A 71360-nucleotide genomic window follows, 5' to 3' on the forward strand; every position below is an offset into this window, starting at 1 on the left:
TTATTCCTTAGGTACTTTTTAAGCTTGAGATGAGATAATAAATTACTTTTTTCTTAAGTTAGACAGAAATGTGTTTCTATCATTTGCGAAAGAAAAGCATCATGCCAAATACTTGATTAGTTTCTTGATGCTGTGACAGATTACTACAAACGGAAAGATCTAAAACATGAATTCATGATGTCAGAGCTCTGCTGGCCGGAAGTCCAAGGCAGGTCTCATCGGACTAGAATCGGTGCCCGCGGGGCTACGCTCCTCCTGGAGACTCTAGGGCAAAATCCCTTTCCTGGCCTCCTTCAGCTTCTCCATTCACATTCCTTGGCTCAGGCCCCTTTCCTCCGTCTTCCAAAGCCAACAACATTGCTCTGCCCTTCCTCCATGGTCACATCTCTCTCGAACCTCTGATTTCTACTTTAATTTGCTGTCTTTCATTGACACTGAGCATCTTTTCATATGTTTCTTGACTTTCTCTGTTTTCTTCTTTGTGAAGCGGCTCCTCAAGTCTTCACCCTTCTTTCCATTGGCTTGCCATTTTTCAACAGATTCTTTCATGAAAATATTTTATTTTTTGGATATTTATCTTTTAATGGCTAAACATGGTAAGCTATCATCTCCTGGTTTGAGCCTATTTTTTGGAATTTTTATTGTGTATTTTAAATGTATTTTCAAGTACATGTATTTTAATGTTGATTTTGTCAATTGCTTGCCTTGTTTTGCTTTTTATATATTGTTTAAGATATCCTTCCCTTCCCTACAGTCATAAAATATTCTGCTATCTTTTCTTGTAAAACTCATAAAATTTGGTTTTCATATTTTGGTATTTAATCTCTCAGTAATTAACTTTGTTTCCTTTTATATAAGGAGGTCGTCCCAGCACACTATATTGGGTTATCATTTCCCTAATGACCTCTAATGCCAGTTCTGTCCCATTTCCCATTTTCTTATATGAATGAGTATGCTTCTGGGCTCTCTTTGGTACTATTACTCTGTTGGTCTATCCCTGTGTAAACACCACACTATATTATTAAAACTTTATAATAAGCTTCAATATCTGGTAGAGCAGAACTCTGCAACTTGATCTTTCTCTTTAGAATTGTGCTGGGTATTTCTGGCCCTTTGCTTATTCATAAAATTTTAAATATACTTGTCAAATTCCACAGAAAACATTGCTGGAATTTGGGTTAGAATTACATTACATCTATAGGACAGGTGAGGGAAAACTGATGACTTTTCAACTCAAATCTCTCTATTCATGATATGAAATATCCCCCTTTCCTTTGGCCATCTTTAATATCTTTCAATAGCATTTCTTCTTTTTTTTTTTTAAGATTTTATTTATTTGTCTGACAGAGAGACAGCCAGCGAGAGAGGGAACACAGGCAGGGGGAGTGGGAGAGGAAGAAGCAGGCTCCTAGCGGAGGAGCCCGATGCAGAACTCGATCCCAGGACTCCAGGATCACACCCTGAGCTGAAGGCAGACGCTTAACGACTGAGTCACCCAGGCGCCCCTTTCAATAGCATTTCTTAATTTTCAACACAACAGTCTTGCTTATCTCAAGTCATTATTACTGAGAACATTGTATTTTTAATGTAAAATTACGTTTTCTAACTATTGCTTTTTAAATGCACAAGAATGCAATGGAGTCTTGCCTAATAATGTTACCGATTACATGCTGGGCACCGCTACACCCGGCATTGTTCCAACCTCTTTACGAACCCATTAAGTCCTCTCAACAACTCTATGAAGTGGGTCCTGTTATCAAAATTATTTTTCATACTAGTTCCTTGGGTGTTGTCCCTGGGTGGGATGCAGAGGAGCCCTCCTAGGACCTTTGCAGTTTTGAGACCCCCATCTGGGCCAGGTTTCCGCTGTATAGAACAGCTACTGTATAGAACATTTCTACTTCACTAGAGAACTCCTGAGCTACCCTCAGCCCAGAGATTGGAGACCACTGAACTCTGACCTTGACATACTGCTTCTGGTCCCTTCTGGGGACAGAGGGATCTCAACCTGACCCCTAGTCTCCTTTACTTGGAAAGCCAAGAAGTTTGAGTAAAGGTTGACAGGTCTTCTTAGCTCGTGGTCTTTGTAGACTTCAGAAGGCTGTCTGACGGGCTTCCCAGGGCCTGGTACCTGCCCACTGGTTCCTTGGTTTCATGGGTGCATACATGGGGCAAAACTTTTCAAGCTGTACATGTTAAATATGTAAAGTTTATTCTGTATAAATTATACCTCAATAAAGGTACATTTTTTTTAAGATAAGAGGTGGATATGAGATTAAAACTAAAAGATGCAGACTTTCTAGTCCTGTGGATTCATTTTTGGCCAAGCCTTCTTTGGAAAGTAGGGTCCCTGAAATGAATGTGGCCCAAACAGAAAACATACTCTAGCTTGATGAATTTTTAGTAAGAACTGTAATATGAATGGTTCATGTAACTGTGAACTGTGAATCCAAAACGGAGTCAGGAATAACCACTCATTAAAAAAAAAAAACTGGCCAGCAGCATTAGGGGTAATATAAATGGTCGTGGACAGTGGCGGGGGGGGGGGGGTTATAAATCAGTACAACTTTCTGGAGACCAATTTGGAATAAGTCTCAAAATGTGCCCAACTTTTATCTTCACAGGACCATTAGTAGGAATATTTCTTTTAAAATACGAAGGATGTGAGCAAATATTAAGTACATTCATAAGAGTACAGTATATAATTTTAATTACCTAAATTGTCTAAAAGTAGATCCAATCATAGAAAATACAGAGAGCCATACAATTTGACACATCAAATTGATGACATCATTATCTTGAGGAGAGTTTATGGCAAGTACGGGTAGAATTAGCTATCGAAGTCTACGATTAGCTTGTGCCGAAATGTTTGTAAGTTTGTATTTGCGTACATAGAATAGGGAAGGCTATACATCATTAATAGTGATTTCATAGCAGTGGGATTGTGAATGACGTCCGTGTTCTCTGTACTTGTCAATAGTTTCCAAATTGCCACCATGATACAAATCTTTTTTTAAGTCAAAAAAATACCGTCGGGGGGCGCCTGGGTGGCGCTGTCGTTAAGCGTCTGCCTTTGGCTCAGGGCGTGATCCCGGAGTCCTGGGATCGAGTTCTGCATCGGGCTCCTCCACTGGGAGCCTGCTTCTTCCTCTCCCACTCCCCCTGCCTGTGTTCCCTCTCTCGCTGGCTGTCTCTGTCAAATAAATAAAAACAAAATCTTAAAAAAAAAAAAAAAAAAAAAATACTGTTGGGAGGTCCGTGTGGAAGCACAAGTGAGCATATGTGGATAAGTAGAGGGACACTGTCCTGACAGCTGCTTCACATGAAGATCCTTGGCGGGGCGGCGGGGGGGGGGGGGGCTGCTCCAGAAGAAAGGGAAAGGAGACTACATGGCATGCTCAGAGCTCTGCCTCCGAGCGCAGGCCTGCAGGCCTACGGCAAGATCGGAAGGAGTTGTCTCCATGAGGGACTGTGTGAGACGTGGGACGTGAGGGCGGTCTGTGTGATCCTGACGGGGCAGGGACCAGGTGGCTGCGGGCTTTACTCCGTGGCGTTTGCCTCTGGCTGTGTGTGCAGCGGGGCTGAGCCCTGGCATCCCCACGGGAGCCGGGCAGCGGAAGCGGGCAGAGCTCTGAGGTCGCTGCAGGATGGGAACGCGTAGAGAGGGCTGGCACACCCGTCCTCGACGTGCTCAAGACGCCCACGGACAATGAGAACGGACTCTGAGAGGAGCAGGCCGTCCCCTGACAGGCAGCTGGGAGCAGAGTCGATGAGAAAGAGGAGCTGCCCGAACCCTCCAGAAGAAGCATAGCCTTCTCAGCCCCAAACCGCACACATGTGACGCCTCGGTTTTCTCAGCGGCCGCGGAATATTCAGTATGGACAGTCACACAGACTCCCCAGGAGCACACGCTTTATTGGGGCATTCAAACCACCACACCGATTCGGTCGCCTGGACTCTGCGTTAAGGCAAAGTGGGCAGAAGCGAAAGGAGTGCGTTTACCGCAACTGCGCCTTAAGGAGGAGAGCAGAACCTGCCGCAGAACACGATGCTGTTGGTGCTGCGGTGCGTGATGAAGAAAAGGAAGGGGTGGTCTGCGCAAAATCTTGGCTCGGGTCTGCTGCACCGCGAGTTCCTGACCACGGCCGTGGCCCCCGCCGCCTCCGTGCCCTCCTCGTTCACCTCTACAAAGCACTTGTGAGCCACCTTGGACACGGGCACATTCTTCTTCGCCGACATTCCAGAAAAGTCTGCCCTGGCTTCCTCAAACGCATCAGTCATACCTAAACGTCGAAGAAAAGACTCCAAGTCGTAACTCTCCTCCAGCTTCAGTCGGGGAAGGAAAACTTGAACTTTATCCTTCGTCATCTTCTCTGGATTTGTCCAGGCTCTGAATTTTTCGTACGTAAGTGCTTTTTCCACCTGAAATAAGGAGGAGTCGAATCTTAAAATGTAGAGACAACAGCCTGGTGCCCCCCTCCCCACTCAGCACCCCTCCTCCCCATGATAGGCAACGAGACGAGTTCTGGTCCAAGACAATCTACAGAGATTTTCCTCTTCTAAACACACCAAAATTTTCCCTCAAATTCTCGTCTTTTTTCCGTTTTATGGATATAAGAGGAAAATAGCTAAAAAAACACTTGAGAGAAGGGAGATTTTTCTTTTGAACTATCTGTACCAAACTCATTTCAAACGTTTTTTAGTTTGGAAAGTTCTCCTAACCAAGTGATTGTATTCATGAGATGCACGTTAGTGTGAATTACAGATTGTTTGACAAAAAAGAGAGCGTGGCTCAGAACTCTGATGGGCAAAAGCGGGAAAATCAGGGATCATCTGAACAGGAAGGAAGACGTGGCTTCTGGAGAGGGAAGAGCCCAGGTGAATGCTGCTCTCCAGTGATGGCTGTTTGGACATTAGCTCAAATTCCCAGATTCTCCTAATTTTCTTCCATGACAGATCTCACCCTTGACTTATGCCAATAGCTTTCTGATTCCACAGAGAAACCAGGCAACCAGGCAGGCCCCACCCTCGACATCTGTGCCCTGGTGTGCTGGAGCTGGCTTCTATCTCCAGCAGGAGGCAACTGTTAGACCCTCAGTCGCCTCAACTCAGCCAGGTGGGAGTATTTACACCCGAGGAATCAGCAAACGTTATAAACCCCTGGAGAGCCCGATACCAAGCCCACTACTGGTCCTGACCTCCTTACAAATTTACTTTCTCCCACCCTGAACTTTGTTTCTTTTCTGACACGGGAAGAGATCCCTCTCCTCCCGTCCAAGAAAAATTCTTCATTTGTCCTTGAGACTCTTGCTACCCGAAGTGTGGTCCCTGACCAGCAGCACCTGCCTCACCCGGAATCTTGTCAGAAATGCAAAATCTCAAGCCGTCGCCCCCTGAATCAAACACTGCACTTTACCAAGACACCCAGAGATTCCTACGCACATGACTATTCGAGAAACACTGCCCAGATCAATCCCTCTCCTTGCCTAGTACTTTTGCTCAGTAATTCCTGGGACTCGTCTAGCCCCTCCCTTCGGAATAAAGCGTAGTGTACTTATAATTTTGGAAGTCTCTCTTCTTAGCTGCCTGAGACTGTGTCCTCGCCACCAGCCCCTCTCCGTGGATACACACGCAGCAGAAATGCAAACACACAGTCACCCCAGACATGAGACGCAGTTCACCCAGGACTCATAATAACCCTCCACTGGAAAATTCCTCACGTGCTACCTGACAGACCGACATAAAGAAACGAGCTCAGGCTGTCTCCACAGACGCTCGGAGGCACCGGCCCAGGCTTACCACGGCGAGCTCAGTGTCGTCGTCCGGCAGCAGCACGACCATGCTCAGCTCCCGCCCCGCGTAGGGCAGCTCCAGGACCTGCGCGTGCACCGCATCCACGTACCCCACGTGAAACCTAGCTTGCTTAAACATCATCTGCACGGTCTTCTTCTCCTAATGAAAAACACGGAATTAAAATCCAATGGCTGAAAAATGAGCACGGCTTACGAAAAAGATAAATCTCATCTGCAGAACCCCTAGGTCCATGTAAGGGAATCATCATTTCTGCGCATATGCGGATAGATGCAAAACCCTCATTATTATGTGTTAGTGCCGAATACGACACGCTCTTGTCCCAGCAGGTCAACTACTATCACATGAGAGAGAATAAATTGACAAATGTAGACATAGAACCCTACATTATTTTTGGAAGAAGTTGTGTTTTTCTCTTCTGAGAAGATGCATTAGAGAAGCACTCCCAGGGACCTTGTAATTAAAGATTATTTATCCAAGTTAAGGGGAGAATTAACTAATATTCAGGTTTGGGGGCTGAAGGATGTGGTTAGAAAAGATGGATAGGCTACAGAAACTTAGATTTTTATTCTGAAAACTTGCTCAATTATATAACTGGCTTTATGTCTTTGGTTTTCCTGGAGCGAGGACCTTGACAAGACTTGTAGATGTCCACCATTTCTAAAGCTTGCATCAAATATATTCTAGACTTTTAAATCTGTGTGCGATATGCCATCATCAAGTTGACGGAAGTCAAATTTCAAGCTAATTGCTATTGATGCCAACCATTGTCACACCCAAAAGTGAAGGGACAAAAGTGTTTTTAAAGTTAGGCTCTAAGTCTAGAGCTCTGATGTCCAACATGATGACTACAGTCACTAATACCGTAGCGAATACTGAAAATTTGCTAAAAGAGTAGATTTCAGGTGCTCTCATCACAAAAATAACATGATAATCATGTGAGGAACGTGTATGCTAACTGGCTTAACCAAAGCAATTATTTCTCTATGTGAATTACATCAAATCATCTCATGCACCCTATATACAATTTTTATTTTTAAAAAGATGCAAAAATAAAGACGAAGTTAGCCTGCACATGCACTAACACTTTTTCCTCGTGTTCAGAACCGTATGGTTATGAGTTATAAGGGAATATATACGCATAGTTGTCGCTGACATTGCAAGAAGGTGTCTATGTAAATACAGACAGTGATGGTACAAAACAAACATAATTCCAAGAGTTAGGAAGAAATTTTCTTTCTATCCAAGTAATATGGCCAAAGATGCAAGGATGCAAACACAAAACTGTCCATATAAAAATGATTTTCGCTTTTCTCTTCCCCTCCCCAATAAAAGATATATGGAGGCATGAAATTCATTGAGAAATATAGTATGAAATAAATTATTTTTTCCACTCATTCACCATCTTCCCAGCATATTACTTTAAGAAAGTTAGCAGTGGGGCACCTGGGTGGCACAGCGGTTAAGCGTCTGCCTTCGGCTCAGGGCGTGATCCCGGCGTTATGGGATCGAGCCCCACATCAGGCTCCTCCGCTATGAGCCTGCTTCTTCCTCTCCCACTCCCCCTGCTTGTGTTCCCTCTCTCGCTGGCTGTCTCTCTCTCTCTGTCGAATAAATAAATAAAATCTTAAAAAAAAAAAAAAGAAAAGAAAGTTAGCAGTACACCCGAAAAATATTTCCCTACCTGGTTGATTTTAAAGGGCATTCCCCTTGTGTGCTTCCTGTCAAACTGCTCATTCCACTTTCCTTTGAAATAGATGGCATTCACGAGAACCAGCTTCGTTAGTGGGTCAACTGCCCCAGCGCCCAGGATCTCTGAAATCTTACCTGCGAAGAATATGAGAGAAGTTGATAGCCATGTGGGGGAGAGGGAGGGGATGACACACTCTTTCACGACAACACTCCTGACACGTGAAGCTTGGCGTGGGTGACAGCCAGGCTGCGATCCTGTCTTGCTGGAGGCCTGAGGAACAGGGTGCTGGGACGTAAAGCTGTGCACACACGCGGTGTGGCCTGTACACTCTGCCGGTCCCTACACAGCAATCTTGAAGCAGGCAGGTCAACTCTCATTTCGCCCTCAATTTATAGAAGTAGAAATTCAGGTCACAGGATTTGGCTGACATTTTGCCAAGATCCCATAGGTGCCAAGCGGCTGCGCTGAGACAAGAGCCCAAGAGCCTCACCTCTAATTGTAAGCTTCCCAATGTCGGCGCCGTGATTTTTCAACGACGCCGCTACTGGCATTTTAAGCCAGATCATCCTTCATTGGGGGGAGTGTCCTGTGCATTGTAGGGTGTCCCGCCAGTAGCATCTCCCCGATTGTGACAACCAAAATGGCTTCAGCCATTGGCAAATGTCACCTCAGGGCTGATTCTGGTTGAGAATCATTGCTCCACGCCAACCTTCAAATTTCATTTAGGCGAGGAGAAGCTTCCGAAGGATGATGGAATACAGACCTGTAAATGGGTGAGAGCAGTCCTCCTGAAGCCAGTGAATGGGGAAAGGAATTCAGGGGTACAATAAAGGGGCCCAAGCTGAGTTCTCCAATGAGACCGGGGACAAGGTGATCCCCAGTGTCCCCTATGGCTCTGATATTTTGGAGAAATGTGCTGGCAGTCAATCTGATGAAGAGGGAGTGATATAGGGAGGGTGATGTAGAAGCCAGAAGCTTCTGGCTTCCCTGAGTGACCCGGTACTGCTGGACCAACTGGACAGCGAGAGATGACTGCACATACAACATAGGAATATGTGAAAGGCTCTGCTGTTCCAACGGCCATTATTTTATTGGCTTTCAGTATATTCGTGGGCCCTGCTGCTGCCGGACACACAGTGGGTGCACCTAAAGCCTGAACAGATGTCCAGGTGGGCACAGGAAGAAATAAGTGATTTAACTCCCTTTCCCCTACACACACACACACACACACACACACACATTTCTGGAAGTCTCTCGATTGTGTTAGGTACTTCGAGTGCTTAAAAGCATGCCCTTCCCTGTACTCTAGTCAAGCACTGGCCAAAATATTCCTGGTAAGACAGAGTGTGGTCTGGACAGGGGAGGCTGCGGGCTCCACCGAACTATATTTCCAGAATCTGGAGCGAAGGTCCTGCTCTGAAAGCAAACTCGGCCTCAGCCACACGATAAAGGAAGGAGAGCCCGAAGGCGGCAGATAACACCAGCTGTCCTCATTACCACCGGGAGATAAGGCGAAATGTGGCCCCATCTCAGCCGCAACCTAAATTGAATGTCATTCTGCCCTCAGGACATGACAAGGGCTTCCCCACCCCGCCCCAAATAGAAGATTGACGGGCCCCAGACAGGAAGCATTTTTCGGGGATTTTCCAGCACAGCGCAGAGGGGAGAGGGTCTGAGAGCCTTACACTAGGTCTATGTAGTTTTTAGAAATCACCGCCCCGTGACCTTATAAACCCGAGAAAAAATAACCGAATTGGATTGCTGGCCTGGAAATGCAGCCAACACACACAAATAGGCCACACTGGCTACAGGGCCCCGGAGGCCACACCACGGGCGTCAAGAGCCCGCCGATCTGGGCGCTCTCCCCCTCGACACCTCAAGCGCAGTGAGCATCTCACCTTCCGTCTTCTGTGCCACCCAGTCGTTTATGCGTCTCCTGCATTCCTCGCTGTCTTCTGCAAAGGACAGCTCCTCCAGCTCGGCCGCGTAGAACTGCCGGCAGGACTCCCGAAAGGCCTAGAACACAAGATACCGAGTGTGCCCTCTTCAGCAACGGTCCCACCCGTGCGAAAGCATTTGCTTCTCTGAACCTATTTGCGGCCTGAATTCTTGTCCACGGGGCTCCCTGCGCTTTCAGACTCATTCACGCAACCGACGGAAACGTGTCCCCCGCAGCCGCCGGGCCGGACCCCGTGCCAGGGGCCGGACACCGGGGACAAGACATGACATCGGCCCCGAGGCGGCTCACGGTCTGTGGAGAGACGCGGCCCAGGGACACGGAGAGCCTCACAAGCGTCGAGAACGCGGATGGTGCATGCGCAGAACCGCCCCGAGCCTCCCTGTCAGACACTTCCGCTCCACGCTGACTTCCTGTTTGATTTCCTGTGTCTGCCGGGGACCCTCGCTTGGACCCGTTTTTGTATCACCAACACCAAGCACAATGTGTGAGCTTTGTGAATGCCTGAGAGGCTCCCTGGTGGAACTGGATCATCCAGAAATCTTACAGGTCCCTCCAGGACTGGAATGTGAGAGGCCTGGATCACAGGGGGGTTTCTTGGGGTGGTGGGTGGATTAGGGAAAACAGCGGCAGGGGATGAGCCTTGAAGTGTCAGTTGGGGTCAAGTCGGGAAGTGCCTGTACCCAATACACAAAAACCCAAAGATAACTCACCTCACAAAAACTTGGGCCAGATACAATGTGCCTGGCAATTGGCTCCCATCCTCCGCCCATCTCCTGTTCTCAAATATTTTAGCTTCTACAGAAGAAAGAAAATGTAGACAGAAAGAGGAGCAAAGCAACTGAGAAAATGGGATGGTGGCTCCTTGTGTCCCCAGTACCCCCCAAAGACAATCCTCAAAGATCAGGCTGACGGTCAAAAATGAACAGCAGTTAACCAGAAGATTCCTGGGATCATTAGTGCTTGTCCTAGAAGACCCAGAATTATCTCCAATGATACTCAAGCCCAGAGCAGGCGACCTCCATGGGGTCGCACCCAACAGGAGCCAGGACAGGGATGTATCTGAATCTCACTGAGAAACATCCTTGGAACCGCCAGCCAGGAAGATGGCCGGGTTTGTCCAGATCACTTCATTAATCTGAGGTAGCGACACTCTGCACGGTATGCAACACTCTTTTTTGGCCCTCACGCGTTGCATGATGGCAGGCTTTTAGCGGACTGGGGAACTTGAGAATTACACGCTTCAGTACATAGGAAGTGCACAGATTTAAAACCTCAGTTTCGTGGCCCAATTTTAATTTTCGAAAGACTATTCTGTCAGAAGTGTGGAAGAACCTGGCTGGACGTGGAGAGCTCCATCAGGAAAGAATTAAAATAATGGTGTAGAAGATCCAGTGTGTGTCTGGACCCAGGCAGTGGTGGTGGTGATTCAGAAGAGGGGACAATTTAAGAGGCCTTGAGAGACCGGCTCTGCAGGAACCGCCCAACAACCAGAGGTGAGCCTGGGGACAGCTGGGTACACACATGGGACGATGTCGTCAGTGAGGCACAGGAGGTCAAGGGGGAGAAGCAGGTCTGGGTGCAGGAAGATGGACATACTGAGATTGACATCTGGAAGGGATCTATCAAAAACAACTTTAGGGGCTGCTGGGTGGCTCAATCAGTTAAGTGTCTGTTTTGGGCTCAGGTCATGATCTCAGGGTCCTGGGATCCAGCCCTGCATTGGGCTCCCTGCTCAGTGAGGAGTCTGCTTCTCCTTCTTCCTCTGACCTTCCTCCCTGCTTTTGCGTGCTCTCTCTGTCTCAAATAAATAAAAACCTTAAAAAAACCCCAGCTTTAAAAAGGACATAATTCAGAGGCAATCATAAAATTCAAAATTATAATTACAGAAGTATAATTCTAAGCACATTTTTAAGGCAACAGAACTATACTTTATCTCTGTTCTTCTGTAATTTCTACCTTATTTGCCAGGTTTTTTTTTTAACGTCAATGTGTGAGTACAACTTACAGGAAGGAAATCACATGTCTTCTCTCCGAAGAGTCTGTTGGCAGTTCTGAGCAAGTACTGAGTGCCAGATTTGTTAACCTCCGTGAGAAGTGACCGGAAATCTTGGTGAATATATCCTCCTCTGTTCAAACAAAGCGCCTGGCAACAGACAGGGACACGGACTTGTATCATTGCCATCGTGCTCCCACAAAGAGCTATCTATCTCCAACAGCCCTTGCGCTGAAGATCACAAAGGATCCCGTCTTGAAAGGTGTTTGGTTTAACCCTCCCACAGTGCCTTTCCTGCACCTGGGCACTGCTGACATTTGGGGCCAAGATGTTCTGCAGCATTCCTGGCCTCTGCCCACTAGGTGTCAGTAGCACCTCTCAGACCACCAAGCTGTCCCGACAGTGGCAAATGCCGCCCCCGGGTGTAAACCACTGTCCGGGCTAATTTATCCACTTAGAAATGTGGGTGTGAGAACTCAGGAGGGAGACCAAACAGTACAAAGAGGTAGTTGGAATGAATCTAGCACGACCCAGGGAATACGAGAATGAGCAGAAATCAACAGAAAATACTTCAGCAGCAATTTCACAGAAGTTCTGCTGACCAGACTGGGACTTTCACGTCAAGTCACAGTGAAAATTAAGGTTGTTCCTCTGTCTCCCAGTAGCCCCAGTCCAAAGCCTCCCTCCTCCAGCTCCATCCACCGACCCCCCCAGCTGCCATCCCCAGAAGCACTTCCACAGGGCACCCACATACCCCTGCTATCAATGGGGTGGTCATGTGCATTGGCAATGTTCTGGGACACTCACAAGACCGTTGAAGAATCCTAAGGTAACACAGAGGTTAAAGAGTACTTCCCTAAAGTATTTGCCACGACTTCATTGGAAGCTCAGGTCCCACAGAACCCGTTTCAGATCAGATTAGACATTCCCTCTCAATAATTCCAGAGACAGAAGTGCACGTTTGTGTTGCTTTCTTCTAGTGCATAACCATACACTAGAAGGAACCCATTTAACACCAAGTTCATTCAAACAGCTACATTTCAATTTGATATATAACATTAGCCAAAACTTAAAATGTAACAAAAGTGAAATCTGGGGACTTCCTGTGGGACAGAATGCTAGCACGCATACCTGGGACATCTGGGTGGCGGTGTTTCCTTTGGCCCCCATGAAGACCATAGCCAGGGCAGAGGAGATGCTCAGAGGGGAGAAGAACACATTTCGGGAGCTGTCCTCTTCACCCAACATTTTTAATAAGTTAATGGCAAAACTGCCATTTGCTTCATAGAGATCCTCCATCGGGGAAGGCCTGTATGGAAAGCACAACATGGAGGCACATCGGCCGCGTCCGCCATTAGCACCCCTGTCAGTGGACACCGGGTGTGGTCACGGGAAGAACTGCTCCCCCACAGACACCCACATTGAATCTCCCAAACCCCTGTTATCTTGCGCGGCCTTAGGGACCTTGTGGATGTGAGTGACGGAATTAAGGATCTTGAGATGGGGAGATTTCCTGCAGTACCCAGGTGGGCTCAGTGGCATCATTGGATGCTTCTAGAAGGAAGGCAGGAGGGTCAGAGTCAGAGGAGGAGATGTGACAATAGAAGCAAAGGTCAGAATGACGCAGGACACGAGGCCATGGACCAAGGAAGGCAGGCAGCCTCTGGGAGCTGCGAAAGGCGAGGAAACAGATTCTGCCCTAAAGCCTTCAGGAAAACGTGCAACTCTGCACACCTCTTTTGGGCTTCTGACCTCCGGACTGCAGGATAAGACATTTTTATTGTGGTCAGGCACTCACTTTGCACAAAGGTGCTACAGCGCCGATAGGAAACTAAGACACTGGTTTTCTCACAAAGTTTTCTCACAGTCTCGGGGCTGAAGGATGGCGCCACCCTCAGCAGCAGGACCCCTGCAGGGGCTCAGAGCCCCTCCCCCAGTGGAACAACGGCGACCCGTCTCCATGTCAGGTTCCCATGTTGTCCGGAATCTCTTGATCCCCTCAACAATGCAGAAGATCGGTACAGTTGCCCCACCTTAGAGGGAGGGAGACTGAGCGAGGTCTAGCAGCTTCTCCCAGACCCCACAGGCAGTGAGCAAAAAAGTCACGGTCAGAACTGCAGTTTGATCCCAGAGCCTGAATTCTTCATCATTGCACAAGCCCCCTGTTGCTGCAAGCTCTCCCTCAGTTTGGTGTCCCTGGCATAATCTAGAAACAATGTCCTATTATAAAGAAGTCTTCGTAAAGAAAAAAACGACTTTCTGTCACCATGTCATGTGAAATCAACTGGATAGATTTCAACAAATTTTAAGCGTGGGTTTAGGAAAACAGAAAATTAGCTTTGAATCAGGGGAACTCCAAAAAGATACACTGTTTTCCGTGGAGTGGCTGAAACTGGGCTGGCGAGCAGGCCCGGGAGCCCGTAAGCAGGCAAGTACAACATGAGGTCCAACTCTCAAGTCGGCAGGTGGACACTTGGAGTCAGAGGCGCGAATTCCGAGGCCAGTCTGACCAAGCCCAGCCTTGACCTGCCCCCCAGCCTGATTAAGCTTTAGACACACTCCTTCCTGCCTCTGCTGACCTTGCTTTCCTTAGAGCATTTGCTTTAGACAACTTGTCCCTGTAAATTGTTTCTCTGCTCCTCTGAGATCGAAATATTCTGAAAAGCCTCTTTCCTGTTTTAAACCCAGGAGTCTTTCTCAATCCCTAGAAGCCGTTCCTTTAAAAATGGAATTATCAAGGGAGACAGCGCCCCTACCTCCCAGTCTCTGTGGGAGGGTAGGAGAACTTCACCAGCCCCCTTGCTCCAAGATGTGAAAAGTTATTGCACCTTCTTAATTATTATAATTTCAGCAAATTATTATAAGTCCTTCATTAATTGTCTATTTCTCTTCTGTCTTATAGAAACCTGGACTACTGTTCAGTAAATTCTTAAAGTTCACCAACTCATCTTGGTTTCCCTGAGTCTCTTTGCTGCTCCAGTTGAAAACATTCTAGAAAATAAAAGGACAAATCGTCACGCATAATCCCATGACCCTGCAAGCTACTTTTTTTCTATGATGTTATCCTTTCCCCCCCCCTCCATTTGCATCTATATTTTAAAGTCGAAAATTTTAAAGCTACACAAGGAAAACAGATTCCAGTTTGGAAAATCAGCAAATAAGCAATACCAAAAGTACTGGCATCTCGGCCTAGCATAAGGGTCATCGTGCATCTGTTCATTTTTATCAACCAGTGGCTCCTCATGTGATATTTCTTCTTTCAGTTTCATAGACTAGCAGTGCCTCCTACCGCATTCTTGCAGGTGCATCTCATTAGGCCTTGGGGGGGGGGGTGGTGTCTCCTGGATTTCTCAGGGGCAGGAGAGCAAAGAGGAGCTCAGTGGGTGGGAAGAGGCCAGAGAGACAACTGTTTCAACAGAGCCTCTCTAGCGGTTGACTGCTTCCTTGAAAGCTTCTTCCTAAGATACTTTTTTCAAGAGAAGACAAGATGTCTCTGATTTAGGAAGAAAAAACAGTGTGATGTCAGACAAACAAGTATAAAGGCTGCACTCGGAATACGGATTCTACAACAGCCCCACCCCGTGCAAATTCAGGTTTAAAAGAAATGACTTAAAATATCAACCAAGGGGCGCCTGGCGGGCTCGGCAGGTTAAGCAGCAGACTCCTGGTTTCAGCTCAGGTCATGATCTCGGGGTCCTGGGATGGAGCCCCGTGGTCCTGTCAGGCTCTGCTCAGCAGGGAGTCTGCTCATGGATTCTCTCTCTCCTTCTGCCCCTTCCCCTGCTCATGCTCTCTCTCCCTCTCTCAAATAAATAACTGTATAAATCTTTAATAAACACATAAACAAACAAACACAACATCAACCAAGAGAATACAACATTGACAAGCTCACACAGCAGCATGCTGTACTTGACAGGCCATTTCTTAAGGGACAAAAGTAAAAGTTCGTGGGGGGGGGGCAAGTCCCACGAGAGAGAGCAGTGTCCAGCCTGCCTGCGGGCCACCTCGAGCCCCACATTTCCTTGCCTTCTGTTGGAGGACTTTTCAGAAAAGAAAACAGGAGCCCCCGGGGCGGGCGGGGGGGCGGAGGGGGGGGCACGCAAACTGCACAGCACCCGGCCTACCACAAGGTGGCACCAAAGAGACCCAGAGGAGGCGAGAAGTTGGTAACCTGGAGGTGACAGACACAAACCCTTGGGATTTGATCCTACCTGAGCCTAAGTTTAGACTGCTCAGTGTGAGAGAGAGAGAGAGAGAGAGAGAGAGAGTGTGTGTGTGTGTGTGTGTTGTCCTGCCTGAACAGGCAAAGGAACGTACTGGAATATCACATCAATTCCAACTTCACATTTTAACTGCCCTTAATGGCAAATGCCCACTTCTGGTTTCTCCCATCTTTCCTCTTCCTTCAGTTCATTTCCACGTGGGCAGGTGCTGGTCGGTAGCACAGCATTTCCCATCAGCAGCTGCCCCATAGCGAGGACACCCTGGCACACACTCACCACGCGGGCACCTCAGGGGTGTGTCCCAGGTCACACCCATGAAGAGGCAGGAGCTGGAACAGGATAATCCAATGACTCTCTTTCCCCCACTTCTTCGTGCCCCATCTCACGTGTACATAAAGCTTTTGAGAGGGTTATCCTTGAAACAAAGTGGAACTTGCCCAACAAATCTAAAAAGAAACAAATTTTGGGGCACCTGGGTGGCTCAGTCAGTTAAGCATCTGCCTTCAGCTCAGGTCATGATCTCGGGGTCCTGGGATCGAGCCCCACATGGGGCTCCCTTCTCAGTCAAGAGCCTGCTTCTTCCTTGCCCTCCGCCTCCCCCTGCTCATGCTCTCTCTCTCTGTCTGGCTAGCTCTATCTCAAGTAAAATCTTTAAGAAAATAAAATAAATAAAAATGAAAAGGACTGAATTTCAATATAATACAAAACAATACCTCTAGGTACCAGGGCCACCATTCAACTGTGTCATAAAAACACAACAATGTGGAACGGTTTGATTTCCAGCCTATAAAATGAATTGGCGTTAAACTAGTTTTACTGGGGAAAGACTAAAAAGACTGGTGAAAGACTAATCTTTTACAATTAACGACTGTCCTCAGGTCTCATGGTCAGAGTAGCAGAGTGGGCCGCAAACGCAAGCCTTCTGCCTCCACGGAGGAGGCACTGCTCTCATCCTGGGCCCCCGAACGCCTGGGAGCTCCCTGCTCCACTCCACCTCCCCCCAGACCCTCCAAAAGTGAATTATGCAAAGAACATTCATCATAGCACTTTCCTCTATGGGTTAGAGAAGACAACAATAAAGGCCATCATTCCTGACGGGGCGCTCCCACCCGAGGGAGACACACAAACATAACTGTGTGGTTTCGAGCCAGCCCTGCGCTCTGGAGCCGGATAATCCACAAAGTGCTAAGGAAGCCCACAAAGAAGAGGAATACGTTCTCTTCAGAAGCGCAGGAGAAGGTGAGGGGCGAGCTGGCTTTCACAGGTCTAGCAGGAGTGTCTGTGAGGTGGTGAAAGCGGAGGTGAGGCTGCGGGCGCAGCGGTGGGGTCGGCGGGACGGAGAAGGTGGCGGGAGGCGCAGGTCCGTCTGGGGCGGAGAGACTGGGTCTCTGTGGTTGTGTGACGCGGGGTGCGCTTGGACAAGAAGTCTGAACTTGAGCTACGGTCCGGAGGGCCAGGTGTGGTTTTTAAACAAATGTCTTATAGGAGTACACTGGGGTTTAGAAAACGCAGTGGCTCACCACGGATTCTGGAAAGGGCTGGAAAGCCTGCGGGCCACGCAGGGCCATAGAGCAGCCGCTGCCAGACACGGAGGCAGCATGAGCCTTGTGGAGTGCAAGGTGGCACTGCCCGCCGGGTGACCCATCACGGGGGGGACAGGGAGCAGGAGGAGTCAGGGAGCAAGCTGCGGCTGGCTAAAAACAAGACACCAGCCCCAGACGGAGCTGCTTACAGTCAGGCCCAGATGCAGACACTTAACTGAATTACAATGTCGGCTCTCCCGGAAATGGAATCCGAAACCAGTCCGTCCGGAACCGCCTGACCAGCCCTAATGACGTCGTCCGCCTGCCAGACCCCTGCCATCCACTAAAGGACAGAACTTTGTGATAACCAACCCTCTGTTTTGCCAGTATAACTTCCTTGTTCCCACCCCCTTCTGCTTAGAAGTCTTTGCTTCTGCACAGCTCCTCAGGGCTCCTTCCTGCCCGCTAGACAGGATGCTGCCCCATTCGAATTCATCTGTGCTCTGATGAACTGAACTTTTTAATATGCCTCAGTTTACCTTTTAACAGGCTCCTAGCTCACTGATGCCTGGGGCAGGCCATGACACCTTGGAAGTTTATCCTCGAGGAGCCAGATGGAATGAGGAAGGTGATACATTCCATGTGAGATGTGTAGACCATGTATGTCCCTAGGTCCCTGTAACAAAGGCAGCCAAGGGATGTTTGTAAATCCAGGCAGGTTACTGAGTCGGGCCAAGTCCCACAGAAAGAGATTGGGGTCCCTTAGCATCCAGACTGTGGGAGATCCTAGGGAAATGGAATGAAGCTACAACATACAGAGAGGCCTAAGAAGAGAAACTCACCTAGTTTTTAAGAACTCCCGGTTTTTGCAGGTAGGAAGAGGAAGAAGACAAGGGCAGGAAGCCCAGGGTAGCCCGAGGGCTGGAGGAGGACAGGCGGGCAGCACAGGGGGCCGCAGGCAGCAGGGGCCCGAAAGAGCCTCACCAAGCGTTGGGAGCAGGAGCTGGGGAGAATACGGGAAAAGGGGAATCCATTAAATTAATTACTGTGGCGGCAGACGAGGTGGAAACGGGCAAGGGAGCATTTTCTCAAGCAGAGGGAAAGCAGCCAATGAAGAGCAGATGAAAGATGTGAAAGAAAGAAAAAAAGAAAGAAAAGCAAAGAGTATGGAAGAAAAATAGGATAAAGGAAGGCAGGGGAAGCGTGGAAGGGAGGGAAGAGGCAGAGGGAGGGGCCTCGAGCCTATCGGCCTCCTCGCGGGAGGTGGTGCTGACCCAGCCCCTCCCCGGAACTTGCCCAAGACGCCCTGGAAATTCCAGGCGTGGCTGCAGCGGGCGCGCCGGTCTCTCTGCTGCACCCCGCGACTGCGCCCACGCACCCAAAAGTTTCCGACCAGCCGGCGCCGGCAGCAGCACCCCAGGCCTGGGTCACCGGTCTCTCCCTCCCTGCGGGCAGATCGCAGCGCACTGGCGTTAGCCGACGCGGTGTCCCTCCCACTCGGGGGACCCCTGCGCCCCAGGGCGCGTCTGCGCGCCCGTGCTGGGTGCCACGGCCGACCTCGCCCACACCCACCTCAGAGTCCCCCAAAGCTGCCCGGCCGCTGTCCGGTCCGATCACCGCCCCCCGCCCCCGCCGACAGCCCCTGGTCCTCTTCTTTTCCGCGCTGTGCGTCCGCCTCCCGCCGGCCTCCCTCCCCGCTGTATCCCGCGCGCCGCCGCGCTGCCGGCCGGGGACGCGCGCGCCGGGAACCTGGGGACCGGCGCCCTTCCCAGCCCCGGTACCTGGGAGATTGCTGCTCCTGCTGCGGCTGCCTCGGCTGCTCCTCCAGCTTGCTGCGCGCTTCCCGACAGCTTTGATCTCGGGCGAGGCTTCCGGCGGGTGATTCAGGGCCGTCCGGGATTGCTTGGCACCCCTATGTGTCCGCGGGAGGAGCCCGAGCCTCCCCCGCTGTCGTCCTGCCCGGGCCTGAGCGCACGTGGCTTCGCGGGGGAGGCCGGGGCCCCAACCTCTGAGGGTGTCTGCCGAATGCCTCCCCATAGGGGATTGGATTGTTTTCCCGGGCTGGTAGGCGCAGTATTCCTGTTTCGTGTGTATATGTAAGAGCAGTTTCAAAATTGGGACTTCACTTAGGAAGTGGAAAAGCAAGAGCAGAGGTTCAAGGTTCTTAAAGCCAGTGGCTTCCAAACTGTTTTGGTAGGACACCCATCAAGACAGTTTTTGAGCATGATCTCTGGTATCAATATTCATATTTAGATGTGCTAATACATGATAAACGCTATAAAGACATAAAAATTTAAAAGAATAAGAAAAAATTTATTAGAAATACACTTATTAGAAATACACGTTTTTTTGTGCTCAATTATTTCAAAACGTAATGAGATCAACGTGATTGAATATGTTTGTTTTAACCTTAATTTAAAGCTTTGAAATACAGTAATTTAAAGACCTGTTTTTAGGCTCAGTTTATTTCTAAACTTGGATTGAGAGCTGTCACAAGGAAATGCTTCCAAGGAAATGGGTTGATTAAAATAGAATAAAGCATCATCATTCGTTCTACTGACTAAACCTTGATACTTGATTTTCATTCACATGCTAGCTGTACAAAGATTTCTGGTTGAGATCTAATATTGAAAATCTACTTATTCTCTTGAAAATCATTGGCTTTTGCAAACCCAGATTTTTCAGCATGTACTTTCAGTATTTGAACAGTTAGAAACCCACCAAATTTTTTCTTTTCGGAAGATTTTTGTGAAGTTTAGGAAAATTATATTTGCAAGTTTTTTAAGTGCCCATATGTGAGAGTTTTAACATCTTTTTCTAGTAATGAAATCATACATCGATGGAAAAACAGGCCAATGGATGTTCTCAAATGATCACTTCACAATCCTTCAAAAGCTGTTGATTTCACATTCATAGATAAAACACACCTTTGCCTAAAGGCATCAATGGCATTTTTTAAAAAGAAAACTTGCTAGGTGTTCTGCTAGTATCAGCCACTTAGCATCACAGAAGAGGTCAGCGCATTTGGAATACTAGACTTTTTATTTTTTATTTTTTAAAGATTTTATTGATGTGACAGAGAGACAGCCAGCGAGAGAGGGAACACAGCAGGGGAGTGGGAGAGGAAGAAGCAGGCTCCCAGCGGAGGAGCCTGATGTGGGACTCCAGCCCCGAACGCCGGGACCACTCCCTGAGCTGAAGGCAGACGCTTAACGACTGCGCTACCCAGGCGCCCCTGGAATACTAGACTTTTTAAAAAGAAAATAATAATTAACAATAACAGTTAACTAATAATCATAGTAATTAACTAATATTAATTAATTAACTAATATTAATTAACTAATGATTAACCTGACACCAATGCCCTGTGTTGTGACCACTGCCCAAGAGCCCTTACTCTAGGAAGAGTAGGGTATGTAAGGAGGAATCGGGATGAGAACAAGAGGTGAATTACAAGGCCCAATTAGTCCGAAAGTCTGTAAATGCAGTGGAGAAATCCTACAGATAAATAGGTGAGCTCTGTGGGGAGTAGTACCCCTCTGCTCGGTTATCTTTTCTAAATATTTACAAAATTAACATTTTACCAGTCAGAGCATTCTAACACATTCACGATGAGTCATCTGAAAACCATCACAGAACTTCAATACATTTGACCAAACATATTTGATTTCCATATGCCAAAAAGGTGCCATAATATTAAAAGATGAATAACAAAATAAGAAAATATTTGAAAAAAAATCTTTAAATGTCACTTAAATAGCTCGAGAAAAGCTGATTTAAAAAACAGACCCCAGTAGAAACATGTGCAAAGGACATTAGCAAGTTTGCAACAAAGAAAAGCAGTGGCTATTGTACACCTGAAACCAATATAACAGAGTGTCAACTATACTCACATTTAAAAATTAACCGTTAAAAAAGGAAATAAAAAGAAAAGCAATGGCTAATCATTATATGAAAAAAGTGTTAACCTCAAAGAAAAATAATATTTTTTGAGTATATACTATGTGCTAGATCCCAGCCTGGAGTTCTCTTGCAAGACTTCATTTAATCTGGACCACTCTGGGTGAGGTGGGTGCTGCAAAATACCTGAGCAAAACACTGAACCTTAGCTCCTTAAGTTTCTGGTTCCCAGGCTGCACTGCTCCAAGCAACAGACAGAGGATCAGAAACCAGGTCTATGTGACTCGAGTTCCCTGTTTAATCACTATGCTACACTACGGCCTCCCTAAAGGAAAGAAGTGGTGGTGAGCACATTAAAATTATCATTTTAAAACATCGAATTCGCAAGTATAAAAACTATCGGTTTCCAATGTTGGTAAGATAAGATGGGCATGACTTCTTATTTTTCATAAGCGATGCTGTAAATTGGGTGCCAGTTACTTCCAGAATTGTGTTGAAAAGAGAAGAGAAGGGAGGGGAGGGAAGGGGCAGGGAGGGGAGGGGAGGGGAGGGAAGAGAGAAAAGAAAAGGATGGGTGGAATAAGAAAGAAGAAAAGAAATTGCCATGAAAACATTTATACTTTCTGAATGAAAAATTGCATTTCAAGGAATTTCATGGAATGGGTTAAAATATTATGCGGAACGATGACCACTTCATCTTTTATTTCACGTGCACAGAGAAAATCAACAAATGCCCAACAACAGAGGACAGATCAGACTCTACCACGTTCGTGACAGGATACTAATGTAAATATTAGTAGAACAAAACAATATTGCCACGGGAGCCCGGGATATTAAGTGTAAATTAGGAATAAAGTTACATGTGAGCATAATCTATAGATAGATTAGAAGGAAATAAATTCTGTACATCGCGAGTTTCTGAGTGAGGAGATAATTGAAAAGACAACGGGTTCCTATCCGCTCCTCCCACCTCCCCAGAAGCAATCACTCTTTCTCCTCATATCTGCCTCCATATTTCCAAATAATATGGCTGTATTACCATTTTTGACCTAACAATTTTAGACATTATCTATTGCCTTCCTAATTTAGGGGCTGAGGATTCGCTCTTCTTACACCACTCACACCATTTCACTTGCCCTAAGTGTTAACTTGATCACAGATAAATAGTATTCATTGCTGAGTTAAGGAGTGTACTATGAATGCATTCCTTTTTCTTTTAATACCATTTTGTCCTTATGTTCCTACTGCCTTCTTCCCCATTTCTTCAGTTTCCTGTGTACTGAGGGCAAATGTGCCCCCGAACGTTCCACAGATCAGGCAAACCTTGGCAATGACCTTTCTAATGCGCTCTCCCGTATGAGAAACTCATCAATCCCATTTTCCTTTCCTAGTCGGCCACCCCGCCGGTAAGGGCAATGTTGTTTAAAGTTTGTGGGATTTTCCTTCCCACGGTGTAATTTCACAAGCAGGAAACAACTATCCCTACTGTTATACCTTAGTTAGCAGGCAATTTATTATTTGTCAATCAAGTAAAAATAATATTTTTCTCAAACATTAAAGCACAGTGCTTAAACAGCAAATAAATTATTTTTTTCTTAAATGTTTAGGCACTGATTACACAAACTTTCAGATTTTTTTAAAAGCTTTAAACACCTTTAAAGGCAAACTTACAAAGTTCACAAACACACTTTTGCAAACGTTTGAACTTCCATAAATCTAATAAATCAAGACTTAACAAGGCTAGTGAACTAGACTCTCCTAAGACTCAAACATGTTTAAAAAAATACAAAAAATAGCACAGGGTTTGTAAGACTTTCCTACTAATCTCATTCTTACTCATCTGGAGTTTCTAGTATCATCCATTTTCCTTTCTTGTTTGTTTGAAAAATATCGTGTTTAATGCTCTCTGATTGTCAGTCCCTGAGAGTGTTACAATGGTCTTCCTTTATAATATTTAAGGACTTATAATTTACTAGAACACAGACACAAAGGATTTGTTTCACTGCTACCTAGTGTGAGATATTGTGGAGGGAGGCAAAATGTTTCATAGAGATATGATAAAATGTTACATATATTACAATTTCTATCTTTGGAGCTAAGGCGTAGATATGATAAAATGTCACATATATTATAATTTCCTATCTTTGAAGCTAAGGCATTTTTTTATCCTACAGCACGGAGCCAAGATTTAATACAGAAAACACATTTTCTTATACTAATTTATACACTGTTCGTGTCAGATCGAGTCTTTCCTTTTATTAAATGAACATCAAAAAATGACCTAGAGAATATAATCAATCTCTGAAATTAAATAACAAGGGGCACTTGGGTGGCTCAGGCAATTAAGCATCTACCTTTGGCTCAGGTCATAATCTCAGGGTCTTGCGATGGAGCCCAGCGTCCATAGTCTTGGAGCTCCCTGCTTGGTGGGAAGTCTGCTTCTCTCTCTCCCTTTGTCCCTCCCCCACTCACGTGCACTCTCTCTCAAATAAACAAATAAAATCTTTTTTAAAAAGAAATGTGTTCTTCTACTTCATAAGATTTTTTAAAGCAGGGATGTTAGTATGACTACACTATTACACAATAATTATTTTTAATAAAATGTTTATTTTTGAATAGTTTTAGATTCACAGAAAAGTTGCAAAGATAATCCAGGGAATTCTGTATACTTCTAACAGCTTTTCTGCGGTGCTAACATCTAACATTATCTTTATACATTTGTTCAAACTAAGAAACTATATATCACCTTTGTAAAGATTTTTCTTCGCTCAATGAGGCATGTGAAATATAAGTGACAATGACAATACAGTGACCAAGTAGTTCAAAAATTGTGAGGCATTCAATTGAATAACATAGTACTTCCGAAATGCAAATAAAAGACATTTAGACAAAACGTTAAGTGGTAAAAATAAAATTTGCCGATCTCTCTAACTACATAGGTATGATAAAATCACTAGAATGCATTATTTCAAGGTTTATTTGCTAACATTCAAATGTGGAAAAGATACAAGCTGCAAACTGGTTTTTATTATAATTGTGTTTTTCCATCTTTTGATGCACTTTTCACACCGGAAGATGGTCTTGTTTGTCGAGAGACATACATGGTTTAGGGGGAGCAGAATCTCCCGTAAAAGAGAATGTTGTCGGTTTTGTTGTGCCTGATGAAGAATAGGAACGGGTGGTTTGCATTAAATTCAAGGGAGGGGAGTCTAGTTCGAAGGCTCACCTCACTCCCAGTGCCAGCTGCAGCCTCTGTACCTTGTTCATTTATTTCTACAAAAGACTTGTGGAAAACATTGGACAGAAATAAGTTTCTCTCCATGGACATTCCTGAGAAATCAGCTCTGCTCTGGTTAAAGGCATCGCTCATCCCCATACCGCTCAGGGTTGACTTGAGATCGTAAGTCTCTTCCAGCCTGAACTTGGGGAGCTGCAGCTGCACCTCATACAATTCCATCATGTCTGCGCTGGTCCATTCGCTCAGCTTCTCATAGGTGATGGCCTTTTCCAGCTGCAGGTGCGGAACGAGGAGGAGAGAGTCAGCAATTCCAAAGTGGAGTGAGAATTATGGTTGAGTGAGACCTCAAAATATTACACAGTTGAATTATCATCCCTCCCGTTACCCAAGGTAACAAAGCACGCACATTTGGAAATTCTTTGTGTAATGAGATCCCTCACACTGTTGACCTACAGAACCTTTGTTTTGCCACTGAGTAGTTGCCGGGATACAGGAGAATTAGACCTTGATTCAAAATGGCGTACTTCTATGCCAGCTTGCAAGACATCAACTACACACGGAAATGAGTCAACATAAATATGCATTCGGGTGCTGTCTACACAAAAGCATAAACTTGAGAGTAAATTATGTGCCAGGGCACCAAAAAATATCTGTTATATTAACATGGGAGACAGCTCTTCGAAAACAAAATCTGAGATAAAATAAAATGTCCATATAATCACAGCAATATAAAATTAGTAACTATAAGCTATGCCAAAAAAAAAGTGAAGGAAAAGTAAAGAAAGGAAAATCTCCAAATCTTAAGAGTAATGCCTGTTTTTTTAGTATAGTTTTTGAGAGTGTTTTTCTCCTCTTTATATTTTAAATTTTTAAAATAATAAATACATATAGATATGTACATGCATATGCATAAGTATATTTGTGAAAAACTGTGCTTGATTTTTTAAAAATGTTTGTTTCAGGTTGCATGCTTTTGCTACTTTGAGAGTTTTCTAGACCCAAGTATTGCTGTCAGTTACCTACTTGTAATGATGTACATTAGCAATCTGACAACACATTCAGCTCAGTAGCCTGCACTCTCAGGAAGAAAGGCTTATCTGATAAGGGTGTGACTCTAATGATTTAGTGTCCACCCTTGGTCTTACTTTCACCATTCTTTCCAGTTTCACAAATTTTATGATACCATTTGGAATTCTCTTCTACATTCTAGCAGGGCTGTAGAAACTTAGAAGTACAGAGAATCTGGAACACATGAAAAGTTATGCGCGGTGCAAAGAAAGCCAGGCCACCCACTGCATGAGAAACTAACGTTCAATTTAAATATACAAATTGCTCAGACATTGGTCTGCCCAAAGTTATGACAGGCTTCATAGAAATCTGGCTGATAAACCACAGGAGTACTGACACAGACTATTTCCCCCAAAAACTGTTCGTTTACCCAGGACGAGAGCCTCAAGATTACTTAAACTTTCTGAAGAATAGTGATACCCAACTTAGCAGAGTTTTAATAAACTTAAATGACACTGTGAAGGTAAAGTCCTGGGGGCTCAAGGTACGTTGGTTGTCTCCCTCTACAGGCATCAAAGAACAAACAGGAAGACCGTGTCTTATGCTTCTCCCCAGAGGGGTAAACATCAGAACCACGTTCGCAGCAGACAGACGGTACCTGATCCAGCCCTTCAATATCTTCTGGCAGGAGTATGAGCAGGCTGAGGTCACGGCTCTCATAGTAGAGTTGAACGCCCATGGCTTGTGGCTTTTCGATGTGAAAAACTTGGAGTTTTTCTTTCATGGACATCATTAGCACTGGTTTGCTTGTACTCTATGGAAAGGAAGTAGCAAAGTCACTGAGGAAGAGTTTTGCCAAATGCTTAATTTTGTTTTATCATAATTGGTTCGCAGTAGTCTGGGACCCTGGCAAAATTGGTGATTCTCTGCAAAATGCTGAATAAAGTTATTCGGACCTTGCTCTCTGAAATAGGGGTTCTACTGGATAACATTATCAATAAGTGATGTGGAAGTTTCTTTTTATAACGCTATTGTGGCAACCTCTATAAATCATAGCAAGCTGGATCCTACTGAAGACTTTAAAAAGTACCTAATCCTATGCAAACTATGCCAATGTCAATGATTCAGCAACTAAATAAGGTGTATTTCACATGCAGACGTTTGAGAAAATATTTTAGTATCATAAACACTGAAATTTACTAAGAGAATAAGAAGACAATAGGCCAGGAGGAAATACTCACAAAACACATATTTGATAAAGGACTGGTATCAAAATATATAAAGAACTTAAAAAAACTCAATGATAATAAAAGAACCCAATTTTAAAAATAGGCAAAGATATGAACAGATACGTCACCGAAGGAAGACATACAGCATATGAAAAGATGCTCAATCATACATCATTTAGGAATTGCAAATTAGAACAATGAGATAGTACTATGGACCTTTTCGCATGGCTGACAATATCAACTGCTGGCAAGGATGTGGAGCAACAGGAACTGTCATTCCTTGCCAGTGAGAATGAAAAGCAGAAGCCACTTCGGGAGACAGTTGGCAGGTTCTTACAAAGCTAAACATTGTATTACCATATGATCCAGCAAGTGTGCTCCTGAGTATTTACTAGAAGGAGTTAAAAACTTATGTCCGCACAAAATCTTGCACACAGATTATTTATAGCAGCTTTGTTTATAATTGCCAAAAAGTGGAAGCAACCAAGATGTCCTTCAATAGGTGAATGGCTAAACAAACTGCAGTATGTCCAGATAATGGAATATTATTCAACAGTAAAGTGAAATGATCTATCAAGCCAGGGAAAGACAGGGAGAATGTTTAAATTCATATTGTGTAGTGGAAAAAGCCAGTTTGAAAAGGCTACATACTATACAATTTCAACTACATGACACTCCAGAAAAAGCAAAACAATAGAGACAGTAAAAAGATCAGAGGTTGCCAGGTATTTAGGAGGAAGGATGAATGGATGGAGTACAGGACATTTTTAGGGTAGTTAAACTATTCCAAATGATACCGTAATGGCAGATACATGACATTATGCATTAGTCAAAACCCATAGAACTATTCAAGACCAAAAGTGAACCCTAATGTGAACTATATGTACCAATATTGGCTCATTGACTACAACAAATGCACCATACTAACACAAACTATTAATAATAAGGGAAATTGTGTGGGGGGGTATATGGGAACTCTACTTTCCTCTCAATTTTTCTGCAAACCTAAAAGTGCTCTTTAAAGAAGTCTATTTATAATAAATCCAATGGTAATAAAAAAATCAAAACTCTGCAATTCAGATGTTGTAGACATTTGTTATTTATCCATTCTACAGGGAACTGTTAATCACAACGTCCCACCCGTCTGCTAATGTAGTGGTCATATGACTAGGGCTGTTCATTTAGGACACTTCATGATACAGGGATTTTTCAGGGATGAACACATGAATGGCACAAAACAGAGTCCTCCTTTGGGAACATTCTGTCAGAGCTAACAGCAAAGACTCTTTATCTACTAGGATTGTGAAGGTCTAAGGCTGACGATGGGGCAACTGTATACCCTGGTCATACAGAGAAACCGTATCTTCAGTATCAGAGAATGAAGGCAACAACCAGAGGGAGTGGGAACTGGGGGAGAGAGAGAGAACTGAGATTATGTCTTGAGATTCCCTGGACATCTCAGTTCCTCTTAGTTACATAACTAATGCTACCACAATCCCCATTTTACTGGAGCTATTTTGGAATGCTTTTTATCACTTGCAACTGAAAATTCCTTGTGGATATACTAAGCCAGGTAGCTTTCCGGCTCATTTCTGATTAGCCTATTCGATTGTATGCTCGGTCCCTTCCCCACCTTTATCCCACCGATTGTTTGAGAACCGCCTATTGCACACATCCACGTAATTACTCTAGTGGGTCCTTGGCAGCACTGTTTATGTGAGAAGACCCACCCCAGGGCTAAACAGCTTTAGCAAATGTTGGTTAATCAATTCCTTTCCTAGGAATTAAAAATGAAATCTATTAGACTGGTCTCGAAAACAGAGGCAGTGTTGTGAGTAGCCATGTTCTGCCACTGTGGACTGGGAAGAAGAGAAAATTAGACTTTAGACTGAGGGAAGAATGCTGGGAGAAAGAGTTGAAAAGATAGAGACAGAATCTTGACCACATTTGAATCCTTGTTTCCACTCAAGTTCCAAGGTCCAGCCACGTTCCAGCCCTTGGATTCTAGGGGATCTATCTGTCACCTTATTATTAGCCTCCTTTCTTGCTGCAGTGGGTTCCTATCACAAAAATTAGTGTGTTGTGTCCTAACACAAAGAGAAAACAATGAAAGAGATGAGATTTTAAATGTGTATTTCTTTTACTTATGGAAGGGTAAGAGTTTGGTAGAAGAGAGTATTGGTCGAGTAGAATAAGAACAGAACTAATAGTGAAGAGTTGGGGGTTACAGTTCTGTAGATTTCTAACTTAGGCATGGCTCCTGTCACTTTGCCATCTGGGAAATAAATATAATACCTACCTTATCTACTCTACCATAGTCGTAGCAAGGACGAAGTGATAAAAATATGTGAATAGTCTATTTTCAGGGAAGAAACAACGAAAGAGGAATTCCCAGGTGGGATGGGCCTGGCTTTTAGCTCAGCCATGCCTGCCCTGGTAACAGCCAGACTTTCCAAGAACATATATTCAGAAAGAAGAGTGAATTTCAAGTAGAATCTCCTTTACAGCGCCACGTAAAAAACCATGCCGATTATTAAATGGTTTCTACCTTGTTTATTCGGAAAGGCTTTTCTGTGGTGTTTTGGACGAGGAACTGATGTTCCCAGATTCCTTTAAAGTAAAGGGCATTCACCAGAACCATTCTGGTTGCAGAATCCACAGCATCATCAGGTAGGAGATTCTGGATTTTTCCTACAAGAACAAAAGGACAGATTACAAATGGTATAGGTACATCCTGGCAATATGCCACACCTATAAAAATGATAATTATGAAATAGTGTTAAGTGATAATACCTTATTTCCATCAATGATCCAAACCAGGAACTTAGCATTAATAGACTATTACTAACAGGTCCTATTTAAATTTCACCTACTGTTCCAGTAAAGTCCTTCTTCTGGACCAGAATTCAATCCAAGATCTCAAGTTGTATTTAGGTGTCATTTCATCTTAGTGCTTTTGAATCTGAGATAGTTCCTCATTCCTTCTTTGTCTTTCATGACTTTGACACTTTTGAAGAAGCTTGGTAGCGTGTCCCTCAGATTTGTCTGATGTTTCCTCAATTGTGTCCCCCGGAAAGATATGTTAGGTCCTAACTACCAGTCCCTGTGAATGTGCTCTTATTTGGAAATAGGGTCTCTGCAGATCTAAGTAAGTTAAGATGAAGTCATCCTGGATTAGGGTGGCGCTAACCTAATAACTGATGTCCTTACAGGAGGAGGAACATTTGGACATAGACACGCAGAGAGGACAAGACCATGTGAAAACACAGACGTAGGACAGACCTAAAGAAGAAGATAATGTGCTAACAGAGGCAGAGACTGAAGTGTCCATAAGTCAAGAAATGTCAAGGGTTGCCGGCAACCACCAGAAACTAGGAGAGAGGCATGGAACAATGGCGTCCCTGGAGCATTTAGAGGAAGCATGGCCCTGCTCGCACCCTGATTTCAGATTGAAGCCTCCGGAACTATGGGAGAATACATGTCTATTGTTTGACACTATCCAGCTTGTGGTAATCTGTCATGGCAGCCCTAGGCCACCAACGCAACCACAGAAGCAATGTTCTGTGCCTCCCAATGAGTCATACCAGGAAATAAATTATGTTCCTATTTCCCATTATGGGTGATGTTAACTTTGATGGTTTGATTTCCACAGGTTTCTCACTATAAAATTACAACGTTTTCCCTTTGTAATTCATAAGTATCATGTGAGAAGCTACTTCGTGACCACAGAAGGTTCGTGTTTCTCATCAAACTTTTGCCCACCGATTTTAGCATTCATTGGTGGTCTTGTCTAAAACAATGATGACTGTGGTGTTTGCCAAATGGTTATTTTCAATTTTCACCATTCCTTCTATTTGCTTCAATTTTCACCATTTGTCAACTGGAATTCTACTGTGAAGAAGAAATTTCCCATCTCCTCCTTTTATTTAGGTATTCGACAATTTATATCAGTATAGACTCATGGATATTTGTTTTACCCTATGGATTATAATTTATTACTATCATTACCTATTTTGTTGCTCTAATTGTCCCAGATTTGGTTATTGGAAACCTCGTGTTGGCTCCTATGTCCTTTTGACATGTTCTCAAATGTTTTGAGCATTCCCTTATATTCTGGTACCACAATATGTCCTAAGGTTTATCTGGTGCTTTCCATGTCCCAGCCCTAGAATTAACATTTCTTCCAGGAGCCCTGGTTACATTTTTTTGGGTTTTGTTGTTGTTGTTGTTGTTGTTGTTGTTGTTGTTTGAAGGATGGTTTTAGAAATCAAGTGTGGATATAGCTATGCTCATGAGCTATGCTCATTATTACTGGGGTGTCATTGCTCAGCAGAGAAAGCTAGAAAATACATATATTATACACACATTTGTCAATATTTCCATATCTATCTTATTCTCTTTCTGCTTATATATTAATTATATATATATATATATATATATATATATATATATATATATATATATTATTTCCCCTCTCCCACTCCCCCTGCTGGTGTTCCCTCTTTCGCTCTGTCTCTCTCTATCCAATAAATAAATAAAATCTTGAAGAAAAAAAAAAAAGCAACACACAGAACCAAATTTGGCCTTGATTTTGCCCTACTCTTTAGAGCTGAAGTGCCACCTACTGGCTGGTTCATTGCACACACCCTCGGTAGTTTGAGGTCATGGGAGCGATAATCTTTGAAGATATTCAGGGTAAAGTCCTTCAGAGCACAGAGTTATTAATGTGACATTAGGGTGCCCAGTGTGCCAAGCACATGAGAGATTTTGAGATTACAAACATGTAGACAATAACCTTCGCCAACACCCACTTTTAAGTGGCTTATAGGCTATAAAGAAGACAAACCAGAAAAAAAATTGCAACATATAACTGACACTATCACTGAGACTTTGACTCTGAATGCCGTGTACGTGCCAGTATCCATATGACTACTTGAAAGAAGGTCTACTTGAAAGCTTAAGGAAAGAAGCTTCTTTCAGGTGATTCAGATGGAACGTAATCATGCCGAAGAGTTTCTGGTAACTTTTTCTTAAGGAGGTGCAGAACTCTGGCTTGACAAAGTTCCTGAATAGCTGGTTAAGTCCTGACCTTATTTGCTGTTGAATAGCCTTCAAATAGCCGATATTTGTGTTCAATATGTAAAGAGAAAATACAGAAAGATGATGGCTTTCTTCCTCTTTGGAAGATTCCACTTCTAAGAAATAGAGCCAGCCCTGCCAGCTGGAGCAATGAGGTCATGGGACGCAGGGAATAGAGGCGAAATAAAAGATTCTGAGCATGCCCTGGGTTAGCTTACTTTGGAGGAACTCTCATTTTACGAGTAGTGTGACAACAGAGGATTTTTCAAAGCGTGTCTATCCTATATCTTGACCCTATAGCAACTGTAATCTGAAGTCTACTCTTTCCTCCATAATTTAAGATGATTAATTCAGTTCTTCCTCAAAAGCAAAACTTCTGTGCTGTCAAATATGGTAGCCACTAGACACACATGGCTCCTTAAATTTAAACTACTTCAAATGAAGTACAGTTAAAAATTCAGTTCCTCAGTCACATTCGCCACATTTCAACTCGTCTATAGTCACATGTGGATGGAGCATGTGACCCTAGCACACTGGGCAGGGCAGACTTATGGCACATTTCTGTCATCACAGGAAGATCTCCCTGGCAGCTGTGTGACCTAGACCTAGTTGGGTCTGGTCATGTTCTTTGAGGGTGGCGGTCTGTGCTGGAGAGGCAGGGCAAGGACCCGAAGAAGCGAGCTTCCGCAGCACCAGACCATGGCTCTCCTCTCGGCTCTGAAAAGCTTTGCTTCACGTGTAAAGATGGCAGATTAACTGCTCTTAGCCTTCCTATCCGCAGGGCTCCCCCCTCTCTCTTCCAGACAACATAACGGGCACTGGGCTAGGAATTTGAGGCCTTAGATTTAGTTCAGCCCCAGACTATTCTTACAGTCACGTCTGCCATGCTGAATTTGTGTCGTGTATTACAACACGCTTTTGCCTGTGCAATCCCATTTTGTCCTCCTGCCAACTGAAACAGTACGAGTGCTCAGTAAATGCTAGCTGATCTGTAATTCTAAAAACAGGCTTGCTTTTGAATGAATCCAAATCAGGCATAAGTTAAGTAAAATGGTCAGTGTTGCTTCACCATGGCTTTTGAGTCATTAGTTCAATGAAAAAGGAACTGAGAATTCAGGGCTGCCAACTTCCTCCGGGCATTTCAATAAGCATTAACGTTCTGAACAACGACAATTAGCAGGCCTGCTGTGTGCTAGTGATTCAGAGCTGAAACTCGCATCAGGCAGCATCATTGCACTTGGACCCTTGAGTCTGGTCGGGGAGGCTTCAGCAGTTAAATTCAATAACAGTGTGGTGCATGTCAAAGTGAACTTTCACACCAAGTGCTGTGTGAGCAAAGAGGGAGGGAGAAACAAACTATTGGGACTTCATCAAAATAAAAAGCTTCTGCACAGCGAAGGAAACGATCCACAGAACTAAAAGGCAGCCTATGGAATGGGAGAAGATATTTGCAAATGACCTATCTGATAAAGGGTTAGTATCCAAAAGAAATTAAAAAACCTACAAAACTCAACATCCCCAAAATGAATAATCCAGGTAAGAAATGGGCAGAAGGCATGCATAGACATTTTTCCAAAGAACATACAGATGGCCAACAGACACATGAAAAGATGCTCAACATCACTGATCATCAGGGAAACACAAATCAAAACTACGATGAGCTCTGACCTCACAGCTGTCAGAATGGCTAAAATCAACAACACAAGAAGCAACAGGTGTGGTCCAGGATGTGGAGAAAGGGGAGCCCTCTTGCACTGCTGGGAATGCAAACTGGAGCAGCCACTCTGGAGAACAGTATGGAGGTTCCTCAAAAAGTTAAAAATAGAACTACTGTATCACTCAGTAATTGTACTACTTGGTATTTACCCAAGGGTACAAAAGTACTAATTCAAAGGGACACATGCACCCTGATGCTTACAGCAGCACCATCAACAATAGCCAAGTTATGGAAACAGCCCGAGCGTCCATTGACTGGTAAAGGGATAAAGAAGATGTGGTCTATATACATAATGGAATATTACTCAGTCATAAAAAAAGAATGAAACCTTGCCATTTGCAGTGATGTGGGTGGAACTAGAGAGTATTATGCTAAGTGCAATAAGTCAGTCAGAGAAAGACAAATAGCATATGATTTCACTCATGTGGAATTTAAGAACAAAACAAATGATCATAGGGGAAAAAAGAGAAAGACAAACCAAGAAACAGACTCTTAACTAGAGAGCAAACTGAGGATCACCAGAGGAGAGGTGGGTTAAACCAGTGATTCAGATTAAGGAGGGCACTTGTGATGAGCACTGGGTGTCCTATGGAAGTGTCAAATCACTGAATTTTAACCCGAAATTATATTACACTGTATGTTAATTGTAATTTAAATAAAAAATTGAAATAAAAAAAGAAATAGAACGTTCAACTTTTAGGTGAGTGTGTGACTATAAAATACATCTTATAGATCTTTATTACAGCAAGTCTAGGTGACCAACTATCCTGGTTTGCCTGGGACTGAGAGGTCTTCAGGGGCTAAATCCAGGAAAGACCCAAGCATATCAGGACACGTGGGTCCCCGGAGCCTGAAGCGCGCCAGGTAGCTGAGTTTGGGATGTGGGTGCAACTGATGTGTGAAACTTTCAGGTCATCTCCTTAAACGCAAAGAGGCTTTCTTTTCCCCATTTCCTGCTGACTTTAAAATGACAAATGCAAGAATCATCTAGACTTAAACACGAAAGCCATGTTTTGAGGGTGGCAGAGCTGACCCACCAGTCTGGGTCTCCGGATTGCCTCAGCAACGGAATGCTTATCTGCCTTTTGACTATTATGTGAAAGAACAATAAACTTCTACCTTATCATTAAGCCACTGTATTCCAGGTCTCTCTGCTACAGCAGCTTAGCCCCCTGTATACTACATGACCTCATTTTGAAAATTACTTAAGATTATATAACACATTTAATGTCACAATTTCGTTATTAATTACTAGCTATTTTTCTTTAGAAATCACAAATGTAGTAGTGTTTCAACTTTCCCCTTTGCATTTTCCTGCTTTTTGCCCCTAGGCTCCTCTTTGCAATTATTGGGATATAAGAATTTTCTTGCCCACTTAGTAAAGTGGGTATCTTACTTATATGTTTTAGATAAGACTTACTGGGAAAGCTATGGATCTGAAAATCATGGGCGTGAATAGAAAGAAATGTTCCGCATATTTAGAATGTGTCCATAATTCTCGTTAAGAAATACACGTACTTACACACAAAGCAAATTCAAAAATACAACAATGCTTGGAAAAGGCACTTTCCCAAGCAGCTTGGTGAAAGCTTACCTTCAGTCTGACTTTCAACCCAAGAGTTGATCTCCTTTCGGATTTGTCCAGAAGCTTCCACAAAGTCCACAGACTGTGGTTCTGCACCAAAGTATGTTTTCATGTCTTCCAAATATTTCTGGAAAATATAGGTAAAATCTCCTTTTGTAGAGTTTGTCCAAAACTGAGAAATCAAGTCTATCGATGGACAGTTGCAAACCCCCACTCTGTTGTTCCCTTCCGTCTTTCCATACTCCCATTTTGGTCAAAGACGAAACACTCCCCTCTTTAAAATTAGCTGGGCACAGACTAGCCGTGCAGAGGTCCAGGTAGGAAGGAAGGCCTGACTCCCACAGTCCTGGGGCTCCCATACCCTCCCTATTTTTTTAAGTAGGCTCTACACCCAGCATGGAGCCCAACGTGGGGCTTGAACTCACAACCCCAAGACCAAGACTCAGATGCTTAATGGACTGAGCCACCCAAACACTCCTACCTTTTCCCATGTTTATTCATGCCTGTGAAGTGGGGCTGGAATGAAAAGGGAGAGAAGTCTAGGAATCCCGGGACTGACTCCAGTGACTAAGATGTATTGGCAGTTGCGTTTGGCTTTCTGCCACAGAGCTGGAACCAAAGTGAAGCCTGTGGGTCCGGCAGCCTCCTGCCATGGACTCTAAGTGCCCGAGGACTGTGGAGGGCCCCTGAGCAGAGCTGTACGCTGCCGTGAAAATGGATTGCTAAGCAAAGGTTCAGCAGGCCGTCTGAGGGAAGAAAGCTGGCCTCGTCCTCCGGCCCTTCGACGCCCTTCGACGCCCTTCGACGCCCTTCGACATCCCTTCTGGTGGCCGTCATCAGAAGCGGGCTTACAAGGGCACCTGCCACGGGAGCATCATTTGTTCTTCAGGACAGCTGTCGCACTCCGTCAGTTTATTAGTTGGTGGAGGCATTGTGTGCAGTAAAGAGTGCTGAGTTAATTCAGCCTCACGCAGTGGTTCAAAGATTAGGAAGTCTAAATTCTATAGAAATTATAATCTGGTCAAAAAGGAAGGCTTCAAGATTCACGAGGCACCATTCCCTGTGTTGACTCCTGGGTTCTGATCAACCTCTCCAAGCACATCCAGGGCTTGTGGACATTGTAAAAAATGGCTCGTTTTCTCTGTGTCCTTCTCATCTCTAAGTGCCTGCCCCGCTCAAATACCTCCTACTTCTGGACCAAACTGGAACGCCCCAGACTACCGGCAATGGATATGTCTTTCAGGCCTCGTTTGGATGCTTTTCTGCCTTTAGTCATTACACAGCCCAAGTCCTGAGCTCCCCGAATTCACTTGCTAAGGGCAAGGACAGCACTGCTCGATATCACAAGACAGCTTTATCTTTTCTACTGCTGCCCCCCCACCCTATCCAGTTTCCTTGCTCTTGGCCCTCGGGGTACCTGGGTCCTCCTGCTCTCTTACGAGATGAGATGTGATGGACGAATGGGAAAGTCAATGCTTGGCTTGGCTGAAGAGCCCTTAAATCTGAATTGAGCACAAAAGCATGGTCTGCATTGTGGGGTATCAACCATCCGAGAAGGGGAGAAGGTGATGGTATTCCATGTTAAGAGTCTTTCCTAAAGTCTCTAAAGTCATGCTGTCCATGACTGTGTACATTTGAGCCCACGGTCTCCAGCCGCTCTCCTAGGACCAGCTCCGCCCTCCGCTCCTGCAGATCGACGCTGCTGAGTTACTCTGCGTCTTCTGCTCCATTCCCCGTGAAACAAAGCCTAACCCAGAGATGACGCAAACCACACTTCTGTACCTGTTCATCAGCTGAGGTGGACCCCTTTATTCTGAGCATAAAGATCTGATCACTAGGTCTGGCTTGAGACCCATTACTGCTTTCCTTTACAACTAGACACTTATTGGTGACCTAAATGATTATTTACCAGAAATGCTGACCCCAGATATGAACATTGTCCCTGGGGTCTCTAGAGAAATGTACAAAGAGTTTACTGATTGGTCTCATAGGGCTCTGTCTTTCCCATCAGCTTAAAATGACATGTTTGCACTTACAGCGTGAAATGGGTAGGTTTTCTCTCCATATATCCTGTTGGCAGTTTTAAGTATGTAAGCCTTGCTGGGATTGCTGATTTCTGAGATAAGCGTCTGGAAGTGAGACTGTATTTCTTCTACCTTGCCCGAACCTAATTCCTTTAAAAGAAAAGGTCAAATAGTCAAATAAAACATTGAACACGAACTAGCTATATGCAAACAAAAGCTGAAATCAATTGCATAGTAGAGAAAAACTATTTTCTTTAATGTTAGCAGTGCAAGAATTTAAAAGTTGTTAAGGCATCGTTTTCTTCACATTTAGTTTGTCAAGGCAAGAATGAGTTTGAAGGTGGGGCAGTTTTGAAGGGGAAGAAAAAAATGGAGAGAGATAAAGGGAAAGAATACGACCCTTCCAAAAAGCGTACACATTTTTGTATCTTGAAACTTTTTCTATAGTTGATGATATTTTTCTAAGAGAAGTTCCCTGTCAAGGGTTGCTTAAATCAGCCACTAAAATACATGTGCTGCAAGTGTTGTCTACTTAATTATCAAATGCACATTAAAAATAAGACATACCGTCTTTCTTTTCTTCTCACTTTCAGGACAAGATTTGATGTCCTGGTCTCTGCTAAACTGAAGCACCTGTCATTTCAATAAAAAGGCAATATGTGAACACACTAACCATCTGAAATTCTCATCAGCAAATACAAGTCAGTCATTCCCATCACTACAGAACATATAATTAATTACCAGGGGGCTCCGATTTCACTTAAATGATGTGTTAATTGGATGGATGGAATAAGTCAACAGCAGCCTTTAAATAAATCTTTTAAACTCCTGTTTAAGTAGCTAGTCTCTTTATTCTTATACTCTTTATAGGACATGTAAGATGATGTTGGGAAGATCCTTAGAGGTATCCCATGTTTTACTTTTTTATCTACGGTTGTTTTGAAAGCTAGGTGGTCAACTGAGAGCATTTAGATGATTTAAGCATAAGCCACTATTGCTCCCATTATCCAGAAAATTCAGGGATTTTAGTTGTTGATTCTAGTGAAGTGTTTCAGATCTCATTGTCTATCCCACTTGACAGTTATAGACGCATTCTTTGTGTCCACCCCAGCATTTCATTTAGAAGTTAACGAGAAGGATGTGGATATGCTTGCTTCCCCTGAATTGTACAGCAGTAGAAAACAAGGTGATAATTCCATCTCCCACAGCCTGGACCCAGCTCACAATGAGAAATAAATTCTAGTTTACCAAGCTTGTGCTGACTGACACCCAGTGACAGATAGGGTACATGAGCGACTCAGTCTCAATTGCAAAGTGTTGCTATTAATATATAAATAGCATTTAAATAAAGCAAGGGCAAGAAACACAGAGCAATATATTTATATGAAATGGACCCAAGTTGGAATCCATCTAAGATTGTCTATCACATTAACAGTTAAACCTTATAATAATTAACCGATTATTAATTAGGGGTGAACCAGAATTTTGTTGTTGTTTTAAACTACACAATATCTTGTGAACTAAAAGAATAAGGGTGGCCCAAGCTGGCAGAAGATAAGTTCTGCCTATTTCATTCAGAATTGCTGGCTGTGCTGTTTTCTGTATTGGGCCCAGAGGGCACCACCTTGAGTGGGAATCCTATCATTTGGCCTTTTGACTATTGCATGATTTAGGGCTCTTTTCTTTTCTTTTTCTTTTAATTTTTTTTCTTTTTTAAAGATTTTATTTATTTATTTGACAGAGATAGAGACAGCCAGCGAGAGAGAGAACACAAGCAGGGGGAGTGGTAGAGGAAGAAGCAGGCTCATAGCGGAGAAGTCCGATGTGGGGCTCGATCCCATAATGCCGGGATCACGCCCTGAGCCGAAGGCAGACGCTTAACCACTGTGCCACCCAGGCGCCCCTAGGGCTCTTTTCTATTTCTATTTTAAAACACACACACACGTAGTTATATGTTTGCACACATGCACACATATACACATGGCTTTTTAAATTATAATTTTGCTATCTATGGCTACACTTGCGCGTGCACACATGTGTGCACACACATGCACAGTGCTTTGAAGATGCTTACAGCAAATCCAGCATTGCTTATACAATACTATTGTTTTGTTATTTTAATGCTCTCAATGGGTTCTTTACATTCATTCAGACAACCAGGGGTTGAACACAGAAACAACAAAACAAAGCACGAAGAACTGGATTCACCTATTTTTCTATTTGTGTCTTCAGGAAAATCTTTCTGAGGTTGGAAAGATGATGACTAATTCTATTATTTAAAGTATGAGCCATTCAAAAACGATATGCTATCACTCACGTGTGGAATTTAAGAAACAAAACAAATGAACAAAGAAAAAAGAGACAAACAAAAAACTAGACTCTTGACCGCAGAGAACAAAGAGAGGGTTACCTGAGGGCAGGTAGGTGCCGGGATAGGGGCAATAGATGAAGGGGATTAAGAGCTCACTTGTCATGATGAGCACTGAGTAAAGTACAGAACTGTCCAATCACCATATTGTACACCTGAAACTAATGTAGCGCCATATGTTAACTTCACTGGAATTAAAAATAAAAAATAAAGTATGATCCATTACTTCTTGAAATACATTAATAATCAATATAAAATTGTTTCTGGTGCTGAACCAAACCCAATAAGCTTATTGTCTCTCCATTTGAACTTGCTAGGGAACATGGGCTCTTATGTGGTTATTTAAGCAGCAATTTTCCAGTTGCTTCTCTTTCTCAGATGTCCTTTTACGGCCTAAAAAAAATGTTTAAGCGTATCTTCTGTTTTGAAGGATATGGCTGTAAAATGTAAGCTATATGGACTTCAGGAAGCAAATGACGGTAACAGTTAAAGCAAGCACTCTATTTAAAGGCCACAGAGGGTGTTCGACCTCTCCCACTCACCTGGGCCATCTGGGCTGCCGTGGTACCTCCAGTGCCCAAATACACCATGGCCAACGAGGTCGAGATGCCCCAGGGAGAAAAGAAAATATTTTTGCCCTCAGCCGATTCAGCCAGCTTTTTGCTGAAGTCCAGGGCGAATTGGTTGATTGATTTGACTAAAGAGTCCATTGGGAAAACCTAGGAAAAATAAAGCAGAGATGGAAAACTTGTTAATAATCCTTTCCACTTATTTTACTTTTGTATTCTACTTGCGGCTGACACAACTATCTTCTTTAATCACCTCTTCTTGAAATGACAAAAATATGTATTATCTAATTCGATTTTATATTGTATATAGAACGTATGTATGTCCATCCGTTTTATATGCACATATTTTCATTCATCTTTACACGTGTACCTATTTGTAACAGTTGAATGGACTATAGGAAAATCCCACGCCAACATTCTTAGTTTATATATTAGAAAACCGAAGTCTGGAGAGTTTGAGGGAATTGCTCAAATTTTAGTGCTAAGGCGCAGCAGAGTAACAATTGGGTGCTGGTCAGTCGGCAGCAACTTGCTGAGAAAACCACAATAAAAATGGCAGTAGAACCAGGTCTCAGCACCCTGTGCTGCTTTCTAAGGCACCACGTGACTGCTGACTTTACACAGTAGATGAGAAATCGCTAGACATTTTTTCAAGAAACCTTGTTCTTTTTCTCACTTATCTATCACCCATATTTTTATACTTCTTAACCTTATTTATTCATTCATGCCTTTAGCTATGATATTCTTTGTTCCTGGAATGCTTTGATCCTCCTTTACTCTATTGAAATCCAATTCTGTTCCAGTTTCTCCTTTTCTTTAGAAGCTTTTCCCGATCTCTTGTGCACAGCGGCGTTATGTCCCACAACATCATTTTTGCCCCTTATTGACATTTATCCCACTGCTAGTTCTGTCTTCACATCTCTATATCTTTCCAACTCCCTGGTAAGTTCCTTGAGAGTAAAATTTTCTGTACCTTCAACAACACCTCGCTCCGGACTTTACACAAAATGGATCTTATAAATACTTGTCTATTATTTCTTTACGATGTTCATTGTTTAGGCTCCAGCCGCCATTTTTTATCCACCCAAACTTGAAACCATACACAGTTTGGTGGGAAATGCCCATAGAGAAGTAGAGAAGTCAAGGCTCTTTGCCCTTATTCTCACTCACTTGGGACCCTCTAAAACTGGTCTTCTGAACAAAAGAACTGTTTTTCTCATTAAAAAAAAATTATATTCAACCTCTAAATTTCACCTCTAATCGCCAGACATTTTCAGTCCTTTAAGACTTGGGTTTTATCAAAGAAATAACTACTTCAATCTGATGTCATTTTATAGCCAAAAAATCTCTCAAACTGGTTAAATGATTAAAAATAAATCAACTTCCTAGACCTAAAATTTCCCATTAGTGCCAATGTTGTATAGAACTTTATCTGGTACTGACATCACCTGGCCCTTAGAACTTTAGAAAGGTCAGGAGTTCTCTCCAGACAAATAGTTGAATCAAGGGAGAGGCGCGTATAGGCCAAGTTTTGGTTTCATCATGAATTGGATTAACGGTGATCCTGTTGAAATCCCTCCTCACCATAGTCTTACACTCAGTCAAAGAATTTCCCCTCTAAGTCCTGCTTCAGTTGCAGCTCCTGCCTATTGCTGAGGATGATGATAATCCTTGGCTGGTATTACTTGACTAAGGAAAAAAAACGACTAGTTTTGTAGTAAGTCTACACCCTCAACAAAATGTTCGAAACTTGACAGTATGTACTTTTTCTTGATAGATTCAGTGCCATCTTGGAAATAACCTCCCTAATCTCTTTACAGCTATATTCATCCAGATGATGCTTTGTTTACTGCCTCCAAGTTAAGCTTTATCTCTTTAGAATTCATGAATTACATTCATATGGAAAACGCTTGGCTCCTCAAACCATACTTACCATGAACGGAGGAGAAAGTAATATCTTAGGGCCCGAGATTTTTTTCTCTTTCTACCTACGGTTTATGGTTATTCTAGAGTTTAATTACTTGTAACAAATTCCTGAAAACAATAATTTTATCTAATGAAAGAGCTAATTACTTGTGGAACGTTAATATCCAGTTATCTTCAGCTTCATTAATTCTCTTGTTAATATCATCATTAATATATGAGGTATTGTCCAGAACACAGAAGAATAATTCCTGCCATTTTTTTAACAAAAAATTTATAGACGTGTTAAGCCATTGGTAAAATCTAGCCCGAGTGGAAAGTGCTTCCTGAAGGACGCAGAATTTTAGGATGATGTTTTATAGGAATAATTCATCCATACAAGGGTTAGACAATGATTTTTTCAAAGACAATTATAAATGTCTAGATCAGAAACCTACTATGCCATTTTCAAAATAAATTAATTGTTCTCTGCAGTTTTCAGATGTGTCAGTACACACACACACACATACGCACACACAATACATACAAATATATATGCAAAATATGTAAAATTTCAATCTCTCAAGGGTTTAGGGGAAAAGCCGGAGAACTATGAAAATAATGAAAGGATAGTGTCATTCATCAAAATGTTGCATAATAGATACACATAGCCCCGAAGAACTTTGGAGTCCCCTCTAGTCCAATTGCCTTGTTTTATCTACTAAAAAACTAAGGCCCAGAGAGTTTAAATGTTCTGCCCAATGTGCACAGCAAGCTAAGAGCAAAGTTATCACTGCAATCCCATTCTCTGGACTCTGAATACAATCACCTTTGTCTTTGCATCTCATTGTCTTCAAGATTTTAACGGTAGAAGGGAGGGATTGGGTGAGGAAAGAAGGTGAACAGGAGGAGGAAGAAAGGAGGGAAGAGGAAGTGGGAAGGATCCTCACCCCGTTTTCCGTAAAAGGATACCCAAGACTCCATGCCTTCCCGGTGATACTAATGATAGTGCCTACTTCTCAGAGCTGTGCCTACCAGAGGATGACCTCTCCCCTCAGCACTTCTATACTTACCCAAAGCCATTTTCTGAGGGAAGCAATAGTTGGGGATGTTTTACAATGAGCACACAATGGAAGGTTGGGGCTTAGGCTACTCAATGGAAGAGAAGAAAGCTAACAGCCCATGGAGTGGTGCCCAGGACGGGATGTTGGCTGAGGACAGGGACAGAGAGCCGAACCATTAATTTCACACATTGATAATGGGGATCAAATTCATATTGCCAAGCCCGCTCTTCTGAAGGGTTAGAAGGGGTTGGCCTCAATTATTCTGAGAATACTCTATTTCTCTTTGCCTATGTTGACAGATACAGAGGAGACCAATCTAGAAATGTGACTGGAGGAGATTCCATTCACAGCTTCCCAATTCCTGGTAAAACCATTTTTCTAGCTCCTTTTAAATGAATGTTCTCTCTCCCCCTTTGCCCTCTTTCCCATACAAACTGAACCAGCGAGGGGTTAAATCTGTCTGACTTGCACAGAATTCTTGAGGAGGTGGGGATGGAGCTTTACCTACTATTTCTGTTTTCGAAGGCTCGATCATTTGTTACTCAGCTAGACACTTCAATAAAGAAGGAAAACATAAATAAACATTTTTAAACAAAGAAACCTTTACAATACCTTGTTTTCTTCTGTTGGAGCAGAATTGGCAACTGGTTCCTTTAATAAGAGATCGTGAGTGAGTTAAGTAACTTTTAACTGTAGAAATCATCTTTAAAAATTCTAGCACCTCCCTTTTCTTGGCCCCACCCTCTGATTCACTTTTACAAGCCCATACACTCTTCGTTTCAGGTTTATCTTGGCCAGGAGCTCAAATACAAAGACAAAGATCAACAATGAAGGTTTTGCTTGAATGACTTAATTACCCACACTTTCCCTGTCTGTCTGCATGCAGAAACCTGAGCTCTGACAAATTGTAACTCACACTTCCCTTGCTTACTCTCTTCTCTAGTCTGCCAATTGGCAGCAACTCTAGTAGTTTTCCCCAGTAGTCTTCCTTAAAAATAAATAGATAAATAAATAAAAAGCTCTAAATTAGTGGAATAATAATGGGCAGTACGATGGAAAATATTATGGGTGAAATATTTGCTGTTAAATTGTGAAAGCCATTCTTAAGCTGCCGTGGGCTAGAGGCATCCAACAAGTGTCGGTGCTCTTCTCGATGGGTAGGTGTGGCACCTGGGGAACAACTCCAACCAGTCCCATGTCCATTCTCCCACCCGGGGACAAGGGGTGTGGACCAAAGTGTTAGACACAGTTGCTGCTGAGTCAGATCCTGGTTCATCATTTTTTTAATTTTCTTTTTTTTCTTTCTATGAATGTTCCCTCACTCCTCCATATTTCTTCGATGGGAAAAACCATAGTTATTGTTTTATTTTCTACCACTGAATGTTTGTGCATGGAGGGGTGGTGAGGAGGATGGAGTCGAGAACATTCCAGAGGGATTGAAGGAGAGAAGGAGCCTCTCTATTATAATACATCTGGAATGTACTTCACGCACTTTGCATTTTTCTCTTCATGGGGCACATGTGTCTCCTGGTAAACTGGCTCAGAGTTTAACATTTGAAGGTTAGTGGGGAAGCCAGAGCGGAGTTTTTCTCTGGACTTCACTAGGGGAATGTGACCTGTGTAAGAAATTCTATTGCGCCTGCCGGACGTGTGCTGAGCAGATAGTAGTATCTGCTGGGGCCTCCAGACTGTCATTAGCTGAAAGTATCACATGGAGGCTGTAGCTAGAGGGACTGTCCATTGTGACTGACGGCAGTTCCCTAGAGAGTGACTCAGGCTACACTAACGTGCAGCACTGAGACCTGCTCCAGTTACTGCTGTTGCATTAAATGCATCAATGCAGAAACTGCCAGACTGGCCAAGAAATTGTTTCATCTTCTCTAAAGCCACAGACTCAGTTTTACTCATAGTTTTCCCCTGAACCTTCTCCAGATTCCTTTCCCACTTACCTCTTGATTAGAATCCTTATATATATACTCCCCATGTTGATAAAATCATGGTTGTGCATGATTTTGATGCCTGTTGGGGGGGGCAGGGAAAGAAAAAGAGGTAATAGTATCCTAAGTTAACAACCTAATATTATCAACATAATTTTGTTTGTCATTGTCATTTATAGCCTGCCCTATGTATACATGGCAATAGGTACGGACATAACTAATAGGGCTGTAGGGATAGGAACTATATGAATGGGGAGGGAACAAGGGTGTTAGGGATAGTTTTTCTCTGGCCTTTTTATGATATTGATGTTTAGATCAAGTGAATTTATTAGGTATTCCAAAAATTTCCAAGACAGAGAGTACTCTAGATGCATCAATATTGTCCTAATAGGAATCTGGAAGAAGAGTGTGAATTGAGTGGGCAGAGACAAGGAGAGGATAATGGTTGTCCTACTCCATTTGGGTTGCTATAAGGGAATACCAAAGACTGGGTGGTTTAAACAACAAACTTTTTTTTTTTTTCACAGTTCTAGAGGCTGGAAATCTGAGATCAGGGTGCCAGACTGGTTGGGTTTTGGGCGAGGGCTCTCCTCCTGTTTCACAGTAAACTGCCTCCTCTCTGTGTCCTCATATGGTGGAGAGAGGAAGCCCTGATCCCTTCATCTCCTCCTAAGGGCACCAATTACATCATGAAGATGCCACCCTCAGGACTTCATCTAACCGTAACCAATTCCCAAAGGCCCCGTCTCCAAATACCATCATATTAGAAATTAGGGCTTTCATGTATGTATGGGGGAGATGGGATACAAACGTATCCCAATGGCTAAGAGTTTCCCAGAACTGAAGCAAGACACAAGCTTCCAGATGGAAAAAAACCTGCTGATGAGCAAGACAAATTTTTAAGAACAATTTAAAAAACTAGTCTTTAAGCAAGGAAATATCAAGAACATCATTAAGAACACAAAGAAAATTATGAAAACTATAAGGAGCAAGAATTATCTTGACATCAACTCTCCCATCAGCAACTTGGGTGATAGAAGACCATAAAATCATGCCCCTAGAGCGCTGAAGAGTGCTTTGAACCTCGGATTCCTCACCCGTCCTCTAACTCAATAATGAGAGTGAGAAACATGGATACCTACAGGCTCGCAATGACTCTGAAGGCTGCTACTGATCAAATTGCTGAATTACTGAAGTTCATAGAAAAACGAATCTAAACATAAGAGAATGCAAGAAGCAAGGACCCTTAATTTTCGAGAATGTCTGATGTAGAGGAAACAAACCACAATTCAAGCCTCACAAACTTATTTTTTTTAAATTTTCGGGCTTCTACGTTTGACCATCTGACAGTGAGGCAGTCTTATTTCTGACAAAGATGATAAACACCAGCACTAGTACTTATTAAACACCGTACGTGCTCAGCATTCTTTGAATTGCTCATGATGTATGAATTCATGAACCGTCATGGCCACCTTATGAGAAAAGTATGACTTTTTCTAGACTGAAAACCGAAGCATAAAGAAGCACCATTCCTGGTCCACGGTTGGACGACTCACACGTGCTAAAACTGAGATGCAGGAGCTGACAGTCAAGGGCCCGAGGTTACCTGCTAGCCCAGGTTTCAGGGGGTCATCCGTCCCTGTCTTCTGTCACAGGGAGGGTGCTGCCTGGGAGACATTCTCAGAGTCCAGCCACACTCCTGCAGCCAGACTCTGCAGCCAGCTCGGACTCCCCAAACCAGACCCGCCTCAATTCTCAGGACCTAAGCCATGTTCTGCTCTGCCTCTGACCCACTCAAAAGCATCCAGCGCTATTTGAGGCAAACACCCCTAAAAGAAGACCTTTGTGTTTCCCCTCCTACACTTACACCCAGCCCATCTTGCCTTCTCTGAACTCTCAGCTCGATGACCTTGACCTTGATTCTATGTCTGAACCACTGGACCTGGTGTTTATTCCTGATATCCTTGAGGTTTAACCATGATGATCCCCAAAGGACTTTGACTCAAACTTTTCTGAATTGCTATGCCTTTTGCTGCTATGAGAAGGCAGCTCTAAACCATTTTCCACACAACCCCATCCCACTCCCAACACTGGGGCTCCCTGAAGGGGTGGTTATCCTCTTATCTCCTTTATTCTGTTTTTTCTTGGTCCCCACAAAATGAGGCATGATGCCTGATTCCTGGGAATCAAGATATGACAAGTCTTATGAGCTAACAACCCAATGGAATGACGACAAACAAATGGTTGTGTGGAAACATGTTTATTTTTCTTATATAGTTGCAATTTTACATAAGTTATAGACACATCTGTGTGATACATAATGCTAGAAATGCACATATCTTCCTGTTGTTCAATGCTTTCTTCTAGGTATTTACTATAAAAAGGGCATGGAGAGGACAACCACTCATCCCTCATTATACAAACGAGTAAATACATTTTTTAGATAGAAAAATAACTGATCACCTGCTTCTGTAATTCTATCAGCTACATAAAACTGACGGTGAACAATAATTAAAACCATTATACAAAATAATAAATAATACAGTAAAAGTTAATGCTATACAATAAACGGATAGGAAGGAAGACCTAACTGGGGCATCATTCCACTTAGGAGAACAAATGATTAATTGACTTGTAATGTCATGGCGGAGAGCTGTCTAGTTATTTCTGTACTTATCATTAGTATGTGGCAGAAGTTGTTCAGAGAAGAGCAGAAATGTGTAGGAAAAGGCTCTAAATTTTTGGCACTTATTGCCTCTAAGGCAATAACAGAACTTTTCAATTTTCAGGTGAGACAAACCTGCCAAAAAAGAGAATGTTCTTGGTGATTTTGTGCATGATAAAGAAGAGGAAAGGGTGATCTGCCACAAACTGCGGGCCTCCGTGGCCAGTTCTCCCCGACAGAATGGCCCCGGTGCCAGCAGCTGCTTCCGTGCCCTCCTCGTTCACGTCCACAGTGGCTTGATGGAACACTTGGGACAGAAACAGGTCATTGGTGTCAGACATTCCTGAGAAGTCGGCCCGGCTCTGGCTGAAGGCGTCCTCCATGCCCATGCCGCTGAGAACGGATCTGAGTTCGTAGCGTTCTTCTAATCTGAACAGGGGGACGTACACCTCCACGTCGTCTTCGGCCAGCGTGTCTTTGCTGGTCCACTTCATGAATTTATCGTAGGTTATTTCACTTTCCAGCTACAAATCCAAACATTAAAAAAAGACCCATAAATGCTCAGAAAAGAAGGCAAATAACTTGTAAGTCTTATGTTAACAATCAATGACTTTAAGCTTACCATATTGTGGGTGATATAAAAATGTAATACACTGGTAAAAGATTTGCAAGAATATAGCATGTATGACATATTTTCACGCTCTGAATGAAAGTTTGAGACCTAAACATTTATTATCAACCAATTCCCATGTTTCTGTGAGGAGCTGCACACCACTTTCTACACCTGTGTACATGTTTGTCGTGAAAGATGAGTTTAGATCCAGAGGTTTCAAACAATGCAAGCTGGAATGGCTTACCAACTCCAAGCCAGTGGACACATCACCAATTTCATCTGGAAGCAACAGGAACATGCTGACGTCTCCAGCATATGGGAGTTCTAGAATCTGGGTCTTTAGATCACCTATGTATCCAATGTTCAGCTCTTTACGCAAGTACATCATCTGTACAGGTTTGCGCTGAGTCTAAAATTATTACAAAGTAAAATATGAAAGTTGATCCTAAGATGTCAGGAGATTTACAATTAGACATAAAAGAGAAATAGATTCTGCTTTAGTGTTGAAGAAATATGTTCTTAAAAATCAACAAAATAAATTATTCATACCCTTACAGTTGCTCGTATTAGCTTTACCATGATTACATCTATTATTAAAATGGACAATAATAATTATAATAATACTAAAATATTCGTTTAACATCTGCCATGGGCCAAGAATTCTGTGAAATCTCATTGAATCTTCACAACGGCCAAGTTTTACTGATTAAAAAATGGAATTTCCAGGAGATAAATAAGGTCATAAATTGTTACTAGTAGAAACTTCGTGGTAGAAGCTACAACTGCGTCCAGAATTATGTAATTATAAAGCCCACGGTCTTCACCATTAGTCAGATGGCCTCTCAGAAAATTCCTGAGCGATACTCGGTAGCTCGAAAGAGTCAACCACCTGTCCAACGTGCATAATTTATGACTGACAAGTCATGCAGGAGCATGAGTGGTCTCTAACTTCTTTCTCTGTCTTGGCCAAGGTCCTAAAATATATACTAGGAAGATCCATCTGGTTGTCTCATACCATGTTCACGCGGAAAGGATAAAGCCCATTTAATTTCTTCTCAAATGGAGTTTTCCACTTTCCTTTGAAGTAGACAGCATTCACCAGGACCATCTTGGTGTCCCCATCTACAGAACCTTCAGGTAACAAGTCTGGAATTTTGCCTACAGAAAACATAACGTATGTTTAGGGCTCATGACCGAGAGCCGTGATGTTATTATGATTTGAATCTCTTGAGTCACCACCACACTCAGCATCTACATTTGTCAGATTCGGCCGAGGGGATGGTCTCAAGCTTAAGTGTTTCTCCCAATACACTTAAAGCATCAACACAGCAGACCGCCTTTCTCAGAAGGTTTGCAAAGTCTAAAAGAAAATGAAGAAGTAACGCATTTAAAATTTAGAATGACTATCAAACACAGGAAGATTTTCACCTCCTTTTATGTTGTTTTCTCAAAGTTTCTCAGAGTTTAGCGCTCCTTCTAGATGTGATCCGGACAATCTATGGGTCTGACCCATTGATTAATTCAAAAACTTTTTTTTAAGTTGTGCTAGATCTACAGTAGGAGTTGGGCAGATACAAGAGGGGAAAAAGGAAGAATTGCCCTGGAGGGGCTGAGAATATTGGAAGAGGCATTCAAAATCAGCAGGGAAACAATGTGTTGGAAATCCTATAACAGAACGCCAAGTACTATGGCAATGCAGAGGACGAAGGTTCTCAGAGACTGTAACATCCAAGTGTGGTAGTTAACAAAAAAATGGCTTAAGAAACAGCCTATTTACAGTTAACACCTGCCTTATAATTTTTCAACTGCTTAAATACATTATTTTACTTAATCTTGGCAACTATTCTATTGGGGTACCACTAGTGTCATTTTACACAAAAAGATCCCCCGCTGAGAAAGGTTAGCAATCTCCTCAAGGTCATTAGCTGGTAGACTGGTCAGGCTTCTGTGTCCACCTCCAGCGCCCCCCAATCCTACTGAGAGACAAGGACTAACACAGAGGTCGATGTAATCTGACCAACTTCTATATATTCCTTCAATACATCCCCTAGGCCATTAAAGGTCTTGGTTACTACTGAAAATTGCTATGGCTTTACTTAACTTGTGATGTAGATGACGGAATTCATGTGATTATAACAAATCAAACAGACAAGTCCCCAAATTTTGATAAAAGTTGGTAAAGCAGTCAGCCCAAAGGACGACGAGGCATTCTGGCAATACAACTGCTTGATTCGCAGCCACTGAAAACAATGCTTAGAGAGAAAACGAATTCACGCTGTTCTCAGAAAAGCAGAACTTGTACATGTCTCTTTAATTCTGCAGTCAGTTTTTACTTTCACTTCTGTTAATCTTCACTTTCCCTGATTCCTGTGTCAGTGGTTTGTCAGTATTTTAGAACAGTAATTTCGAAATCCGTTATTGAAATAAACAACAGAAGTAGAGCAACTATTTTCAGAGAAACAGAAGTATTTTATATGTTCTACAGAACTTGGTTCATATGCTTTTTCCCAATACAGGAGCCAAGAAACCAAGACACCAAACTATTGCTTGAAACAATGTTTTAAACATAGGAGTTACATGAGAATTTACTGTTTGTGTACATTATCGAACAAACTCTTTAGAGACCCAAATAAAGAATTCAGAATTAGACTAAGGATCAAAAAAGAGGAACCCCCAGTTTCACCAGTAACTGGTAGTGGCATCTTGAAGGAGTCAGTTAAGCCCTCAGGGACCAAGAGTCCACAACCATAAAAGGGCAAATTTGGATAAATTATCTCCAAGGACCTTTCAGGTCCTAACAGGTCATAAGTCTATGAAATACCAGAACAATTCACCTTTGTAATAATCTGTTTTTTTTTCCTAGAAATGCATCGATATGTTGCTAGCCAGCAATTATTTATTTACGACCTATAATTCTACCTGGAGATTTGGGAGAATGAAGGATTTTCATTATCAGCCAAAGACTGTGCTAATTTTTGTGGGGACACAGGAGAAGGGTGACATATTGGCCCTACCCTCAAATAATTAGAGTCTATGTGGGATGGCAAAGCAAACAAAATAAAATCAGTTCGGTCACAGTTGAAGGCTGTGTAAGGCAACCGTTAAAGGGAGTCATGAAGCAACAAAGCCCCAAAGGAGCGGCCAAGAGGGGAGTGGCTGGGAGATCCCTCTAGGAAAGCCGAGGACTTCGGGTTGCCACTTAAACTCTGAAGTTAGGGAAGGCAGAAGAACTAAGTACGGAGGAGCAACCCAGAGCTCAGGAGCCAGCACTCGTCAAGCACCATCTGTCGGGTTATTAAGAATTCAAAAGCCAGGGTGAGGAGTAAGATCTTCTGCAGGGGCCAGCTGGAGGGCAGTGACGCTGTTTCTGTGTGGACCCGTGGGGACGTGGGGACAGCATGACAAGTGTGCGAGGTCACCTTTGCAGTCTCATCCTCTTCCCTGTGCTCTACCCTCAAGTCCAGCCAAGCTCCCTCACCTCTGCCTGTTGGCACATCTGTGCACTGTGTCTGGAACTCTCTCCCCAGGCACCATGCCCTCGGCCTGCCCAGCTGCAGCCCGTCCTCCTAATCACGACACAAACACGTCTCATTCCAGGAAGACCCTCCCGTCATAACACTGGAGCCAAGGGCCTTCCGCACATGCCCCCATGTAAGGTCCAGTATGTCCCCATAAAAGCACTTATGACCACCTTACGTCAACAGAACTGTATGCCTCCCCTAGACTGTAAGTTCTAGGGTGGTAGGGCCCGGGTTCTAGCTCATTTCAGAACGTGTATAGTGCCTGGCACATCATATGCGGTGGATTAACTGTTGTTGACTGAAGGACTGGATTGCATAACTATGAATGGATGATTTAAGTGGGAGTCCTAGTGAAAAACCAAAGCGAGGCAGGAGCCCATGGAAGAATTAGGGACATGAGCTGCAATAGTAGAAGTGATTTAGCCGGGACCAAAAGAACCTCACAGCAGATAGGCCCGGAAGGGTGAAAAACAGGTAAAATAATTTCCCGATCCTTCCTCCTCTGTTGCCAGTGGGTTCACGCTAGTTTCTCAGTGGAGGGCCACGCCTTTTTTCTTTGTTTTTGTCTACGGCGGACATAGAGCACAATTATTTCAATACGGTGTTTCCTGCCTTGGAAGATGTGCCTGCCTTCTCTCATATTCCATCCTAAGGCAACATCCAAAATCAGATTATTTAAGCACTGAACGTATGTCCTCCTGCAGTAGACCTCAACCGTTTTTTCCCACTTAAAACACTACTCAGCTAAACAAGAATAAGGTTACATTTCCCAAAATAGTCAAGGTGCGGTGAATTTTAAGGGAGTTAGGGCGAAGTGTAGGAATGTTTTTTTGAAAAAATAGATCAAAGGTTTCTAACTGAAAAGAAGAACAGGAAATATTGCTTTGGTTGTACCTTTGGTCTGAGTCTTAACCCAGGCATTAATCTTTTTTCTGGTTTCTTCAGCACATTCTAGGAAGTCGACCGCCTGGGGTTCGGTAGAGTAGTATTTCCTGGAGAGTTGCATATATTCCTGTAAAGCAAGAAACAGGCCGAAGGTGACACAGAATATATACTGGACAAGACTTGGTGTAACTGTAAATCATGGGCTTCCTGTCAAGACGTGGGGGGTAGGGGGCTGAGGTAGGGGAAGGGGTGGAGGCTGGCTCTGGGGCCTGGGAGGCTGAAAGAGGAAATGATGTGGATTGTAAGTGCTCCGTTGACCCCCTTGCCCACACTCATTTGCCCTCCTGCACCGTGCCTTATAGACACTGGGTAGGAGGGGAAGGCTGTGCTCGTGGGCAGGGGCTCTCGAAATCACTGCTCCCCCAGCTTTAGCAGTCACTCTGGGAGGCAGCACCCACTGCGGAAGCATGCGCGACAGCTGCTGTGACCCAGGGCATGTGGAGCCTCAGGGAGCTTGTGGGGAATTCTGACTCTCTCCCTGTGAATCACAGACAGCAGCTTTGAAAGTGACCTCATTGCACACCGGGGGCCCTGCCACTTCAATTGCAGGTTTCACTTACTTCCTTGAATCTTGCAGACTTCTCTCCAAACAGCTTGTTGACGCTCTCCAGTAAATACTCCCCCGTGGATGCGTTGATCGCAGAGCTGAGAGATCTGAAGGCCGAATGGATTGTAGCTCCAGCTTGTGCCTTAAACAGAAAGGAGGGATCTCTTTATATAACACAGGATGGAAATTCAAATCAAAACCACATTGAGATACCACCTTACACCAGTTAGACTGGCAAAAACTGACAAGGCAGGAAGCAACAAATGTTGGAGAGGATGTGGAGAAAGGGGATCCCTCTTACACTGCTGGTGGGAATGCAAGTTGGTACAGCCACTTTGGAAAACAGTGTGGAGGTCCCTTAAAAAGTTAAAAATTGAGCTACCCTATGATCCAGCAATAGCACTACTGGGTATTTACCCCAAAAATACAGACGTAGTGAAGAGAAGGGCCATATGCACCCCAATGTTCATAGCAACATTGTCCACAATAGCTAAATTGTGGAAGGAGCCGAGATGCCCTTCAACAGATGACTGGATTAAGAAGATGTGGTCCTGGGGCGCCTGGGTGGCTCAGTCGTTAACCGTCTGCCTTCGGCTCAGGGCGTGATCCCAGCGTTCTGGGATCGAGCCCCACATCAGGCTCCTCCGATGGGAGCCTGCTTCTTCCTCTCCCACTCCCCCACTCCCCCTGCTTGTGTTCCCTCTCTCGCTGGCTGTCTCTCTCTCTGTGTCAAATAAATAAATAAATAAATAAATAAATAAATAAATAAATAAATAAATAAAATCTTAAAAAAAAAGATGTGGTCCATATATACAATGGAATATTACTCAGCCATCAGAAAGAATGATTACACAATATTTGCAGCAACATGGACGGGACTGGAGGAGATTATGCTAAGTGAAATAAGTCAAGCAAAGAAAGACAATTATCATATGGTTTCACTCATTTATGGAACATAAGAAATAGGAAGATCAGTAGGAGAAAGAAGGGAAGAATGAAGGGAGGGTAAACAGAAGGGGGAATGAACCATGAGAGACTGTGGACTCTGGGAAACAAACTGAGGGCTTCAGAGGGGAGGGAGGTGGGGGATTGGGATAGGCCGGTGATGGGTATTAAGGAGGGCACGTATTGCATGGAACAATGGGTGTTATACGCAAACAGTGAATGAAGGAACACTACATCAAAAAGTAAGGATGTACTGTATGGTGACTAACATAACATAATAAAAAATTATCATAAAAAATTTTAAAAATATATATAACACAGGATAGCTAAACAAGATATTTCTTAAGCAAATGTATTTATTTCAACGCAACAATAAAATGCTACATTAACGTATACTTAGAATTTTCTGACACTTTAGAGGAATGTCTGAGGAAATACTTTTGATATAGTGCATTAATCTCATAAGGTAACGTTTTACTTGTTTCAAATTTTGCTGTGGCTACAGATTGTACTTAACCTTGAAGTAACCAACGTCCTAGAAGAAAGTGAAGCTTCTCTTCTAATTTCCTAAACTTCAAGGCCTCTAAGGGATTTTATTATATTGCAACATTACATAAGAAATGTTCCAGAAAAAGTTAATATACGTTTGAAAGTACCCATTTTATAATTAAAGGGTAGTCTGTACAGTGGAAAATCCGGGTTTTAGAAAGCCATGAAAATGTAGGTGAATTCCCATCCTCAACCCGCAGTTTGTAAGCATGATGACAGACACAGGGCTCAGTCACAGCAGCAGCGGGTGAAGCAGAGGACAGAGCCCTGCAGATGGACTGCCAGGTGTCACAGGCGACCTGTCTGGATCTCCATCTTGACGGGGCCCTCCTCACCTCCTCTAGCCCATAATTCCCTGGGCAACAGGCGGATGGAGCAGCATTCCAGAAGGAAGCTATGGGAGATATCCTCCCACCTAAGCCACGAGCATGTTTTGAAAGTTGCTTATCAACAGGAGTACGTCTATGCCCAGTTCCTATAAGTTAGCTGGAGAGCTGATGTTTAAGGAAATTGAGTATTGAGAAAAGACATTAGAACCTGAGATAGATGATGATGAAGAGATGCGTACATACACACACACACACGGACAGATGATAAACAGAGGTGTCGGGGAGGGGTAGCTAAGGGTCAGCGGTCTCTCATGAAGTCATTGGGCCTGACCTACCCCATTCCTCAATTGCTTGTCACCCTTTACCTTCTTCCACCTGGAAATCTGCATCCGTGCATGTATATTCTAGAAGTTGCTACAGTGATTTCAGAATAAATTACACATGCCCAACTAATGGCAGAATGCTGTGATTGAATTTAGAAACAGTTTTGGCCTAAAAGCCATGACATCTAGATTCTACTCTGGCCCTGCCCATATTTGTCAGTGTGCCCATAGGATATTTATTTAAGGGCTCCGAGTCTTAGTTTTCTTTCTATGAATGGGGGAAGTTGTGCTAGCTTCTTTCCCTGTCTACCATTGCGATTTTAAGACAAGAAGATTCTAGAAATAAAATGCAAAAGAAATTATGAACCAGTGAGTCACATACCTGCAAGATAGCCTCAGGATAAGTGCCCTTCCGGATCTGCTGCATGAGTTCACAACCCGTGAAGTTCTCCGGGGTCACTGGGGTCTTCTGGGCTCCAACTTTGTCAAACTGAAACACCTGCAATTGGAATTAAAGAGAACATATTTATATTCTCCTGCTAGATTACTTCACCTTTAAACCAATGGCGCCCAGGTACCTCTTAGCAGTCCTGTCTACATCCCTGCCTTAGCGTCTCGGGAACAAGCACAGATACTCCTTATACATAATGTGTAAGTGTCAGCAACTGAAATTACCCTCACAGGAAACAGCTTGAGTTATTTCATACTAATCCATATACTGGCCATTTTGACAACAATTTGTTATGATGAGATGATTTATAACCTCTTCACTAAAGGATCTAAATTGTCATCCAGCCCATAAATGGCCTTGATAAAAAATGCCAGTATTTTGAAGAAAGTAATAAGGTTAATACACAACCTTATATTTCTCTGTCTTTTCAATGGCCTTCTCTATTATCCACTTCTAATCTATCAAAATCTACAAGCCCAAGTTAGTTTAAGCATAAACACAGTTATTCACTATTAACAGGGATCCCATAAAATATTTTCACACACTGTATTGCACATAGAATCCAAAATCCATCTAGGGGACAGGCGCCCGGGGTCAGGTAACAGGTGAATCTCTTTATATTGTAAGTGGCAGATCCAGAAAACACAGTGAAGCTGGCAGGTGAAGGCTGGTCCTATGAAGCTACCTCAGTCCTTCCCAGCATTACAGCTTTCCAGCCTGGCCTCTCCGGTCTCAGCACCCCCAGGCTGACCCTGCACCCAGGCCTTCCCCCAACCTCCCACATCCTTTGGGTCCCACTGGGCCGGTGTCACATCCCCTGTGGGAACCCGTGGTGAGGAGAAACTTATCTAGCTAATGGATGGTGGAGGGAACGCTGCTGACAAAGGAAACACAAGCTTGTCCAGCCAGGTAGTGAGTTTCCGGGTTGGCAGGACAGGTGTTAGGGGTTACGGGATCTTTCTCTGCTCTTCACATTATAGGTCATATGTCCCATCTAACACTCTGAAAAGAAGTGGCCTTACTCTGCCCCCACAGAAGGGAAGAATATTTCCTGAAACAGCTTTTCTGGGTTTTGTCCCTTCTAAGGAGGTTGACGCTTAAGTCAGGAGTCTCCTGGCTAGCCCTAAAGCCTTCCTGAATCACTGCAAAGCCCCCGCAGAAGTGGGGGATGGAAGAGGACCCTGGGCCATGCAGAGGCCATGGGGTAAATAGAGGCAGGCACCCTGCCCAGCCAGGCAGCAGAGCCCGGGCGGGTCTGGGGCTTCATCTTGCTAGCACACCAAGCTCACACAGACATATGTGCTCTGGGAGCTCATCCCTTCCACGTCTTCCAACACTGTGACCTTTACCAGCCACACCAAGTTCCAGCCGAGTGGCCTCTTCCCAGCCCCGCTTCCTGGTCTGTAAAATGAGTATGGTAATCACAGCCTCATAGTGTCGTGCAGCATGTGGGCAAATTCATAAAATGCTCTTAGGCGCCCGGCTCAGGCGCTGAGCAGCACTGGCTTTTAGAACAGACACGGCTCCCAGACGCTCTCCGGGTTAACGCCAATCTTCACACCTGTCCTCCGGGCTGGCAGTTTCCATTCTCACTGGGTAGATGAGAAAGCTGAGGCTCGGAGAGTTTCGATGCCTTCCCTCACACACCTAGTGGAGACTGGCAAAGCCACCACCCCACACATCCTGGCCTGTCCCCAAAGTCTGCGCTTCTTCCTCTAAGCCAAAGGGTCTCTCTTCTTCTTTTTAGTAGGGAATTAACCACATTTTCCTTTGAACTGTAAAATCAGTACATGCAGCAGAGTTGTAGGGAAACAACCTAACACCTTTGCACAGACCGACGTGCTTGAAGTACTTTCTAGATACAGAAAAGCTGTCCTTGCCCAGAGTGACCAATACATTCATTCACCTCTGGTGTCAAAATCTATTTTTTTATTTTAACAACCCAGAGTCTTAATTTCTCATTCTCCCCCACAATATATTGCTTTTGTTCCCTTTACAGTTAAAAAATTAAGACTCTGGTGTTTTCTGAAGTTTGCCATGCAGTTCACAGCCCCCACCCCACCCCCCCTACCCCCCGCCAAAGGGAAGAGAATAAAGGGGAAGGAGTCTTGCCAAATGTTGCTGGTATCAGGATTGAGCAACTGAGGTTTGTTGTAAGCCTGGGTGTTTAAACTGCCACACACACAGGGAGGATGCCTTTTACCTCCTCGCCTCGTGCAGGGAGATCGGCTAACACTCCCTGTGAACCGCCTCAAACCAGGTCCCTGGTAAATGGGTCACCATGCACCAGCGAAGGACATCTGTAGACTCAGGCACAGTTCTCATGGGAAGCCCGAAAGTGGCCGGGGGCATTTTGGTGTGACTGAAAGCACAGTACATGCTTGTGAGAAAGCAGGGCCTGTACTTCAAGCACCCAATATCAATGTTTGTGGCTATGTGAATCTGAAAGAACCTGAATTATATGATGACCTTATCCGGTTCACTGACCTCGGACATAACAGGAGCAGGTGCTTTTTAAATGCACTGAATTCATCCCATGGGAGCCCTGTGGTATACTGTGGATTTCCAAGGCCCCAGACTCAGTGAAAGAGTCCCCTGACTGAGCTCGTATCCCTTCACCAAGGACCGAAGCCAGTGGCCTTGACAAAAAGACCTCACAATGTTGCCACATACCCCGTCCACCCTGATTTTGAAAACTGGCCATGAGGCCAGAGGCCATTTTGTTGACGTGACCTCACGGGGTTGATAACACGGCTGAGGCCCTCTGAAGTCATACTACTCTCCTTGCATCTCCAGCAGTGTGTTACCCACAGCTCTTCATGACATCCTCTGCTACATACAGTTGAGAGATTTCATGGTTTAGCTGTTTTGTAGATTTGAATCTAGGGAACTTGTGTGGTAATGGCATGTGACAACTATTGACCTTGGTAAAGTCAAGCTACCTGAAGCATAAAATCGCAATTCTACAATTGCATTGAGGAGGGACCCAGCCCTAGTTTGGAGTTTTAACAGACACTCACCTTGGCCATCTGGTCTGCAGTGTTGCCCCTGGCACCCAGGTAGACCATGGCCATGGTGGATGAGATGCTCCATGGAGAGAAGAAGAGATTCGGGGTGGCACTAGTATTTGCCAGATGCTTAAAAAAATTGAGGGCGAAGATTGCGTTGGCCACATAAAGGTCTTCCATTGTTTCAATCTGGAAGGAAAGTGAGGAAGAAAAAAACAGCTCTGAAAGATGACTCAACGTTCTGGGTGATGTTGGCCGAGTAGTACATGGTGTACCCTGCACAAGACAGGGGTTCCCTCTCTGTCCTTCCTTCATGGAACAGTATGAACTAGAGCCTGGATGGCATCACGGTCATGTGACCTGTGCAGCCTCACAGGGCTCCAGGCTTCATGCGATGCTCTGCTGTCACCAACTTAAAATTCTTAATAATTTTGAACAAGGGGCTCTGCATTTTCCTTCTGCACTAGGTCCTGCGAATTACGTAGCAGATCTTGAGATGCAGCAAAGAGTTAAATGATGAGGAGGGACGCTCCATATAGTAACCATAATAACAGCAATGACAATGAATAGCGTTTATTACATTCTTACTGTACAACAGATGCTGTTCTAGACATCCTATGAAGCACTTAATTCTTGCCAAAACCCTATGAGAAAGGCATTGCTATTTGTGTTTCATGAAGGAAGAAACTACAGCACAGAGGGTCAGGAAAGTGACAGTGTCACCCAACTATAAGGGGCAGGACGAGGCATGGAAGCCAGGTGGGTGACCTCCAGAGTCATGCTTTCAACCTCTGGGCTACATCTGCAAATATCCAGGACACACATGGGCAAATACACACATGTTCCAACACATATTGAGACTGTCAATCTTCTTTTAGATTCCCTGCTTCTGGAAGTGGCTTAGATTCATCATTTGAGGGTTGGTATTTTTACTCAGCTCCTACCTCCTGTACCCCCTGCCCCCCCCCCACACCTCCATCCACAGCCTGCAATAAAACAGCTTCCCACGCTTAGTTCAGTCCGGGGGAGGGGGGGCAGTTTGCTGGAACCGCCATCCGCTTCTCCTGCCACTCCCTAGCAGGGAAATCCATTGCAGGCAGCACTGCATGCAATGAACATGAAACACACACACACACACACACACACACACACACACACACACCCTATCACCACCCAAAGATAAAGGACAGACACACCTTCGGTGACCCAAGTCTCCACGTGAAGCGGAATGCACGGACACACCCGAGGTGTGCGCGGGTATCTGTTGGTACTGGCTGGTGATCATTTTTCTGGCTGTGTGTTATGCTTTCATGGTGGCTTAAAACACACCCTATAATTACCAAAAAAATATAAATATACTGAATGACGCTGACACTCATCCCACAGGAAACTTTGTGACCGTGGCTTCCCAGAGCTGAGGAGGGGCCGAGAGAAGCCCTGAGGTGAGGGACATCCTTGTCTGTAGGCCTGGCTTGCTCAACAGTCTTCCCAGCAAGGGCCAGCACTCACTTCCCTCCCTCCCCAGTGCCGGGCTGTCTTAGGGGAACACTTGGTTCAGGAGTACTTCTTTTTAAGAAAATCGTTGCAATTTATATCAAAATGTCTCATTCAAGATACCACCCAGTTGTATTTTATCAAGGCAAAAACTAAATTAAGCAAAATTTGTCCCTGAAACCACCTCTTCTCATTCAATCCTCGTAAGATCTAAAGAAAGTAGATACTGTTATCTTCATTGTATAGGTTACCTCCTGACCCTCAGAGAGGTTAAGTAACCTGCAGAAGGTCACAGAGCCTCTATGCAATGGTGCAGGGATTCAAGCCTAGGTCTGCTTCAGGAACCCGCTTGATCCACACGGCCTCACACGGCCTCTCCTGCTGGTGGTGAACTTTGCTATTATGTGTAAGAGTGTAGGCAGGTTACTAGCTTGAGAAATGCTAGAAAGAGGAAATAAAAATAGGAAGGTAGCAAGTCTGTAATGCTCCTAGAAGGCATATTAAGTAGAAAAAAAAACCAAACAAACCCCACTATGGTTTTTTTTTCTTGCTTCATCACTGAGATTAGGTTAATTTGGGTGACTCAGATGTTTGTTTCCTCTCCCTCCTACCAATTTAAAATTGTCTTGAAACTAATTAGTCTTACTGGGCTGATCGTTTTTGTAAATTACCTCAGTAACAATTTGGAAACAAACTAAGAATCAATATCATAAATAAAATGTATCTCTATCTTCATGTGAAGAAAATAAATAAGGGCTCAGAGCCAGAAAAGTAACTGCAGGCTTCTCCTAGACTGAATTCTTTATAGTGTTCTGTCTAGTCGGTCACTCTGACGCTAACAAAATGTAAGTGTTAAACTATCGGAGAGGCTTTTGATAGGTTCCTGGTGACTTTATAAAGAAAAAAGTACATAAGGACAGAATTAAATTGTCCCAGATACATTTACTTTTTAAAAGTCTAGTTTTTATTCTTTAAATAAGGTGCAACTCACTGCATTTAACATAAAAAAATAATCTGTCTATGTTGAAGTTACCAAATTCCTTCAGCAGCATTGTTTTTGTTTAATTTGTGTCACTACCTGCCCAGGAAAACCTAGTAATTTCTTGTTACAAAAATAGGAGCTGTGGATTGCACAGCTAGCTAGCTTCAGAGCCCAGACTGAATCTTAGCCTTCTGATTCCGGGTCTGGTGCTTCTCACATGCGGTTTGAGAAGTTCGCAGACTTAGAAATCTGTGAAGGCACACATATAGCATGTTTCCTCTTAGACAAGTCCACACCTTATCTTTGGGTGGCAATCTGCCTGAGACAATATAAAACTGAAGTCACAGATGGTGTCAAATAGCATCATTGCCCGAAACAGAAGACACCTGCTGTGAGTTTCTTACCACTAAAATTTTTAAAAATTGTTCCATTAGCTTCTGAAGATCATGCCGCTAATTAAGGTGTAATATTAGCATGGGGAAAAAATAAATGGAGGGCATACGTGGGGCTGGGCTCCATGATATCTGTGTCACTTCCTGCCGCAAAAGTGCTCTAAAACTCGGCACACGTCATCAAGAAGCTGGGAGGTGCCCCCAGGCATCGGCACGGCCCTCTTCTTGTTGGTGCTGGATGCTAGATTTGAGTTTGCTGTGGCATTTAAAACAATTTGTTTTGTGATGACATAGTGCAAATATTTAAAAATTGACCACAAAAATCAATGAAAACAAAAAGAAAATAGTACCTTCAAGGAAACGTCCCATCCAAACTTAGCACATTCTCCCCCCAGCAAAATTAAAAGCCATTCCTGTTATTTGATGATTTTCACAATGAATGAGTGAGTGTCTGTTTATGGTATTAAATGATTTATTGAACTATTACCTCAGTTAATCCAACAACTAATTTGGCAAATTTTTCTCTTCCACTAAGTTGACCTATTATTGACCTAATTCAATAAATATCAGGTGGGGCTGAAGAGACCCAACTCAGATTGCTGCTGAATTTCTGTAATTCTTATAGTTTTTAGATACTATCATCTTTCTTATTTTTATTATATTTATATACAATTTATAGATTACTTACATTGCTTAAATTACTATCTTTTAATTGATCTAGTCATTTCCATCAAATTCTGTGTCAAAACCCCAGTCAGTAAAGAATATACATATTGTAACCTGCTTAATAAAATCCACATCCCAACTTGACTGGGCACTTTGGTTTGGCTAATGTTACACAGGCATCTCCTGGCTTCTGAGATTCAAGATTAAGTCTTACTACAAATTTAAATCAAATCTTGACCTAAAATATTTTTACTTAAAAGAAATCTAAAAAAGAAAACACCACATTTTTACTCATCTTCTAAACACATCGCACACTTTACTTTTCACTATTAGTAACACCTGTACGAAAGAAGAGGGGGAAAAAAATGAAAGCCTGTTTTCATGGCCATGGAAATGACTGAAATACCTGGTTATTCCCGGAGGCGCTGCTGACAAGAAACCGTCCTCAGAGAGCTGTCATAGTGCACACACGGAGAGGACTGGTTTTATAAAGCTCTGCCCCTCCCACAGAGCATTTTTTTCTCTCTTTCTAATCTGTATCCTTTGAGTGATTCAACATTTTACTCAGAAAGACATCACTATTATAAAAATGCTTGTTTGCTAAGGCACCGTTTAAGAAATTTGCTCAGAGGATGACGTCATTCAGAAACTTAAGAATTTGGCAATACCTACACATGCCTGTTAAAATTAGCTGAAGTCTGTCAGCCCGTTTCAAGTGTCCCCCTCTATACCTGTGCCCAAGGACAGCGACAAATTCTACAATAACCCTCCTATCTTTGCACAGGGATGGCTCATGGGCTCTTTGCAATATCTAAAGACAACGGAATCCTTTCTTTCTGACTCTAGACAGCCCCCAAGCAACCCTTTGGGCATGGAGAGGAAAAGGGAACCACAATTTTTCTTTTTTGGAGATTCTCTATTTTAAACTGTCTTAGATTTCTCAAAGTAGAATTTCCTAAATAATTCTGGGTTCCACCCGAGTCTCCTATCACCAGCCACACCCAACTAAATAACTTTCTATTTGCCTGTTTCCAACACAGATCTTATCTTTTATTATACAGAGAAAATCCACTGTGTACTTGAAATTGACTTCTAACTCTAGGATGATGATGTTGAAAACTCGATTGAAAAAAATCACTAGGTGGGGGCGCCTGGGTGGCTCAGTCAGTTAAGCATCCCACTCTTGATTTCCGCTCAGGTGGTGATCTCAGGGTCGTGAGATTGAGCCCTGAGGTGTCAGGCTCTGCACTGAGCAGTGAGTCTGCTTAAGACTCTCTCTCCCTCTCCTCCTGCCCCTCCCCACCCCTGTCATGAATGCCCATGCTCTCTCTCTTAAAAAAAAAAAATTAATAAAAAAAGCAAAATTTAGGGAAAAAATTCACTAGGTGTTTCAATACAGCCAAAGGAATTAGAGGACAAAAACAGATTAAAAAATAGGCACGATGAAAGTTAATTTGAGTCTAAACATGGTTATATTGTTAGAGCTAATTGAAAAGTGCAACACATTGTAAAGGTGGTTTCTCTTCTATTTGCTTTACTTTTATGTGTAGGAAATCCTCAAAGGGAAGGGATGGTTAGAAGTAAAACACCATATATCTTCTTGGCTGTGGTGGTGAGCTCTGTGTCTGTGCTTAGAGAGCTGGGTTAACAACCTGAGTGTTAGTGACACCAAGTGTGTGGGTTTGAGCCCTCTGTGAGCTTCTTAGCTTGCCCGTGGTTCACAGAGCTAGATCTACCCTCACCTCATCTTGCTTATGTGAGTCTCCTACCCAAAGGAGTGGGGGTGACTTAGCCCAAACCCCTCATTATTATCAGAGAGACAATGGGATGGGTATGTTCTTCAGAAGCTGTGTCTGGCAGCCAAAAGCCAAATTATTTGATTTTTTTAATTGCTGGAAGACCTCAGGTCACATCAAGAAAAAGTGGAATCCCACCCTCAACAATGATCTTTCAACTCCTAAGTTCCTCCATGACACCAAAGGAAGCTCATAGGCAGCCACTGGCCCTTTTACAAGTTTTAACATCCCCTGGTGCTCAGCCAGATCTCTCCTCAGCAAGTGATCAATAGATGCCATTGCTGGTCCAGGTATCTCTCCCCTTCCAGACTCAGTCTCCTGCAGGGTGCTCTGGCAGTGTCTACAGGACCAATCTGTCCAACTGTTCTTGAACCACACATTGGCAGCTCAACAGTCTGTTGGGCCAATAGCTGATGTAGCTAGAACCCTAGCCACCCTTTGCTTTTCTCTTTCCAGGATCTACTGTTTCCACCTGATTGCTTTCATTCAAGTTATTCTTCTCAACAAGAATGCCATCCTCCCTTCTCCCCACTGACCCAAATCTGTGAGATTCTACTCACACCCCATAGCTTCCATGTCATCCAGTCTGACTTCTACAATCCTCAGTGAACTCATGCTATGCAGACCTGCACCCCTTAGAGCTACAATATAAACACGTATTATTAATTCACTAATTCATCGTGTGTATCTAGATATTTCATTTGAGTGGGCTTCAATTCCTAAACAGGTTCTACACTTGATGCCCCTTCAGCAGCAAGAACAGTGCTGAGCATCAAGTTGGTACTTACAAAATATTTTTTGACTGAATGAAATGTTATAATTTTCTAGAAAGGCTCTTTTGTATGGCGAGCACAGATATGGATTCTGAGTGACTCAGAAAGGTCTAATTCGAATTTTATTTTTGCCACTTACTAGTTGTATGATCCTGCACAAATTTCCTCCTCAACCTCTCTGAGCTTAAGCTTCTTAACGATGCTGGTACCATCGTACTGTTCACTGCCTCGGCAAAAGCAATCCGTTTTTTGCTATTCTTCTTCTTGATTTTGTTCAGGTATCAAGAGATCCCTTGTCTTGGGGAGGGAGGGCCTCTGGTCTGGTCTAGCCATATAACCCAATCCTGGTCAATAAGGTTTGGGAGAAGTCTGTTGGGGAACATCTGGGGAAATTGTTCCTTTCTGATAAGAGGGAGACATACAAAGAGAACCTCCCTGTCCTACATCATCCCCTTCTACCCAACTTTGAGCCTGGCTGTGTGAGGATGTGATCCCAGGAGATGCTCCCATACATCCACCATAGAGGAAGGCCAAGATCTTTACAGAGATGCCAAACCAGAGCCCTGACTTCAGAGCACTCCCAAGTCAATGCTGGAAACTACTTGCTTTTAGTTTTTGTTCTTATTGTTATTGTTACCCAAGATGATAAATAATTAGTCTATATTATTTAAGCATTCTTGAATGACACAGACTTTTGTGAAAGGCAGATGAGATCATGTCTGCAAGTGCATAGTGTATTATCTTTCATATAGTAAGTGTCCGACAAGGTTAGCAAGCATAACGGAGTGATTGTGGGTGGCCAGATTTGGAAGTTATCTTCCTGCTTAGATTAGAGAAAGTATAAAAAGAGTATAAAAAGAGAAGTATAAAAAGAGAAGATGGTCAGACATCAAAATATTGGAGGAAGCATAAAAGGCAATGTATGATGAGAAGCCCAAATGAGTGGCACCAATGGTAGGTGGTGTCGCAGGAAAGAGGGGAAGGATTAATACATGTGTGTTAGGGGTCTCCAGGAGAGAATAAAGATAAATGAAAAAACTGAAGATTGAAAGGGGAAAGCACTAAAATTACAGATATGAGAAGCAAAGACCATTAAGTGGCTGTCTGAGATCTGCCTGGTGTGGTGGATGTTGTAGCAGTGAGTGTTGTAGCGGCAGGAGAGATGGGAAAGGGGACAGCATCTCACAGAGGGGACAGCATCACACAGAGTGGACCTGATCCCATAACGAGCTGAGATCTAATCTGAAGACATCCTTCATAAACTCCAGAGAAGGGAAGCTGTTTGTAAAAGCTGTAAAGGGGAAGAAAAATCTGAAAAATGTAGAAGAGTCAGAACCCAGCTGTTGGGACCATTAGCGGGAGATCACTGCAAGAACCCAGTCGGTAGGGGGATCAGAAGAGCAGCGCTACCTCGTGGTGAGGCTTACCATTGTGAGATAAGTAAGATTAAGTCTCTCTATTAACCTGACACTGTACTTGCAACAGCTGTACGTCACTTCATTTCATCAGAAGCTGAGAATAAGTGAACTGGCAAGTCTCTCACCAGCTCGTTTTCTTATCTCCTAGGAAAATGGGTGAGACAATCACAAGTGATAAAGAGTGGTAAAAAAATCATAAACCAATCATAAGTGGTAAGAAACTATACACACACACACACACACATATATATGTATGTATGCTTACATATACATAATGTTATATTTGTAATATGACCTCAACCATACAAGTAAAATATGTCCAGAAATATGATTTGAAGGAAACGTGTCAAAATGTAAACAGTGATAGTAGTAACTTCATAGATGTTTGTCAACTTTTTATTTAAAAAAACAAATTCCCCACATTTTGCACAATAGGCATGCATTACTTTAAAAAAAACACCAATACGTGATCGAAGTATCTATACTGAGGTGTTTATTTTCTTCCCAGTAGCACTACAATGAAACGTGTTTAAAGGAGAAAGAAGGTCAAAAATAAGAAAACAGGGGTGCCTGGGTGGCACAGCGGTTAAGCGTCTGCCTTCGGCTCAGGGCGTGATCCCGGCGTTATGGGATCGAGCCCCACATCAGGCTCCTCCGCTATGAGCCTGCTTCTTCTCCCACTCCCCCTGCTTGTGTTCCCTCTCTCGCTGGCTCTCTCTATCTCTGTCGAATAAATAAACAAAAAAAAAAAATAAGAAAACAATTTTGTGAATAAAGTTCTAATATGCTAATTGGGAGATCACATGCACTGTGTTTTTCTCTGAAGCACCCTGTCCGATTGTGAGTGAGCAGCTGCACGTTAACCACTGGGTGTCTGTCTCCCTGTATGTAGGAACCATGGGTTCCGTAAGCCAGGACAGTCTTCCCCAATGACGGAGACAGGCACTTGGCTCAAATTAAGGTGCTCACTAAGTATTTGCTGAATGACTTGCTCATGTTCAGCACGTTGTAATGCTATTCTTTTCTCTTCTCTGCTTTGAATGAATAACCATTGGTACTTCCATAATTACCCTCTCCATGGATTTGCTGGTAGATGGGAAATACACACGTGTATCCAGACCTCAGCAGCAGGAATGATGCCGCTGCAATTATCCAAAGCACGATACAATTGTAGGTCAAAAAGGAAGTCCCATTTTGACATAAAATGCCATCTCATAATCTTATTTTACTAATGACTTTCCATTGAATATATTGAAACACTGTTTTAATAACAAAGATCACTCATATTAATTAACCTTAGTATTATGGTAGCATGGTTCTCCCTAGAAATTTAAGTAGCCGTCACTGTGAGCAGGAGTCAATGGATATGAAAGTGGCCACCTCTGTGGTGTAAATTTGGGGTCCCCATTGACTAAGACATCATGTGATATATGCTTCTTGAAATATCTTTATCAGAGAATAAACATCTCCTTCTATAATTAGCAATAAAAGTCATCATGTTAATGGCTCTAGGAGACGTACAACATGTTTCTGAATTCCTATGGAAAGGGTTTTGACAGAGTGGGGAGAGGTGGTCAGGGAAGGAGTGTTGGGGTGTGTGAAGAGGATAAGCAAAAGAATGAGAGGGTTTGGTTAGAGTAAGCCCAGGCCACAGAAAGAGACAATAGCAGATTCCAGGGCAAAGGAAAGCAAACCTTGCCTATTTTAAGATATTGCCCTGGGCCAGCCAGGAGTATGAGAAAGTTTGCACATGAAACAAACTCTGTTAGGGAATGTAACATTTCAATCAGAGTATTTATCTTGTTGCCAAGTGATAACCCCAACATAGATACCACGGTTGGTAGACTGTGGGAACAAGTATCCAGTGTTCTGTGATTCAGCTACATGAAAAAACCAATAACCTTCCTAAAACCTGTCACGCCAAAAGCATGCAAAGAGAGAGCACATTTGCAGAGCAGCCTCAGAATGCATCGTGAATCATGAATCCACTCATCCTATACACCCGATGAAACTCTGCGCTTAGAGTGATGCATTTCCTTCAAGGGTCTAATGATACAAAGCTGGATTCATGTAACCACAATTTCATGCACCATTTGGCTCTCTGTTATCCTTATGGATTATTTTTGGATAAGTGGATTATTTATATTCCTTAACAAACAAGTGTAAATTTAGTCTCTCTTTTATCTAGCATGTTCCTAGTACATCTAGGCCAATACCTAATAAAAGTAACACATTTTGTGATAACTTTCAATAAACATACTTAGAAGGTAAAAAAATAAGACATAATCGTAGAATGTATTCCAAATCCAGATTACTTTTGTTTTATTCTCTTTATGAATTCCTGTATCTTTTTTTATTAAGAGTAGATAAGACCAGAGACCAGTTGACACTTACTACTAAAAGACATTAATGATTCACACACAGATTTCAGATTTGGTCCCATCCAAAATGACTAGGGGAATCCCTGATTTCTAGGAAGGAACTGTCAAAAGAAAAGAGGTTGAACTGGGGGACAGTGATGCATCTTATCACAGGGTGGGACCAGAACACCTACATTATCTCCAAGTTAAGACACCCTTATTTAGACTTGGGTCAAAGTGAGATGGACGGGGAAATGACTGCTCAGTTCTCCCTCTGTTAATCAGTCATCGATCACAGACCATGTGGACAGGAATATGGGAATGCAAATGTGGACAGGAATATGGGAATGCAAGTGGGTGACAGGAGCAGGAGGGGAGGAAAGCAGACAACAAAGAAAAGGCTCCTAAGACTCTGTCTCCAACCTTGACCTCTCATTGGATCCTGAGATGGCCAAATGCAGCCTCCTAGCAGACACCCGCCCTTGACCACCCATGGCCCATCGTTTTCCACCTGTTTCTCCTTATCTACTTCCCATTTGTCTACCTGTCATCCAAACCAAAACTGAAGCAACACCATTGATTCTTTTCTTTATATCCACTTTCACATCCATCATTTCACAAGTCCCACTAGTTGTTTTAGTTTTGAAATATTTTTTGAGTTGATGTGCTCCTCTTTTAGCTCTAAAACTATTGCTCTTTGGTCTCCATCATCTCTGGCCTGATCTCCCTATCTCTAGTGTCTTGTCCCTTCAGCCGTAAGCTTGATGTATTTACAATGTAACCAACCTAGCTATGTCTCTTCTCAAAAATTTTCAATGAGTCCCCTATAAATAGAAGATAACAAGTCCAGATTGGATTCACATGGGTCCAAGACCATCTGTGATCTGGCCCCTGCGTTCTTCTCCAATAACACTAATTTAAATATTGTAAAATAAGTCTTTACTATCTGGTACATAATAGGTGCTCAAATTTGTTAGCATTAGTGATCTGCTCTATTACTGTACTTAGATAAATGTGCTAAGCTCTATTTTTACATATTTGTTTCCTGGTAAAGCTCTTGAGAACAGAAGCTATATATCTCAGTTTTTATACCCACAACTTTTAGTATAATGTGTGCTCCCTGGGGATGTTCCCTTTATGTTTTTTGAGCTAAACTGGAAAACAAACTTTCGTATCCTAATTTTGATCCTCCCTAGAACTACTGAGAGAGCCTCAAAGTGTGGCCTTCCTTCTCTTCCTCTTTTGCTATGAAGATAGAAAACTTTATCTTCTGGGACAGGGAGCAGTTAAGGGTGAATTCCATGAACTAATGTGAGATAAACGTTGGGATCCTGGGTAGAAGAGTTCAGAGAACTCCAGGGGCAGGTGCTGAGATAGGACTCCATAAGCAAGGGAACAAAGACCTCGATCTTGGCTAGCTAGCTGCATAGGCACAGAGGGAGTCAGGCAGGTAAAATACCTCCCCTACTCCAGGGTTCGGGTGAAGACATCATAGGAGTTGGGGCCCCAGGAGCTGTAAGCAATGAGCAAGTATCAGGCACTAAGAAAGGAGGTTAAGAGCTAAGAGAAAATGGGGTGGGGGCCGTTAAGACCACAAGAAAAGAAGTCTACTTCATTTGTCTCAATTTTCTAAGTTTCTCATGGGACACTTGTCTACCAACAAAAATACATAAATTTCAATGGAAAAAAATTGAAGATGCTGCTAAACACCACACTGCTAGTAGGGTTGCAAGAATATTGGCTCCAGGAAAGAAATAATGTAAGCAATGTATGTGTTTGACACTGAAGTGAATAGGTTAATGAGATCATACAAAGATCAGAACATCTCAGGTTTCCGTCAGGTCAGGACTTGTGATGGCTTTGTGTGTGTGACATTTCATAATAGATACTTAATTTATCCCTTTGGAGTGCTTGTTTATCTGCAGTCGGAGTCAAAGGAATGAATATCTCCCAAAGTATTTTATTTTTCAGTGATTTTTGCTCTTACCACCTATCCAACACCATTTCAATCGTATTTCTTGGTCATTTCAGAATTTGTACCCATATGTGAGTTGCCTTAATATGAAAGTGCTACTATCTGTTTCATACCCAGGCAGGGTATAGTAGTGAGTACAGTGATTTAACTTTTCTACAGTAGTGACTTCTTAGAGTTCAGTTGCTCTTTGACTCATCAGAACTGACTACATATTGTATTAGTCTCATGTTTCATCAAGTGATGCTAAGAAATACAAATATGTGGAGGGATAAAGAATAAATCCACACCATTTACTCAAGGAAAGTTCTAGACTTTTCCACAGCACTCAGGTATGTATATCTTTGTGACCCATTCTTACGGTTACAAATGTTTAACAACTCTTACTCCATAACAAGTTCCTGTTTGCCTGAACATGAGCACATAAAGCTCATTTCAAAATTTTTTTTTTGGAAAACTTTACCATCAAGGAGGAACCTTTGGTCATCACACTTTTTTAATGAAGAGTTGTGACCCCTTAGCCTGACTCATATTGAAATTATGTTGCATGATTTTCTAATACAGCATCATAACCTTGAAGTGTAACATCCTCTTTCTTCTTAAATTAATGTAGAAAGTTAAGACATATCCTGCCTTTCCAAAATTTCTGATAGTCATATAAAATATAATAATGCTCATGAGTTCCATCAGCCCTGCATAAAATTATAAAGAGAGATATAAAAAGAGCCACACATTCTATATGCAAGACTTAAGTATTGTTATCAATGAAATAATATAGATAAAGTATA

The 71360-nt window shown here is 43.3% G+C and overlaps 3 protein-coding genes across 6 annotated transcripts; all 3 read right to left on the reverse strand.

The window, feature by feature from the left end:
* Positions 1 to 3388: 3388 nt before the first annotated feature.
* SERPINB8 (serpin family B member 8) lies at positions 3389 to 19249 on the reverse strand. 4 transcript variants are annotated; one of them, XM_045790240.2, is made up of 8 exons: positions 18985 to 19249; positions 18046 to 18206; positions 12589 to 12766; positions 11470 to 11607; positions 9403 to 9520; positions 7496 to 7638; positions 5800 to 5952; positions 3395 to 4422 (listed from the first exon to the last, which is right to left on the reverse strand). In XM_045790240.2, the coding sequence occupies exons 3-8, from the start codon at positions 12754 to 12756 to the stop codon at positions 4015 to 4017; spliced, it is 1128 nt and encodes a 375-aa protein (XP_045646196.1). In that variant the 5' UTR covers positions 12757 to 12766; positions 18046 to 18206; positions 18985 to 19249; the 3' UTR covers positions 3395 to 4014. The 4 variants fall into 4 exon arrangements, with proteins under 4 accessions (XP_045646198.1, XP_045646196.1, XP_045646194.1 ...); XM_045790238.2 differs by lacking the exon at positions 18046 to 18206; XM_045790239.2 differs by lacking the exon at positions 18985 to 19249 and having other exon boundaries at positions 18046 to 18446.
* A 4441-nt stretch (positions 19250 to 23690) lies between these two features.
* Positions 23691 to 43603, reverse strand: SERPINB10 (serpin family B member 10). Its single transcript, XM_045790236.2, has 8 exons — positions 43499 to 43603; positions 39894 to 40070; positions 37551 to 37616; positions 36996 to 37133; positions 34969 to 35086; positions 29127 to 29269; positions 26008 to 26163; positions 23691 to 24614 (listed from the first exon to the last, which is right to left on the reverse strand). The coding sequence occupies exons 2-8, from the start codon at positions 40059 to 40061 to the stop codon at positions 24210 to 24212; spliced, it is 1194 nt and encodes a 397-aa protein (XP_045646192.1). The 5' UTR covers positions 40062 to 40070; positions 43499 to 43603; the 3' UTR covers positions 23691 to 24209.
* Positions 43604 to 47067: 3464 nt separating this feature from the next.
* Positions 47068 to 62747, reverse strand: SERPINB2 (serpin family B member 2). Its single transcript, XM_045790370.2, has 8 exons — positions 62660 to 62747; positions 58732 to 58908; positions 55643 to 55759; positions 53128 to 53256; positions 52517 to 52634; positions 49117 to 49259; positions 48346 to 48510; positions 47068 to 48012 (listed from the first exon to the last, which is right to left on the reverse strand). Exons 2-8 carry the CDS (start codon positions 58897 to 58899, stop codon positions 47602 to 47604), a joined length of 1251 nt encoding a protein of 416 aa, XP_045646326.1. The 5' UTR covers positions 58900 to 58908; positions 62660 to 62747; the 3' UTR covers positions 47068 to 47601.
* Positions 62748 to 71360: the final 8613 nt, after the last annotated feature.

Source organism: Ursus americanus, chromosome 19 (assembly GCF_024610735.1).
Source record: "Ursus americanus isolate L20-20 chromosome 19, mUrsAme1.1.p, whole genome shotgun sequence".
Classification (NCBI taxonomy): Eukaryota; Metazoa; Chordata; class Mammalia; order Carnivora; family Ursidae; genus Ursus; species Ursus americanus.

Coding starts and splice junctions, on each gene's coding strand:
- SERPINB2 (XM_045790370.2), bottom strand. CDS start 58,899: ATGGAAGACCTTTATGTGGCCAACGCAATCTTCGCCCTCAATTTTTTT. Junction 53,257..55,642: donor ATCCTGAGGCTATCTTGCAG/GTATGTGACTCA, acceptor TTTCTGTTTAAG/GCACAAGCTGGAGCTACAAT. Junction 48,511..49,116: donor ATCCTTTCCGCGTGAACATG/GTATGAGACAAC, acceptor TAATAATTTTAG/ACTCAGCGCAAACCTGTACA.
- SERPINB8 (XM_045790238.2), bottom strand. CDS start 12,756: ATGGAGGATCTCTATGAAGCAAATGGCAGTTTTGCCATTAACTTATTA. Junction 7,639..9,402: donor GGTGGCACAGAAGACGGAAG/GTGAGATGCTCA, acceptor TATTCTTCGCAG/GTAAGATTTCAGAGATCCTG. Junction 4,423..5,799: donor ACGACACTGAGCTCGCCGTG/GTAAGCCTGGGC, acceptor TCCTTATTTCAG/GTGGAAAAAGCACTTACGTA.
- SERPINB10 (XM_045790236.2), bottom strand. CDS start 40,061: ATGGACTCTTTAGTCAAATCAATCAACCAATTCGCCCTGGACTTCAGC. Junction 37,617..39,893: donor CGGCAGCCCAGATGGCCCAG/GTGAGTGGGAGA, acceptor TTGAAATGACAG/GTGCTTCAGTTTAGCAGAGA. Junction 26,164..29,126: donor AGCCTTTCCGAATAAACAAG/GTAGAAACCATT, acceptor TCCTTTCCATAG/AGTACAAGCAAACCAGTGCT.